Source organism: Medicago truncatula, chromosome 7 (genome assembly GCF_003473485.1).
Source record: "Medicago truncatula cultivar Jemalong A17 chromosome 7, MtrunA17r5.0-ANR, whole genome shotgun sequence".
Taxonomy (NCBI): domain Eukaryota; kingdom Viridiplantae; phylum Streptophyta; class Magnoliopsida; order Fabales; family Fabaceae; genus Medicago; species Medicago truncatula.
This window is the reverse complement of record NC_053048.1, coordinates 14,295,802-14,367,890: the sequence shown is the minus strand read 5'-3', so window position 1 is coordinate 14,367,890 and position 72,089 is coordinate 14,295,802. Positions and strand designations below refer to the sequence as shown.

Sequence of the window (72,089 nt, the reverse complement as noted above, 5' to 3'; positions counted from 1 at the left end):
AAAAGCAAGTTTCATGTTAGTTAAAAGGTTAAATACTCCTTATGTGTGGACTCCTAATCAATGCTAATTGATTTTAGGGTTTTGTGGTCAAAAGTTCGATATACATAAAAATTTAAGATTTTAATCGGTATGTAATGTGAGTTTAAGTTCTGTGTATCGGGACATCAATTTGAAGAATCAGAGTGTCCTTTAACATGACACGTCTTTACTTCTATTAAAGTTACTTCATGGATGAACATTTTGATTGACGTTAAATAATTTAAATAAACAATTTGATATTCCGTATATACTCAAAATGATAGATTACTCGTACTCTCTATCTTCCCCATATATATTTGGATATTTTGATAAGGTTGTACTATGCATTGGGCCAATTATATTATGCCACGCAGCTACGACTACTTTTACTAACTTCCAATTCTTTCTTTAGCCTTCGATTCAGTGTTGGTTAATCATTGATGCTTTGGTATCAAAATTTAGAAGGAAAAAAAAATAGATAGTTGATAGTACAATTGAAATATGGTTAATTAATTAGGTTCAGATTATGGTGAGTGATTTGCAAGTAACACTTTTGTTGTAAATCGTATAAATTAATGTCGAATTTTGCTGTAAAATTTATGTATCAAGATAATGAAATTTTTCTTTATCCATCAATAAAAAGTAAGTAACACTATCTATGCTGAGTTGACCCAATCGAAACAATATACTTATTATATATCATTAAAAATAATAGAAAATAAATGAATAATTTGATTGGTGTCAACTCGACATGGGTTGTGTTACCAAGTTGTCACCATCAAGATAGCACAACTTCACAATATACCCGTGAGTCTAATGACTAGATATGATATGAAATAATTTGGCAGCTTGCTCACTAACTTATTATAAGTAGTTCTAAAATTATTGTGGCACGTTTTCTTTCCTTTTGACATATCCTGACTTCCCATTTCCAACCTCGATTACACCATTTCACACGTCGTGTATTCAAAAATTGGATTTTACGATAAACTAAAAAAATTAATAAAAGCTAGAAGAACCCGTAGTTATACGTCTTGACTTTAAGCTGAGAAGAACCCATGCCACACTTTTGTTTCACACATGTTTATGATGGATGACTTAAAAAGAAGGGTTATGCTAACAATTTTTTAACTTTAAAAAGTCAAATTTATCATTTTTCTTCATTTTTTAATGTAATATTTCTACTTTTGTTCTTGTTCAAAACAATATATTTTTATTTTTGTTATTTTAACTAATGCCTCGAGAACACTCTTTAACATTTCTCTTTAAAAAATGCACATGTGCATTTCTCTAAATAGGATTCCTAAGGACGCGCGTGCGAGGCACTTTCCCCACTACACGTTTAACTCACAAAGCTAGCATGTGGAAAGCAAGCTAAACGGCCATCAAATCAAAACGTTTCGGTTCAAAGCATTAAATGTGAACTACCCGCACAAACTTATCGCGGACACCACTGTCCTCGTAGCGGAACGACAAAATATTCTTCTTACGAGCAAAAACTTCAAAGGCGTCCACGTTTGAAGGCTCCCGAATGAATGCCTCTTCTTATTGCCACTACACCATTTATCCTTTATAACAACAATTGAAAAATGTTGCCAGAACTATGAAAAGCGTTGCTTAAAGGTATAGGGGACGTTTTCTGGGCGTCTCTTATACGAGCGTCGCCTATAGTCTATGGGGACGTTCTTTCATGATCTTTGAGCACAGTTTTTCATAACGTCGCCTAAGCCCTAGGAATAGAGGACGATTTTTTAGGGATTTTGAGGGGACGCTTATAAATGTTGCCATAGGTTGCTACAATTAATAATCGTTGCCTTAAATGTGAATCTGTACAAAAACATAAAAACAACCCCATAGCTTACAAACAACATTTTCTGAGTGTCCAGGTAAACTTTTACAATTATAGCTTAAAGGCAATTTTAAAATTCTCAATTATAACTGAAACAAGATCAAATTTTGCAATATATCCACAAAAGATGTAATATAATATAATATAATAGTTCATACATTAATTCAAAATGTCGAACATTATTTGATAAGTTTGATGCTTCTAAGTATGAGCCTAGCAAAATAACAAAACTTTAGTTCGGTCAAGTTTAATGGTTTAACTACAATCCAAAATAAAATTTCATCAAACTCATTCAAGTTTATCTCGACATTCATCAATCAAATCTTCCACTTCAAATTCATCACCGATGTCATCCTCTTGAATTTCATCATCTAGGCCATCCTCTTGAAATTCATCATCTATATCATCCTCCTAAAATTCATCACCTATGTTGTCCTGAAGAAATTCATCATCTACATCTTCCTCTTGAAAGTCCTCATATATGTCATCCTTTTAAACATCTTCATTGATACCTTGCTGCATAAGAACAACAAAATACATCAATCATAGATATTGTTGGTTCACAGGACAATCAAGACATCAACAAGTGTTATACCTCGCACAAATTAAAACCAAAACAACAAGTAAAACACACTCAACATAACTGCAAATAGATCAAAAGTTCGCACAAACAGAAACAAACACAAAATGCAGAAAAATAAATCAAAAGTTCGCACAAACACCACAAATTGCAAAAACAAAATTTATGCATAAAATTTTGCAACACAATCAAAATCCGACCTTGGACACGCATCTTAAACAATTCAGCCAAACAGCATAATCATAAGTTCACACAACTCTAATTTAGACCCTACACAAGTTAACAATTTCAGGCACTTGCCTATATTCCAAGTGATGTCACTACTAACTACTTTTTGCGTATGTATTAACAAGCAAAACAAAATATATGCATAATATTTTGCAACACAAACAGAATCCGACCCTGAACAGACATCTTAAACAATTCAGCCAAACAACATAATCATAAAATCGCATAGCTCGAATTCAAACCCTACACACGCAACTTAACAGTTTCATAGGGACTTGCCTACATTCCAAGTGATTTCACTACTAACAACTTTTTGCATATATTAACAAGAAAAATTTAACTAGTTAAACTCAATAATTTAATGTAATATACATAATTCAAATAACAATACTTACTTTGTACAACTTCTTTGTCACCATGTGCATGATCTTTCATTGCTTGTGGTTGCGAGAGTTGTGCTTTCTACAATTTATTTGTCTTTGTATCTTTGTCCAAATCGCCATCAACCTTTTGAACTTATTCTTGCTGAGTTCCTCTTTTTGGTGTTTCTAAATTTTGTGAAAATTCTTAAAAAAAAATAATAGGAACAAATATATATGAAGGAAATCCAAAATCATAATCATGAGACAAGAAAATGATTTACCATCTACAATTTCTTGAGGCATTTCTCTATTGTTTCCCTACAGCTTCTCATGCAATTTTTCAATTTTTTCTTGCTTAATTTGATGTAGTACCATCTTTTTCAACTAAGCACTTGATCATCTAGGTTGAAAAGGTAAATTTAATCCTTCAGCAGAACTTTGATTAGTATTCCTACGCGAACGACCATCTTTCACACCTCTTACATTGTCCATTATGTCCAACAATGATGAACTACAATCACTAAAAAAAATTGATAAACTACAATCATTAAAAAATTGATAGTTAATATGTGTGCAAAATGATCTACAAAATCCTAACCATTTATGAATTCATAGATTTCAAAGTTGGCATATATGGTGTATTGGGGACCATAACCTCTTTTATATTGGATGACCATTAGGGTTTCCCATTATTCCGTTAATGGGTCATCCGGACATCCACTCATTGAATCCATATCAACTAATTAAATATTTAATTAATTATCCAATTACAAATCTAATAGAATTATTACTTAATTTGATCACTAGTCAATTAAGGCTCACGATTGATAAATAGCTAATATAATTATTATTACTATATTTTCCCACATAATGATATTGGAATATAATTAAATAATAAAATATTCCAACAATCCCCCACTTGGGCTACATATCTTAATAATTATAACATAATACTTTAGGCACGCGTTTGAATGATATTTATCTTTAGATTTCAACTTTATAATCTGGTCCACCTCATACATTAATAATGGGACAACCGCAACTGTCGTCAGTAACGTATAACATGACGGAATCCTGACGACCACCATATCAATGCACTTTTTGACATATATCGACATGGATGAGTGACATGAAAATTTCATGTAATGTGATCTCTAAATCATAGTGAGTTGTGGTAATTAATTAGAGACGGTTAAGTGAGTAGTAACTCAGTGAATTAATTGATATTTGAGTAGAGACTATATAAACACTAGTCTTAAGAGAAATTAGGTCACAACCTTCATTTCACTCATTTTCACAAACATTTCAAGATAGAGTTAGAGAGAGAAAGGAGATCTTGAAGAGTAAAGAAGAACTAGAGAGAGAGCAAGCTTGGGGTGGTGTGTAACACCCTAATTCCCGACTGTAATTTTATATAATAATAATAATAACAATAATAATAATAATAATAATCATGGTTTTAACGAAAAAGGATGTCACACACATTCATTCATCTTTCATTAATAAAATATTAGAGAATCATATACAACAGCGGAAGATACTTCATAAAAGTTCATAATTATAAATGTCTTGTCTTTAACATTATTTAGGAAAAATAGCTTATAACATCATAGTGCTTAAATTAACTTTATAATTTAAGGACATGCAACGTTTAACCGAACCAGTGTTACAGATCAGAGCACGTATCTATTTGAATACTTAATATCCCAAATAATAGCTACGGTGGTATGTCCCCATCGCCACCTTCTAAGCATCTCACAAATCCAAAGCTCCTCGTCCTAAATATCTGTACCCCAAGTGTACATACACCAAAATACACAAACAACAACAAAGTGGTAAGAATTCACATCATAACATATATTGGGATACATGAATAATAAAGTAGATAATCATATCTTCATCGGTCCTTTATCTCATCATCATCAATCATTCATCATACCATCATCAATCATTCATCATAATATTCACACAATTCATTTCATAAACATCATTAACACATACATCTTATGCACACCTTTAACACACATATCATATTCACATCATTAGCACATATCACAGTTCACCTAACATGACCTATATGCAACATACTTCATTCCTAGACCTACATGCATGCCGGTACCGGATCCTAACGTCATAATAATGTAAGTCAGAGGTGTGTTACTGAACTTACATCCGTCATTCGTCATTATGCAGTATGATATGATGCATGTGGACCCACCAAAACACCATTTAGAAGACATATAAACAATACATCATCTTTACGTCATAGTTACTCGTCATATTGCTTGTTATTAGAAAACAAGTACGTCATTCGTCATACATCATTTTACATCATTCATCTTCAATAATCATAACATCCTTTTACGTCATATCATCTTACGTCATTAGAAACTCATCATTATTTTATACCATATATTCGTCTACTCATTTCTAACTCATAATTTTGTCATATTCACATCATATCTAAATCGTTCACCCACCATTAGTTTAGTTTTCATTCTCTACATCTTTTACTCCTAGTGACACACTTCATCCTTCATCTTATCCGTTCATTTAACCCACCTATCATTCTCCTTGTTTATATGCACATCATCAACTCTTTAACATTACCGCTTATATTAATTCCTATTCCCTACAACCTAACAACCTTCCTAAGCTCATTATTATTTAAGGCGATTATGTTTAACCTCATCAATTACCCATAGCCATCTACTCTATTATTCCCTCTTATGATCGTATTTTCACTTCTTTAACCCATTCATATCTTGTACCTTACTTCATACTTTGCCACATCATTAACGTCATTTATTACCTTATTCCTTTACCATCGTGTCTCTTTATTTTACCGTAGTTCTTACTCTTCATATAGTCTCATCGTTGCATCTATCCTTTACTCTAATTTACTACTCTTTTCATCTTCATTAGTTCTTGAATTACCCTCTCTCAACTTCACTTCTAAGTCCTTCATCGTTTCACTATCTAATCTCTTTTGATTTTTGGCATAATCAATCCTAATGACACTTAAGCATATTCTCTCATTTAGATTTAATAGTTTACGACTCTTACCTTTACATTGGGAATTCATTCGTCATTGAAGACTACCACAACTATCCTTCCGTATTCTCTCGTATAATAGTCATGTCTCCCTCTCACCAAATTATGTTTAAGGCTCATCAAATATTTCCTATCACTACAGTCATCGAATAACCCATATCCTTACTTTAGTTCTCCTCTAATACTTTTGATACTCGTATTGTTTTAAATTCATTATGTCTTATGAAACTACTCTCATAACCCTTATTTAAACTCCTCTCATCTAAGTTTATTGATTTGGGCCCTTACTATACATCTTCGGAACCCTTTGGAGGCATAAAAGTGGGTAAAAAATCAACCTAAGTCCACACTACATCGTGGCACGTTGAGTTCAAATCGTGGCACGTTGAGTTCAAATCGTGGCACGTTTGGACAACTTACAAAATGGTTTTCGTTGCTGGAAAAATCGTGGCACGTTGGGCTTCAATCGTGGCACGATTGGACAGTTTTCAGAACCCAGAAAACAACGTTTTTGCCCTCGAATTTACCCCTAACTTGGCTAGAAATCTCTGTTTTTGACCTCGTTTGATCCTAAATTGATAGGAGACATTACCCAGGGTTACCCTATCATCTAAACATTAACTTTTCCATTATCTCACCGGATTACCTACTCTTTTCGAGATCAAAATCTTCAATTGATAAACCCTAAATTAATCTCATAAATTCCATTTGTTCAACAACATCATTGCCTTTATGCAGCACCATAATTTCATCATAAATCGCATCACAATAACACCTCATACTAAATAAACTATCATAGATTAAACACCCTAAAGTAGTAGAAATCTCCCCCTTACCTCAAATCTTCGAAGTTACAGCTTTCCGGCTCTCTTCTCCGAAACTTGGGTTTTCTCCTCCTCTCCTCTCTTTTTCTCTTGCTTCTACGTTTTCAACTAAAGTGGCAACCTTGATTCTTAATTCTCTATTTATATATGGGCTAACCTCATAATATTATTCCTGTCATTCTATTTTATATTATTTTTGTTACTTCTCCCTCCCTCACTTAATTAAAACTTCTATTCTACACCTCCTGCCTCTATATTACTTTATTTATTTTTCTCTTTCATCATTATAATCCTCATAGCACGTCATTAATCATAATATGTCTATTTCTTCATAGCTAACATAATATTCTAGCATCATAACACCATTATTATAAAAAAATCAAGAATTCTTCTAATTAACTTCATTAAATCGTTATATGTAATTTTCGGGGTGTTACATGGTGTCTAAGCGAAAAATTGAAGCTAGGGATTTGATTGTAGAAGAGTAGAGGTAAGGGAAATAGTCTCTTTTTCACCAATTAAGCTATAATCACTTTTTCTACTTGTGTGTTTAAGTGCTTTTGTTATAGTTGTGATTTTTTGTGGTTTTGAATGATAAAATTTGTGCTCCTTTTTCATGTAGAATTATGGGTATGATAAACTTCATGAATTTGTTGTGTTAATATCTTGAGTTGTTTTCATGAATTTTGACTATTTGAGTGAAATTCATGAATTGGTGTATGATTGTTGTTAAACTTAAACATGTTTGAATTCACTTCATTAATGTTTATTTATGTTTATATGTTGATGGATTTTGAATTGGTGTAGTTGTTTTGAAGTTTGAATGAGAAATGAGAAAAATGGTGGTTTTTGGTGAAAATGAACAAGATGATGATTTTGAGATGACTTAATGTTTTAATCTGATGTTTGTTGTGCTTTTGAATGCCTTTTTATGTTTGTAATCAAGTGTATAAGTTTTGGGGTCGAATTTGGGGTCAATGGGATCGAAAATGGAGTTTTGGTGTGAAAAGGTATGGTTTTCTCGAGAGAAAAACCCATAATTATGGGTTGCTGTCTGGTGCAGCTCGAGAGGCGAGCCATTGGCGAGCTGGTGGTGAGTTCTCCAGACCAGCACCCATGTTTTTTTTGTCGTTTTTGGTTCTTGAGGTCGATCCAGACCATTCCAAACTGATTCTTTTGATGTAATTAAGTGTAATTAAGTTTTCTAAGACTTTGCAAACATCAATTAAATTAATTTGAACATGGTTTGGTGAATCGTACTTCAAACTTTTGAAAAACGTCAAGAACATGAAAATTTCCGAAAACTCAACTTCTCAAGGGAAGAGGGTAGGACTAAGGTTGTTATGATTTGTAAAAATGTTTTGAAAAAGGAAAAACTATATGAACTTTGCAAAACTTTGAGATTGAAGTAAATTGGCCTATGATATGTTTATGTATACACTACTTCACTAATATGTGACTTGTGTGTATGTTTAGTTGAGTCTTTCAAACTTGTTTGATTTGGTTGTTGCATAACTTGGAAAATGATAAAACGATACGAACTTAAGGAATTTGGGTACTTATCGGCTTTGGCCTATGAAACCTATGTGTACATACTACTGCACTTACATGTGATTTGTGTGTATATACATGTCATACCCCAAATTTTGACCTAAGGTCCCACTGACACACGTCTCCGAACTCGGATCAGACTCACATTTCAGTGAAAAATTCGGCAGGGAGGTATTTTGAAATACCTCATAAAGTTTCGAATCGGGTCCTCTTCTCTCAGTCTTTAATTATTTATTTCCATCTTTTATTTTTTTTATTTATTTATTTTATTTTAGAATTCTAATTTTAATTTTAGTCCAAGATTAGATTAAATTTTTCTTTTTTATTTATTTTATTTAAAACCAAAAAAATATAGATATTATCCTTTTATTATTAGTTTTTCTTTTTTATTAAATCCCAAAATTGTCCAAAGTCCCAAAAATGTCCATGAGTCCCAAGAACAGTCCAGGTTCATGCGTAACAAATCACAAACCATCATCCTCATCCTCATCCAGTCTGTTACGCGCCTATCTCCGTCTCAATCTCCTAAAATCTGCAATTTTTGTAACAAATCCTTGTCCCCAAACAGCACTATAAATACATAACCTGCATAACAAAGAAAAAACGGAGAACAACAGAAAAGCAGAGACCGGCACGGCAACAACACACACACACACGGAGGCGCGCAACCGACACGGCAAGCAACAAACACATCGCACAGCAGAACACGTGAAGCACAACAGAACACACGCACAACCACAAGGCAGCCAGAATCCGAACCAAATCGGCTCGAACCTTCAAATCCATACAACAACCGAAACAGCCACCACAGAACAGGCCATCAAAATCCAAAGGGATCCGCTCGAACCGTACAAATTCATAGAAGAAAAGGTAGTATATCTTAACTTTTAGATCTAGGGTTCTTAAGCTATTATTTGTGAATTGTGGGTAAAAAATGAAAACTAGGGAGGGAAGTAGAAGAGAAAGAGCGAAAAAATAAAAAAAGGGGAGTTTTTTTAACTCCGGCGCGGCGGCGCAGCCGCGATGGCTCGCCGGCCACCGCGCCGGAACTCCTCCCGGCCACCCCTTACCTCCACCGGAGAGGACGAAGGAATTTAGAGAGAAGGGAGAGGTTTGGATTTTTAGAGAGAGAAAGGGATGTAAGAAATGAAGAAAAAAAACCTACAACCCTTATATATTCTTCAAACCGGTTCGACCCATGACCCATGACCCACGACCCGCTTCGGTTCCTTAAGCCCAGTTCCTTTTTCTGCTTTCTGCACACCCCTGAACACTACTGCACCCCCACCTTGTGTTTGGACCATTTTTTTACTTTTATTTTTTTCCTTATTCGTATTTATTTATTTTTGCTTAGCATTTTAATTTTTATTGCAGACCATAGAATGTATTAATAGGTTTTTATGTAACAGTTTTAGATGCAGGTGTGCGTGTGTGGGTGTATGCTTTATTTTCTGCTTCTAGTTTAGATTATTACGTTTTACTTTCTCGCTTCGTTAGTTTAATTTCATTCCAATCATTCAAAAAACAACAAAAACATGCAAAAATAACAAAAATCACAAAAATATTTTCATAAACAAACCTTGATCCTAAATCAAGCGATCGTCCTTTTTATTTTATTTTCTTAATCAAATATCAATCAATTTAATTACACTTTGAGTCATCTTTCTTTTAATAAAAAACACAAACAAAATCACTTTGCCACTTGGCTTTTCATTTTAAAATCTTTTTTTCAAAAAACTAATAAAAAACACAAAACCAACCAAACGTCGTTTTCTACCCCGAACTACGAGGTTTTGATCCTTCACGGGTACGTAGGCAGAGGACCATGTCCTTCCAAACAATAAAAAATGTAGATATTTAGGTCTTTATTTTTCCACTTTAATTCCTTCTTTTCAAAATAAGCAAGCAAGTTATAGCACGAAAATTAAATAAAAACCAAGAGGTTCCCGTAGAGTACTACGGACATAAAGGGTGCTAGTACCTTCCCTTTATGTAACTAACCCCCGAACCCAAAATCTTTTCAATATGGGGTTATTTGAACTTTTTCCCCCTTTTCATAATAAAATTAAATGTTCAGTCGTGAAATAATTAGTGAGTCAAAAGCTAATCAAATAGCCTTGATCTCCAAAAAATGACGCGACAGAAATGGCGACTTCACTGGGGATCCCCTAAGAGGGTTGAGCCTAACTTGGCCTTATTTAATTCTCTATGCTATAACTTGCTTAAAAACAAAAATAAAGATGGAAATAATTGTATATATCTTTTACCTTCTCTTTTCTCTCTTTCTTCCCTTCTTCTTAAATATGAGTGGTGAGATAAAGCCCTACACCCGGGCTTGAGAGAAACATAAGATAGGACGGTGGTATAACCAAAGTGCCTTTCCGAGAGTCAAGTCTCGTGTTTAGGTTCATGTGGTACAACCCCACTCAATGGAGGGATCTTGAAAGTAACTTATGTTGGCATGAATAGTCGTGTTGGCATTATATTTTCAAGTGACCGTCAAAGTTGAGGACCTTTAGTTACCTTAAACCCATCTTGGCCTTTTAGGACGTAGTGCGGTGGCTAATCAAGAGTAATCTTGAATTAGTTGATACGCGATACTACACTCAAACGAAACTTTCATACGAATCTTATTGGATCAAGAGTAGTCTTGTAACCCGATAATATTCGGAAGTGGTTAATGACTTTGGGAACTTGGTAGAACCCGTGATACAGGTACAAATGAAACCATAGTCCTTACCAAATGGCATTGTTACCCTAAGCTCCAACATTGTGGACTTAACCTCACCATGCATGATCATGCATACATGCATTCATCCATAAAAAAACTTTTTTTCATCAAAATGTCGAAGGACTTAGATAAGTTTTCGTAAACATCAAAGATATGGTCCTTGTAAGAAGGAACACCAAGAAACCCAAAACTTCAAAAAAGCTTTAGCTTTTGTTAAGAACTTTTTCCTTGGTTTCGTTCTTACTTTTGAAAAAGGAACCAATAGCAATATCTTCACAAATTTCAAATAAAACAATGTTCCTTATCAAGTTCACAATTACTTTGACAAGTCCTTCAAAAAAAAAAAAAAAAAAAAAAAAAAAAAAACGTGTCTATTTTTTGCATAAGCATATCATACATCATTTTGCATTCAAGTCTGAGTCTTACACTGTGTCTTTTCTGCTAGAGGTCAATTCATCTCAAAAGAGTCATGGCGTCCTCGTCTGAAACCCACTCGCATTTACAACACTCGAACAATCATGAGGAAAAGATGGAGTTCCTCGAACAAGAAAATCAATTGCTTCGCGAGGAAGTGGCAGTCATGCGAACTAAGATGGATGAAATGACTGAATTGATGAAAGCATTGACGACTGCACATAATCAACCACCACCTCCTCCTCCTATCAGCACTCAGGCCGAAGCAACTGTCTCTACTGTCCCTGAATGGACGATACCTGTCAGTACTCCACCAAATTCTATGCCAGAAGGTCGTCCTTGGGGTGTCCCTATTTGTCCCAGTGAAGTATTCCAGCCTATTGCTTCTGAAACTCGGATGCCTACTCATCAATATACAGCTTGTGTTCCTCCGCCTCCTGTGAGAGCTCCTCTAGCTGCCATGACTTCCATCCCACAAAATGAAGAACCCATCTTCCATTCAGGGAACATGGAACCCGATGATAGAGTGAATGACTTGCGGGAAAAATATGATGAAATGCATCGAGAAGTGAGGGCTCTCCTCGGGAAAGAAAAATTTGGAAAGACCACTTATGATCTCTGTTTGGTGCCGAATGTCCAGATACCTCACAAGTTCAAGATTCCAGATTTTGAGAAGTATAAAGGGAACTCCTGCCCTGAGGAACATCTGAAAATGTATGTAAGAAGGATGTATGCATATGCTCGGGACGATCAGGTCCTAATTTTCTACTTCCAAGAAAGCTTGACTGGCCCCGCCTCAAAATGGTACACGAATCTAGACAAAGCAAAAATCCAAACTTTTCGGGATCTATGTGAAGCTTTTGTGGAACAATACAGTTATAATGTGGATATGGCTCCAGACCGAAGCGATCTTCAGGCAATGACTCAGGGAGACAAGGAAACATTCAAGGAGTATGCCCAGCGATGGAGGGATACCGCTGCCCAAGTCATCCCGCGTGTAGAAGAGAAAGAGATGACCAAGCTCTTCTTAAAAACTCTCAATCAGTTCTACTACAAGAAGATGGTCGGAAGTACGCCCAAGAATTTTGCTGAGATGGTTGGTATGGGTGTACAGTTGGAAGAAGGGGTCCGAGAAGGACGATTGGTCAATGAAAGTGTCCCCGCAGGCAGTTCAAAAAAGAAAGACCAAGAAGTGAATATGGCGAAAGGTCATCCTCGACGACAGGCTCATCCGCAATTAAATCCACCTCATCAGGCTCAGAAAACACCGCAGTATGATCCGATTCCTATGAAATATGCGGAGCTGCTTCCTTCATTGCTTGAAAGAAACCTTGTCCAGACCAGACCACCTCCGCCGATACCTAAGAAATTACCGGCTAGGTGGAGACCTGACCTCTTTTGTGCCTTCCATCAAGGGGCACAAGGTCATGACGTTGAGCATTGTTTCTCCTTGAAGATTGAAGTCCAGAAACTGATTGACGATGATGTTTTGCCTTTCAAGAATTTGAATCCGAGCGTGTAACTGCAATTGGGTTGATGTTTATGTCTTCTTCTGCTACTCGATTTGTTTCTAGTGATATGTTTGTTTTTTTTCTACCTTTTCAAAAAAAACATCCTTTCGTCCCGCCCGAGATGAAAGTGAACTGGTGTAGGGCTTTTTGCTTTAAGAATTGTCATCATTTATAAAAAAGGTCGTTTTGATCCCGACTTTGCTTTTATTTTGTGCTTTTTCTTGGAAAATGGTAATACAAAAAACCAAAAAAATCTTTCTTTAATCATTCTCAAATATCTGCATAATCATAACTTATACTTACTTGTCAAAATCAATAATCAAATCATGCATTAATAAACCCGTTGAACACAATAACCATGTACTCTCTATCAACTTTGAGTTCCTTGTATCCGAAGCTGAAGAAGAGGAAAGTGAAGAGGCTCCCGATGAGATCTCTCACATGCTGGGCATCATAGCCGTCAAAGCTACAAACAAAAATCATGAAGATAGTCCAGAAGATGGCAATCGCTTACAAAGACTGGCTCGAGGTGCCACCGTTCTCTTTGCTCAGATCTCATGCTTTTCAACAGGGGCAATCCCCCTCCTTCCCTCAAGTATATAACATGAAGGTCGTGCTTCTCGTGGAGGTCGAAGTCCCGACAATAGGAGTTCTGCCGAAGTCTAAGCTTTATTAAACTTAAAATGCATGACGACCTTGTACAATCATGTCAAAAGAGGTTGAAACAAACTTCCAACAAGAAGGTTCGTCCCCGCAAATTTCAAGAAAGAGACTTTGTGCCCAAAAAGGTACTACCCTTCCAATCGTACTCAAGGGGCAAGTGGACGCCTAACTATGAAGGTTCATGTGCAATGACTTTTACAACTATGGATGGTGACAAACTTGCACTTCCTATGAATGCCGGTACAGTCAAGAAATACTCTGTCAAACATAAAAGCTCGATAAGTCGTAAACCTGAAAAGGTGGCTTAGGCAAAAATGAGCGTCTCGGTGGACTAAAAACCCAAAAGGGCGGTCCAGGCAAAAGTTAGAGACATGAACAAAAATGATTATCCTGATAGATCGAAAACCCGAAAGGGCGATCTATGCAAAAGTTAAGGATCAAAAGACAAAGTAAATGCATTCGGTCAGACATAATCCACTTGGGGCATCTAGCTATCAAAAGACCTCCGATTCGAAGCATCTGCAGATCAAAGACTTGGAACAGGGGCATTCAAAGTTATTAGGGAGAATAGCGGTTTTTGTGTTCAATGTACCCTTCCCATTATATTTACCATTTTCCAAAAAAAAAAAAAATTCAAAGATCCTTGGAACCATGCCATTGGCAGGTCACCACTCAATTCATCAAATTTGAGCCTGTGCCCATTTATTTGGAACTCTCATTTATTCTATTTGCATAATTTCTTCTATGTTTGATAGCAATACTTAAAGCAAAAGTTTCAAAATACAAAAACTTTTTTTAACATCTTTTGAAAAGTGTGAACAACAAACACATTCTCTTTGAACTCGTGAGTAGATGGAGCATACATCAGCATCCGTCTCGAGAACGATTATATTCTGAAAAAGAAACATGGCTAAGCATTGTGGAGAGGACCTCTGTCTTGAGCAAAATGCTGTCGCAGTCCAAAAATAAAAATACAATAAAATATAAATGCAAAAAAATCAAAGCTCGCTAAGTCGAAAACCTGAAAAGGCGACTTAGGCGATAGAGAGCGCCCTGGTGGACTGAAAACCCGAAAGGGCGGTCCAGGCAAAAATTAGGGGCAAAAAAAAAAAAAAAAAAAAAAAAAAAAATTCCCGGTGGACTGAAAACCCGAAAGGGCGGTCCAGGCAAAAGTTAGGGATTTTCAAAAAAGATAAAACAAAAGAACATGACTGCTGAAGCATACCAATGGAAGGACACTCTGCGTCGATTCACAAATACAACTTCTTCCATATCTTTTATCAACAATGGGCGTTACCCCCAAGAGGCATCAGTTGCTACCTTGTGCCAGGTTCTTACACCGTCAACGGCTCGATTTGTTCACAATAGTATCATCTCCAAGGAAGTTTGCCGAATGTTTGTACTGCGATGACAATCCACCTCCCATCTTACCTGTCTTGTCTCGGCTCATCGAGTCACCTGTCATATACAGTTTATACGGTCATGCAGTCACACATTCATACAGTCACACATTCATACATTCACACATCCATACATTCATACAATCATGCATTCATCAATATATTCATACATTTATGCACATAATTGCATCAATCATCCGGAATCTCGTTTTGGTCGTGTCTCTTCAGTTCGGTCTTAACTTATCATTTTGTGAACCCGCAAGTTTCTAACAAATGAACGTCTTGTTTTACTTTCTTTATCAAAAGTGTCATCCCCAGCGTAGCTGTTCCAGAGATGTCACCAATCAAACATTTCAAGTGGCAAGTCCCAACCAACGGACAACTTGCATCTCACTTTTACCTTATTTCAAGTGGCAAGTCCCAACCAACGAATAGCTTGCATTTATCTCTTTACTTTATGACAAGTGACAAGTTCCAACCAACGAACAGCTTGCATTTATCTCTTTACCTTATAACAAGTCACCAAGTCCACCAGCGGATGCTTGAGTTCACCCTTTTATCTCGTTTCAAACTATCAAAGTCCACCAACGGACCGCTTGAGGTTACCCTTTTATCTTGTTTTTTCCATTTGTCTTCGTACGACTATCTTACGGATAGTAGACAACGTCTGGTTTCGTCTTACCTTTTTACGACTACCATACGAGTAGTAGGTAATCTATGTCATTTGTCTTCATACGACTATGTTACGGATAGTAGACAATGTCTTCTGTGTCTTACCTTCATACGACTGTCTTACGGGTGGTAGGTAATCTCATTTATTTGTCTTTATACGGCTATCTTACAGATAGTGGACAATGTTTTCTTTCATCTTGCCTTCATACAACTATCATACGGGTAGTAAGGTAATACAACTCTTGTCTTCTTACATCTACCATACAGATAGTAGACAACTTTTTTCCCCCAATAGAACTACAATATTCTCCTAGCAGAGTCGGATCCCTTTCTCAAAGAATTTGGATATCCGTTATCATTTCTCATTCGAGTCAAATTATCTTGCATTCATCACATCAACGCTTCCATGCACTCATACAACCACAAACTCATAACAATCATGCATTTACTGATAATCATGCATTCGTGCGTACACAACATGTGCACGACATCAATTCATACATAAACTCATCAATCGATTCGGTCATGTCACTTCGGTTCAGTCTTAGTTTACCATGGCATCAAGCCGCAAGTTTCTACGAGTAAAGCGTCTTCCATTTCAAATTTCAAAGGTGTCATGCCCGGTGAAAAACCGTGCTAGGTCATGTCACTAATCAACGTCAATTTCAACTTTAGTTTCGAAGTGTCATCCCCGGCGGAAAGCCGTACTAGTCATGGCGCTAGTTAATCTCGATGTCGACTTCAACTTTAAGTATCATCCCCAGCATAGCTGTTCCAGAGATGTCACCAATCCAACTTTTCGAGCAACTAGTTCCAACAAACGAACAACTCATGTCAATCTTTTATCTTTATGCCCAGCGATCGATTCCAACAAACGAATAGCCTATGTTTTTTCTTTCGAGCAACTAGTTCCAACAAACGAACAACTCGTGTCAATCTTTTATCTTTATGACCAGCGACCAGTTCCAACTAACGAACAGCCTGCAACAAGTGGCCAATTTCAACCAACAAATAACTTGTATCCTTCTATTATTTCATTTTCAAAACCAAGTCCACAAATGGACATTGGAGTCCGAACCATTGCACTTTGTTTCGAGATATCGAGACGATGAGGAACAACCATTTTCCCCAGTGAAACCAGATTCCCCAGTAAAGTCGGATCCCTTTCTTCGAAGAATTTGGGTATCCCAGTGTCTTTTCATTCCAGTCAAGCCGTCTTTGTCATCATGCATTCATAATTAAATCATAAGCATTCATAAACATCTTAGGTCAAAATTGGTGCACTTTTTGTATTTAAGTCTCTTCGGCTCGTCGAGTCAAAGATTTTACCTTCAAATCTCTGAGCGAAGAAACTTAAATAGGGGCATCTGTCATACCCCAAATTTTGACCTAAGGTCCCACTGACACACGTCTCCGAACTCGGATCAGACTCACATTTCAGTGAAAAATTCGGCAGGGAGGTATTTTGAAATACCTCATAAAGTTTCGAATCGGGTCCTCTTCTCTCAGTCTTTAATTATTTATTTCCATCTTTTATTTTTTTATTTATTTATTTTATTTTAGAATTCTAATTTTAATTTTAGTCCAAGATTAGATTAAATTTTTCTTTTTTATTTATTTTATTTAAAACCAAAAAAATATAGATATTATCCTTTTATTATTAGTTTTTCTTTTTTATTAAATCCCAAAATTGTCCAAAGTCCCAAAAATGTCCATGAGTCCCAAGAACAGTCCAGGTTCATGCGTAACAAATCACAAACCATCATCCTCATCCTCATCCAGTCTGTTACGCGCCTATCTCCGTCTCAATCTCCTAAAATCTGCAATTTTTGTAACAAATCCTTGTCCCCAAACAGCACTATAAATACATAACCTGCATAACAAAGAAAAAACGGAGAACAACAGAAAAGCAGAGACCGGCACGGCAACAACACACACACACACGGAGGCGCGCAACCGACACGGCAAGCAACAAACACATCGCACAGCAGAACACGTGAAGCACAACAGAACACACGCACAACCACAAGGCAGCCAGAATCCGAACCAAATCGGCTCGAACCTTCAAATCCATACAACAACCGAAACAGCCACCACAGAACAGGCCATCAAAATCCAAAGGGATCCGCTCGAACCGTACAAATTCATAGAAGAAAAGGTAGTATATCTTAACTTTTAGATCTAGGGTTCTTAAGCTATTATTTGTGAATTGTGGGTAAAAAATGAAAACTAGGGAGGGAAGTAGAAGAGAAAGAGCGAAAAAATAAAAAAAGGGGAGTTTTTTTAACTCCGGCGCGGCGGCGCAGCCGCGATGGCTCGCCGGCCACCGCGCCGGAACTCCTCCCGGCCACCCCTTACCTCCACCGGAGAGGACGAAGGAATTTAGAGAGAAGGGAGAGGTTTGGATTTTTAGAGAGAGAAAGGGATGTAAGAAATGAAGAAAAAAAACCTACAACCCTTATATATTCTTCAAACCGGTTCGACCCATGACCCATGACCCACGACCCGCTTCGGTTCCTTAAGCCCAGTTCCTTTTTCTGCTTTCTGCACACCCCTGAACACTACTGCACCCCCACCTTGTGTTTGGACCATTTTTTTACTTTTATTTTTTTCCTTATTCGTATTTATTTATTTTTGCTTAGCATTTTAATTTTTATTGCAGACCATAGAATGTATTAATAGGTTTTTATGTAACAGTTTTAGATGCAGGTGTGCGTGTGTGGGTGTATGCTTTATTTTCTGCTTCTAGTTTAGATTATTACGTTTTACTTTCTCGCTTCGTTAGTTTAATTTCATTCCAATCATTCAAAAAACAACAAAAACATGCAAAAATAACAAAAATCACAAAAATATTTTCATAAACAAACCTTGATCCTAAATCAAGCGATCGTCCTTTTTATTTTATTTTCTTAATCAAATATCAATCAATTTAATTACACTTTGAGTCATCTTTCTTTTAATAAAAAACACAAACAAAATCACTTTGCCACTTGGCTTTTCATTTTAAAATCTTTTTTTCAAAAAACTAATAAAAAACACAAAACCAACCAAACGTCGTTTTCTACCCCGAACTACGAGGTTTTGATCCTTCACGGGTACGTAGGCAGAGGACCATGTCCTTCCAAACAATAAAAAATGTAGATATTTAGGTCTTTATTTTTCCACTTTAATTCCTTCTTTTCAAAATAAGCAAGCAAGTTATAGCACGAAAATTAAATAAAAACCAAGAGGTTCCCGTAGAGTACTACGGACATAAAGGGTGCTAGTACCTTCCCTTTATGTAACTAACCCCCGAACCCAAAATCTTTTCAATATGGGGTTATTTGAACTTTTTCCCCCTTTTCATAATAAAATTAAATGTTCAGTCGTGAAATAATTAGTGAGTCAAAAGCTAATCAAATAGCCTTGATCTCCAAAAAATGACGCGACAATACAGTTGAGGCGTTTGTATACGTTTACTTTGGATTTGAGATATTTGTAAAAAAACGCTAGTTTTCATAAACATAGTCGAACCTTGTCAAACTAATGGCTTATGGTCGAATAATTCTCAGGAGACCTTGAATTCATGATAGTAGGATGTAATGTGAATGAATTGATAAGGATTGGGTGTTTAATTCGATGATTGTTTGATTCTTTTGGTGATTTCGTGATGACTCTTGTTGAATATAACTTGTGAATTATGAACTAACCCCAGTGGTCGTTTGGTTGACCGCATTCCTTATCCATATTGATGGGTAGACGATGTTCAGGAATAGATTTGCTTTGGTGAGTTGCTTGAGGATAGCTTTGAGCTACTTCGTTTATTGCTTTTGGCGTCTTAGATTTAGGGCTCTGATTAAGGGTCGGTCTTCGACGTTTATCTTTATTTTGTTGTTAAACATTTTTGAGACTATGTGTTGGGGATGACATGAGTTGTATGATGACATGGCTACTTGGAGACATAATATTTGGATGACTGTCGAAATATTTTATTTAGGTGTCGATTTTATGGTGTTTTATTCCGCTGCGATGTTTTGAGAAAGTTGTTATTATGCATGCTTGGTGATTTATTGAAGATGTAACATCTAAATTCTGGATAGGTTATATCATTAGCGTAATTTATCGCTTTTAGAATTTAGGGAGTTACAATCAACATATATCCAAAATCAATTATAGTATATAAATCATGCATGAATTCATCATTTATAAACAACAACATCATCATTTTCACCATTTTAAGCTAAAACCGCAAGGTATTCATTTGAGCACATAACAACAATGAAGTTTAAGCACTAACAACTAGTTTATAACAAATTTCACATACCCAAAATCATTGAGCACGTAAATTTATTGAGTACGTAAATTAACAACCAAAATCATCAAAATCACAATCAATTATGACCCATAAGTGAAAAAGATTATAGCTTATTTATTAAAGTAAACCTAACCCCCTTACCTTGTTTCCTAAAAAGCAAAGTTAATCTTCAAGAATCTTCACTCTCTCTAAGGAATCCTAGCTTCCTCTTCACTTTTCTTCAAATGTGTTCTCCCTCTTCTCTTCTATTCTTCTCTTCTCTCTCAAATATCTTTAGCCTCTCTATTTGTGAGAATGAATGACAAAACCATAATTTCCTCTCATGAGTTATCTATTTATAGCTCAATAATGGGTTAGGGTAACTATATTCATAATGGGTCTCAAAACTCTCACCACTTGATTTTAAAAAGTTGCTACACACTTAATTCTAAAACATCTCATTATTTTACCATCTCAAAATAATTACCACTAATTACTACTAACTTAGTAAAATAACTATTCTCACTAAAACAATAAAACAATATCCACTCTAACATTATAAATTTACCCTTACTCAATAATTGACCAAAATACCCTTAATCTTAAAAATGACTAAAATATAATTCTAGGCTAAAAAATCAATAATCCCAATCTACCCTCCGCCTCCAACCTCTCCCGACGCTCTCTCCTAATAGAAGCATGCATAGCTATTGCATCACCCCTTCTACAATCAACATGATCCATACATGTAACACGCATAACAGAGTAACACACAATCAACAGAAAATACATAAAAAAGGGTTAAAAAATTGTTACTAAAACAAATCGGATTTTAAAATCCAAACTGCAACAATATAGTTTGGATTTTAAAATCCGAACGGGTTAAGTTTCCAGGAAAAAAAATTCAAACAAATTGCCTTGCATGCGGAGGGAATCAGGACTAACCTTCACTTTGGTGTTTGGTAAATCTTCGAATGTGATGATTTTGAGCAAAAAACTCTAAGTTTGGTCAAATTTGGTTCGAATTTTGGGATAAGGGAGAGAGAGAGAAAGTGAAAAGTTTAAATGTAAAATTATAGAATAGGGGAGGGGTGATATTTCTTATATACATCGAAACTGTTCGGATTATATAATCCGAACCAATTTTCATATTATTTTGGATTTTAAAATTCAAAGGGTATTTTAGGACTATTTGTAGGGCGCACGTGAGTTCCTCATAGGGTGGGAATAGTCTAGAGTTTATGTGTGTCATTGAGAGGAGGTTTATAAAAGAAGGCGTCACGGATATAATTAGAAAGCACGTTTGACTTGGTAAGTCAACACTTTCCACTCAAATGTGTGACATGTGTGACGATTCATTTTTAACTAGAAAGCGACTTGGAACCATTGACTTGAGATATTGTACCTGATGTTAGTCATCTTCTAAGCTCTCCCTCTAGCACCTCGAAACCAAACTAATCGATGGGTGACAATCTTAAGCAAAAATTGGCAAAGTCAATTGAGCTGGCAGACAAAGTAACTAGCACACCAAACGAGCAAATCTCATTCAAACAAGAATGCGGGGAGCTCAAGTATAAAACAAAGAAGATTTGTGCTCTTCTCCAGCAAGCAGCAACGACGAGTTCTGAACTCTATATGCAGCGTCCGATGCAGCAGATCCTCAAGAAAACCGAACATGTACTCAATAAGACCCTTTCGTTGGTCCTCAAATGCCGTACAGACACCATCAGGAAGCGTGTCTTCAACATCATCCCCAAAGCCACTTTCCACCGAACATCCTCCCAACTTGAAAACACCATAGGCAATGTTTCTTGGCTATTATATATCTCCCGCTGCAATGAAGATCATGATAGTGAAAATCACATCCTTCCTTCCATAATTTTAAATGACCCCATGGTTACCTTAATTTGGGAACTTATTGCCAGCCTATGTACCGGCTCACAGGAGTATCGTTCAGACAGTGCTGCTTCTCTTGTATCACTTGCACACCGAAGCAACCATTACGGAAAAATGATCATTGAAGAAGGTGGAGTTGGACCCCTTTTGAAGTTGGTGGATGAAGGGAACACAGAAGGCCAGAAGCAAGAGCCATATCTCTCCTCAAAGCCAGAAACTCCGTTGTCATACTCATCACCAGCACATCTATGCGGGCGCGGGAGTTAAGTGGCAGGTTCAGCTTAGTAGTAAACTCGGGAGATAAAATAAAACTCTTGAATAAGAACTTTGTTACCTATTGTGATTCTACTAAGCTTGAAATTAATATGTGCAATTGTGCAAAAAGAATACTTGGTTTACAGTTACACACCAGGAAAAAAAAAAAAAAACTAATGTGTTTGGCACAAATTCTTACTGAAAGAAAGAATATAAAAAACAGGTAAATGTCAAGTTGCACGGTTTATTTTTAGTGGGTTACAATATAGGTCAATAACTTAAAAATTTCAATTCCAGTATGTTTAAGTTAGTTGGTTGTGTATATTTGCTATTTACTTAGTTTACTATTACATACATTTCCTTTTTATTCATATATTAATTTTATGTCACGAGGCATTCGTGAATTCTGCAGACAGGAAAAAAGCAATATTGTAGAGACTGTAGTCGTACGGTAAAAGTTGCAATTATAATGGAATATGGAAAAAGAACAGTCATACTCACGCTCTAGAATATAGTTCTAAACAGTGGTTGTTGTAGCGGTTGCAGTTGCAGTTATACTAATAACCCTAAAGTTCGGGTAAATGTGTCCAATGCAGACACAATTGTCGCCTGTGTTACTTTTGCAAAGACTTCAAAATTCGATATGTCAAGATGATAATTACATTTGCAGACAGTAGTTATTACCATATGTTGTAATTTTTAAGGTTAATACTTAAAATCGCCATACAATTCATAGCGAATTGGATAGCGAATGTTTGCTATTGGCAAGTCAAACAACAACCCCAATGTTTTCTACAAAGGGAGTATTCGCTAGGCATAGGACTGCTCTTATGGCAATCATGGTTTCTGTTGTGGGAACCAAATGTACAAACAACTAGTATTTACACCCGTGCATTGCACGGCGAGAAAATTAATTATAAATACACTTATTATTTTATGTATGTAGTTTGTTAAACCTAATATATATATATATATATATATATATATATATATATATATAATTGTATTAAATAACATATAAGTATTGGTGGAAATGCATAACAAATTGTTAACATTAACACACCAAAATTAAAATTATTTACTACTTCAAAAAAAAAAAATTATATATGATTTTGATACCATATAATATATCCTAGTACCCCCGTGTATTTTGAACGCATCACAAAGGTTACATAAAATTTCATAGCATATTTATTGAAATAATATATTTTTAGTTCACTATCAACGGTGGAATGAAAGGAGTCAAAACAATTTTCATTTCGATAAAAAAAAAAAAAAAATTAGTTTGAGTCATGTGTTAATCTTGTAAAATGATGTCACTAATCTTCCTGCTATTTAGACATAAGTTTTATTAGTGTTATGTGGAAAGAGTGAACGAATCTACTAACATGTCAAGGAACTTTTGTTTTATAATTGTCTTCTAGTGTGAGCACACAATCTCTTCCTTTTTAATCTATTTCTTTTGGGTTAAGTAACTGTTGCCATTCATATTATGAAGACTACTTTGTGAGGCAAAGTAAAGCCATCTTATATAAATTCATTATCATAAAAGGCTCATATACTAAAATGTGGTCACTATGATAAAAGATTCATGTTTCAAGTTAGATTAACACCTACCAAAATTGCCAAACGTGTTAATGCTAACATGTAAAATTACTTTCCTTGTCCATAGTAATTTGATAGCAAGAATTTCAAAGACATGAGAGTTTCATTCTAGAGTACATGAGCCTTTTATCATAGTGATTTTTTATTAGATAGTTTTACATTAATTCATCATTCCAAACATGGCGTTCGAGCATATAGGCAAATAATTCATATATTATAAAAGATCATTCAAGCATATTCACATTTATTCAAGGAAAAATTGCTAGCAGAATAAAATCAAACAAATAAAGAACAATAGAAAGCTTAATCATGACTATAACCCCTTTGGAGGATTCAACCATCATTTTTGGTTCCTTTTCTCTTTTCTGCGGATTGGGGATTTTAGAGAGAGGATAGAGGGAGTTTAAAAAAAGGGTAGTTTGAAGAGAGGGAGAGCATGAACTTTAAGTTTTGAGATAGAAGAGAGGGGAAAATTTGAATTTGAAATTGATTCCAACAAAGTCATGTCAATAGCATAGCATCTTTGTTTTTGTACCAAAATGGGTGTTTTGTGAGGTGGGGAAGAAGAAAAGAGAAAGTAACAAAGGAAAAGAAGGAAAGAGGAAAGATTCCTTTTGTTTTTGTCTGATTGCTTTTGTTTTGAATTTAAACTAGTCGAGAGACCCGTGCTATAGCACGGGTAGCGCGGCTGCGCCGCGCGTTAAGGGAGGACGTGAATATGACATAAGATTTTAATGAGAAATTAAGAGTAAATGAAGACTTTATTAGGAAGAATGACTGAAATAAAGGTGCAGTTCAGTAATACATAGTTGATGTAGTTGAATAATTTAAAATACACTTAAGTTAAATAGAAATAACATGAAGAAATAAATAGGTAGGAATAGCAAAACAGATTGTAGATATATAATAGAACAAAAACTATGTAGAGGCAATTACATCACAAAAAGTGGTAGAACTCAGGTGAAGTATTAATGAATGAAGTTTGTAAACATTGCATTTGGCCATAGGATTGTCAATTGAAAATTTAAATCGGATGTTATCGGGTGCTTTTATATTGTTTTTAGAACAAAAGATTTTCCATCCCATTCCAGACTTAGTTGTTAGTAGGACATTATAAAGTCTGAGAAAGGGGAAATTGTTATATTAATTGTGAAGTTTTATATTAATTATTTAAGATAGAATATTTAAAAGCAAAAGAACAAATGAATGAAAAAGTAATGTTATTCTTTGTTACTAACATGACAATTATAAATTTACATGGTGGAATATATTCGTGGCTGAAAATAAATGATACTTAATTATATAATTTATAAATGACAGAAAATATGGGAATAATTATTAGATGGAAATAGGAGTTTTATTGAAGATCATATCTTCGAGAAAGTTTCATTACAACAACGATGTTTTTTGCCATCACAGCGTCACATTTGAATTCTAAATGAGTTCCATGACGTATGCGATTATTTGAGCAGAATCTTTTCCATCCATTTCCAATAATAACAATATTCATATTGCTTTCTGGATCCTCTTTGAATATCAATTTGCAGATTGTTACAATATTTGATGGTCCGGATAGTCTGAGATATTGATGGTTTTTAAGTTGGAGAAAGCTGGCAAGATCTGGTTGTAAAATTAGGAAATTGGTAAATTTGATAGTAAAAAAATGAATAGGTATTTATGATTGAAAATCCACAATTTAAGAAATGAATTAAAATAATAACATATAAAGAAGAAAACTCATACCAATTTGTTACTCATTGGATATATGTCTGGTACTGTGAGATAGAATTGAAGATCTCGATTAATGCACGTAGTCAACCTATGATAACGTGGATATTCATTTTTTGGCGTAGAACCATTGAAAATTTTAATTTGGAAATGACTATTATCTAGATATGTGAAAGACATAAGTGGATTCAATGTTACATGATAAAAATCCCTGAATTCGTGCCAACCTTCAGTAAGCATTAGCATAGTGATACAATTGTTAAACTGAAGTCGATGACAATTTCCATAACCATCTTGTAATATCCAATGTTCTTTGAGTTCATGGTAATGCTCTGCAACAAATAATGGATCTAATTCGCAAATGATCTTCAATGTAAATAAAATAATATTAGTTATTGGGTAATAAAAGAATATAAATATATAAATCAAATAACATAAACTTGGAAGAAGTTAATGATTATATACTTCTGTGCAAACAGCCATGAAATAAGGTCTATTGGACTCAAATGTTATCAATGGAGTTCTGCTACTCTGTCCCCTTCTTTGGCTGGAAGGTAATTCACTTATGGATGAAGAACTTGACTCCATATTAGTGGATTATAAAGTAAAATTATGAAAGATTAAATAGTATATGGTAAGTGGTTTGCAATGAATTAAACTGCAACGACAATGAATATAGTAAGTGTTTTATTTATAGGAAGGAATTATTTTTATAAAGATATGAATATTTTGTAGCTTTTAGTTAAATAATATTTTTTTAGGAAAAGGAATTTTTCAAAGTACAATGGAATAGAGATTCCTGACATGAGTTTACCATTCAAGTGCTATTAGTGTTGTACATTGGCATAGAGTTGTATTTGATTGATTAGACTATTCAATAGATATATAATTATGTATTCCAAACATTCGAAGTATATTTGGGCTAATGGAAATGGTGTTATGGTAAGTTTATTTGCTACGTGAATATGTATTAATTATATAAGTATAATTTTTTTAATTTATTAATAGTAAGTTGATTTCTTTCTTTGTAGCATCTTCGTAAACATGTAGCTGATGAACTTGACATGAATGAGCAAAATAGTTTAACTCTTATAGATGAAGAAACATATGAGACATATGAATGTGAGATTTTGAGAGATAGAAGAAATGGAAGTCTTATGTACTTTGGTGAAGGATGGTATAAATATCTTGCTTCAACACGTAGGTTGTATGTATGCCCTCTAGAGAAATTATAAATATTATTATAAAGTTTAATGAAGAATTTTGAAAAGATATAGTGAAGGAATGTTTACTGAATTAATTTGTTAATTGTTAGTGCTTGACATTAGTTTTCTTTCTCATACATGCATATATAAGATATAGTGGAGAGGATAATAATGAAGTTTGACATAACTGATCAAACAATAAAGTAACATTTATCATAATGGTAAATCGTTTTGGACAATGTAACGCATTGAAATTGAGAGATATTAGGTACTGAATATGTTATATTATAGGATACATAATTTTCGATATGTCATATATCATTGGAGAAGTAGATAGGCCACTTTAATAGTTAAAGACAAATGCAAACATAAATGTACTACATCATTTATGAAGAACCACAATTATGCTAAGCTTAGATTGAACACATGACACTTAAAAAAAAGATCTTGAAGGGCAAATTTAAACCGGATCTGACATCCGTCTTGTAGTCCATTCTTCAAACAGAAATGATCCCAATTTCCTCCAATTGTAGTCTCAACATAGTTATTTTTCATAATCTGGAAATGTTGTTTTTGTCCATCGTCTCCGCATAGAGTAATGTAGTTATCAGTATTTTTTTGTTTAATATAATAACACAAAGCAGGTGGTAAAATCTGTAAAATAGATAAGATATTTATGTTAAAATGTTGAAAAAACAAATGGAGGTTGTTTAGAATGTAAAATGAAATAAAATATAATGTACTTACCAAATAACCATCTATGTTTTTGTTGGTAGGTAGTGTGAAATCATATATGAAAGATTTTGAATGATCTGTATTTCTGCTATGGAAAGATGGAATAGAAGATGTTGAATCTCTTGGTGTGAAACTTTTAATTTGAAATAGATCATTGCCAAAATATGACAACATTATTTTGACATTGTCTTGAATGTTATAGAATGCCTTAAGGTCATTCAAACCTGTGGTTATAAGTGGATAGATCAAATCTTTGTTGTATTTTATGATATGACATTTGCCTTCGTTGTTGCAAACATTCAAATGTTCTCCTAATTCATGATGGTAAGTAACTATAAAGATAGGTTCCATTTCTGCATAGTTCTAAAAAAAGGAATAATAGTTATTGAATGATGTTTTAGAATTTGAAAAAGGATAGGGAAATAAGTTTAAAAAATACCTGAAAAGATAGTTGGACAATTTCAAGTTGAGCTTGTGGCTTAGTTTGAAGCACTTTCTTAATTTCTTCCATATTCATCTCTATGAGCATATAAGTGTTTGATAGTATTATTTGTATTTATAGACAAATGAAGTGGGTATTTTGATTATTATTTTTTAATATAGACATGTACTATATGGTATATTGCTTTATATTTGAACTGTGAAGCATAGAACTTAATAAGAAATATATTTAAGGTTGATTATAAGTTATTTAGTAAGAATAGAATATAATAATAAAAAATGGATAGAATGGAATTAGAGTTAATGATAACATAGATATTTTATATAGTTGGTGCTAGATATAAACTTAAAGTTGACCGAATGAAAATAGTACGCAATATTACAAACAGAATACAAATGTAGCATACAAAATAAAGATTATTACATATTAATGATAGGAGGAACTCAGATTTAATATACTACCCCAAAGTATACGGAAAAGATGTAGGTATCATGACCGGATACACATGACACTTAGACAAATCAGAAGTGTAGAATTTGAAACGGATTTTTTGCTCCATTTTGAAATTGTTTGACTTGCAGAATTTGTCCCAGTTAATGCCAAGTAGAGTAGTAAGATTGTGATCAGTTAGGAAATAAACTTCAAAATATTGTTCTTTGCCATCATCTCCACAAAGTGTTAAATTATGGATTCCATTATGCTTTATAAACATGGCAAAATCTTCTTCCACCACCTGTAAATTAGATAAGATTATTTAGTAAGAGTTCATAATAGAATATAATGATAATGAAGTAATTCATAAATTGTTATGTAACCATATCAGAATTATTGAAGTCAGCTTCAGTAAGATGATTGTCAAAGTGAATGGTATGTAGAGGTATTTTGCTGCGACTGTGAAATGGTGGAATGCAGGTATTATCTGTGATCTCTTTGAACATTTCCACAAAGTACAAATTATTTCCGTAATAGGCAAACAGGACCTCAACATTATCAGGGAAATCATGATAAATCTGAAGAGCAGACCATCCTTTAGTTAAGATAGGATTGACAAAACTTTTGTTGAACTTTAAGCAGTGTGTTTCATCACTGTGATTTAAAATAGTCCATGAATCCTTCAGATCATTGAAATGTTTTTGAACAAAGGTTGGTTCAACTTCAACATAGTCCTAATTGAAATTTAAAAAATAAAAGTTAGTTATATAAATACTAATGTTTATGATGAATTATAAATAGCAATATAACTTTGATCAAAATTTGTAAGATATAACCTGCACTAATAATTTAACAGCAGTAAAGTGTTCAATTGGGTGCTTCTCAAAGATTTCTTGTTTAGCTGTCATGGTGTTGTATTAGTGATATTGTGCGAAGGGTAAAGTAGCTTCAGTTATGCAGGCCTGGTGGTCTTTATAACATCCTTGTGTGTAAAATATTAATATATGATAAATGGGTAAAGAATATGTGATAATAAGTTGATGTGTATTGAATTTGAGAGTTTTGTTTGTTTTTGCATGTCATGATGCATTAAAATTGATTTACCAATTCAGTCAGTGATCAATCAAACCATTGTTCAGTAATGGTGAGAGTATATGTTTGTTCAAATATTATTTAAGTTGGTTCAGTATATGTTTGAATGTCTGGTGGATACAAATAATAATAAAGAGAAATGTAAAAGAAGACTAAATCAATCTGGTTGAATCAATGTATATGATTTGATCTGGTTCCTGAAATTTGTCATTGATAAAGTTTTTGTCTTGTATTATATAGCATGGTTTTGCTTTAACTTGACATGTCAATACACATTTATGTGAGTCAGGCATAAAATGGGAATCTCACATTGATGTGAATGTAAGTAAAAGTTAAAAATTATTGAGATATAGACCTTATATGTGAACATAGGTGGTATGTGCAAAGTTTGAATTGGCAAGAGTAATTGAAAACCAATGTTGAACATAATACTGTAGTACTTTTAAGTTAATGATCATTTAAATTCAGAATTATATAGGTATTATATAATACAAACAATGAAAAAAACATAGATACTCAAAATTATGTCTATAACAGCATAGCTTTGTTGAATTCAAACGTGGTATCTGTTTCGCCATCATATGAGACTTGGTTGCATGATAATTGTCTTTAATATACATGCAAAATAGAAAGATGTATATTAGTCAAGTTAGAAATAGTTTACATTCATTATATTATTGTATAAGGTATAGGAAGAATAAGATGAATTGAATCAAAAGAAGAGAATATAATCAAAAAATACCTATAAGTAATGATGAAACACCTCACTGTAGAATAAGACAAAGTTGATGGAGTTGTCAATGAAAGTAAAGATTTCCATTGCTTTTGTATAAGCCAAAATAAAAAGTACATCAATCAAATGCACATGGGTAGGGGTTAGTAGTCATATAACAAATAAGTAACAGGAACACTTCCCAAATAACTTGCAAGTCCACATGTGATCAGTTGCATTGGAATTTGATTATTGTTCCTACTACTCTTTAGGAGACAGAAGAAAAAGTACCATCTGAATAAAAGTATTAAACACACATAATGAATTAGCATAAAGATAAATTAAATAAATGAATATTCAAGTATTGTATAGGAAAATATTGATTAATAATGAATAAGTAACCTACCTAATACAGATTTTCAAAAACTTCCTTGTAGACAACATTCATTGTTGAAGTAAGTGACTTGTTATCAGAATCATGGATTAATATCTTTAAACCTTTCTTGCTTTTGACTCTTGAAAATGCAACATACAATTGGCCATGGCCAAAAACTGGTTTTGGCAAGTAAAGTCCAACTTTGTCCAAAGATTGCCCTTGTGATTTATTAATAGTCATGGCATATGATAAAATTATAGGAAACTGCCTTCTATTAAGTTTAAAAGGCCATGGAGATTGTGAAGGAGACATGTTCATCCTTGGAATGTAAGTTAGATTTCCAATGTTTTTTCCAGAAATGATTTTGGCCTCAATAATATGATCTGCCATTCTTGTAACAATTAATCTAGTACCATTGCATAATCCCTCAGCTTAATCTAAATTCCTCATAAGCATAATTGGAGTACCAATCTTGAGTTTGATTTTATGGTTAGGAAGTCCAGATGTTCTAAGGGTACTTAAAAACTCTGGAGTGAGTATTTCAAAAGATTGGCTTTCATCATTGATTTCTGATTTATCAATGGAATCTGAACTTAGATATTCTTTTTCCTGTCCTGTAACAAAACAAATAATTATTTCAAGTGAAATTGATATGATGTACATCAATAAAATTTCCATTTTGATTCATAACTATGGTTATTGAGAAGTTGGTAAGAATATACCTGGGATCATTGTGAGAACATAATCATTGATGGAATCAACTACATCAATTGTTGAAGCCAAAATTGCCCTTTGCTTCAAGTAATCAGGGTTGTTGTAATTGTCCAAGAAATCAGTATAAGTGCTTTTCACAATTGCATCTATAGGATTATCAAAATCCTTGATCAAAAATTCATCTGGTATGTCAATCTCAGCAAAACCATCATTTGGTTCAGCTATCTTTCCTTCACCAACATTCAGTATCCATTCAGAAAACTTTTTAAGTTCAATAGGATCCTCTGATTCGCAGCTTTGTTGCAAGCGCATGTTCTTGGTGAGAGTGAGAACTTGGCAGTGATCCCAGATATAAGATGAACTTATAGATCCATGTACAATTTCTGATCTATCTGCCCCTGGTACTACCGGCAAGATTTGGCGGAAGTCTCCTCCAAAAACAACAACTTTTCCACCAAAGATTTTGTTTGAATTTGAAGTTACAGACATAATATCCTTGAGTGTTCTATCTAGTGCTTCAAAACAATTTCTATGCGCCATAGGTGCCTCATCCCAGATGATCAAGTTAGCAACCTTGAGAAGTTGTGCTAGTTCACTGCCTCCGTCTATGTTACACGTTGAGTTATCAAGTGTAGGAACAGGAATTTTGAATTTTGAATGAGCTGTCCGACCTCCAGGTAATAACAGAGAAGCAATACCACTGGATGCAATAGTTAAAACAATTTTACTCCTCATGCGCAAAGATGCAGCTAAGGTTGTCCACATAAATGTTTTCCCAGTACCGCCATAACCGTTTAAGAAAAATACACCACCTTTATTACTATTTACTGCTGTAATGATTTTCTGATAAATCATTTTCTGTTCAGCTGAAATTATATAAATTATTTAATTAATTGATAAAAAAAAATGAGTTAGTTCACAAATATAGTTGCTAATGTGGGATACCTGTAAGTAAGTTGAACAGTGTTTCAAATTCAGCCTTTAATGCATTAACATCGTAGTTAAGTTCATCATATATTAGCCTATTGCCAAGTTCTTCCATGACATATCCAGTTGGATATGGAAAGCCTTTGAATTCCTTAAGTGATCTCCTATTTTTCTCCATGTGTTTTTCAATCAAGGTTAGAGTGAGATTTTTGATTTGCTCTTCTGTAAGATTAAGACCTAAGTGCAATATATTTAAATTTTAGTTATATTTGTTTATTGGAAAGTATTAGTAAAATTGTTAAAAAAAATTAATAAGTATACCTAGATTGTTAGCCACTTTTCTTTGTTCATATAGGACACCATCGCTTAACCATTGCCAAGTATTATTCCATACATGTATTGGTCTATCCATTGAAGCTGAAAGCAAAAGGGTCACAAACAATATCCTCAGAAATACACCTGTAGCCCAAACACTTGCTTCCTTGATTGCAGCTATGTATTCTTTATCATCTTCCAAAAATCCCATTGCATAGCATGCTTCCCTAAAAGTATCATATAGAATATTATTCACAATTTTGATATCTTCGTAAGAAGTTGGTCCCTTAACACAAGTTAACATCCTCCTCAAATAGTAAACTTCTCCGGTACTTGGAGGAACCCACATCAACCTACCAATGGTGAATCCTTTCTTCCTTGGCTTCCATGTTCTTTGTTGCTTTTTATATACAAACTTTGAAACAAACTTAGAATAAGTTAGTGATTTAGCCTCCGGATATCGAGCATTGCATTCAAGCCAAGATGTAAACATTGATTCCGTGACTGAAGGCTTCAAGAGGACTTCATCCATTTCTTCATAATCGTTAAAGTACACAGATTGTTCTCCATGCAAATGAAAAAACAATCGTTCCACAGAAGGTTTCCTACCATGAATTGGGAAAGCAAATATTCTCCAACATGCTTCACTTGGTGATACGTAACGACAGTCTAGGTACTTTTTGATCTCATCAGCGTTAGTATCCTTGACATTACCTTGATTTGACTTATCGGGAACCACGGCTGCAGTTATGCGGTCATAACCTTTGTTGATATACTTGAAAAGGTATTTAATTGAACTTGATTGGTTACACCATTCCATATTGATATGAGCTTGATACTTCATTAGGAGATAAGGATTGTGCGGAACAACATGACGATTGTCTAAAGTTATTCCCTTTTTCAGAATATGCCTACCATTATCTCTTCTTCTGTAAACAGGATACCCTTCATGGTCAACAACAGTTTCATTTTGGAATTTTTTTGGAAAGTATTTGGAACAACGATCTTTCTTCATGCAAGGAGAACTGATATTTGCTAAACCACACGGTCCATGCATCATGTGAGTGCCAACCAACTTGTATAGCTCTTTCTGGTGAACTGGACTTGGTATCTCAGCAGATATAATCTTGTTAATGTGCTCTGGAGTAGGATATTTGCTTGAAGGGTGTAAAAACAACAGTAAATGTGCATGTGGCAACCCTCGCTTTTGGAACTCAATAGTATACAAATCTGTTATGATAATAGATAAAAATCAGTAATAAATTATGAAGCAAACTGTTGCAAATTTGATTATAAATACTTACATGCAACTACTCTGCCAAGGATATGATTTTTAGTTAAATCATTCAAAAGTTCGTCAAATTTGATTTTGAAAACTCTTGCTACTATATCTGGACGGTCATGTGCTTTTAGATGTAGAGGTCCAACAACTCTTTGAATTTCAGGCCAGTTTGGATTGCAAGTAAATGTTATAAATAAATCTGGAAATCCCACTGAACTTGAAATGGCCATACCATCGAAATATAGTTGATCCATATATCTACGGCCTCCAACATAGCTTGATGGTAAAACAACCCTCTTACCTTGTTTTCCAGACTGGTCATCTCCATCTGATGGTGTTTGATTCAAGTTTTTGTACTTTCCAACCCTCAATTTGGACTGATTCCTCCTCAACCATTTCAACCTATCAGCTTCCATCATTGTAAAACCATCAACCAAAAACTGTTGAAATAGTCTTCTTGCACACAAAATTGTCATAGCTTCCATTCTCCTTGCTTGTAGTCTGAATGATAACCATTCTCTGATTGTCAGTTTTTCTCTTTTTCGGGTACAACCATCGACAACATTTCTGTGTAAAACATCATCCCTATAACCATCCTCACCATAAGGGAATAGTAGAGGATATTGATATGCAAGATATGCTGGGTGAAATTCATCAATTCTTTCTAGCTGACCACTTTGCCTTTCCATTATGATATCCCTTTTTGATGCTGAGTCGACATCACCGACTATCAGCGCTGCCACTTCGGATACAGTAGGTTGATTATAAACCTTTCCATCAGTTGTCCTATCAGAAATGAGCTTTAGTTTAAAATCTTGGACATTGTTGTTCCTCAGTCGATCACGTGCCTTTCTAAAAGACTTGGCATGGCAGTTCTTTTCATCCAACATTTGTTGTAGTCTGGCAGCCGTCTCAATGTTCACCGACTTCGGATTACTGAATTAATAATACAAAATGTATGTTTAGTTTTAAGCCGTCACAATTAAAAACCAATATTATAATAAATAAGGAAACTGCCTTACCTGAGACCTTGGATTCTATTTTTTAATTCATTGTTTGTGTCATATATATATATAGTTGCGCAAACTTTGGACGTTTTCCGGGTAATGGAATCATACTTCCAATCATGTGGCATGCTTGACCTTGAATTCTTATAGTAGGAGGACCTCTTCCTGCTTTAATTCCCTTATCAACTTTAAAGCCAGGTGAACTAAATGCAAACATGCTATTGTATAGTCGTATGTTATCCTGAAATTTTTTTGACTCAGTGGCTGAGTGATCAAACATTAAATGTTGCAGCAATGGCGGAGGCTGTGGCAAAAATGGAATTTGAACATTACCATTGCTGCAACACATGTTATATTTTGGTTGAGCACTATTCCTTGATTTGTTTTTACGCTCTTGATACCACATGCATGCTCCACATTTTTGACATTCGATTGATGGATCTCCAATATCAAAATATTCTGAAATAAGGTATACAAATAAACTCAGGTATAATAGACGGACTTAACCTTAACATTGAGACATATGTTACGAACTTGGGAAGCTGTTATATAAATACATGAGATAGTGGTCAAATGCATGTAATTTTAATAAAGTATTTGAACATTAAAATAGATAAAGGTTTATATATTTTAGTTATCATTGATTTAACATACCTCCATGACCTACTTGAGAAGTCCCATTTAGCCTCATATCATTAAATGGGCTTTCTTGATCCTCAAGGTCGGTATCAGATGTATCACTTTCATCACTATCTTGTGTAGGAATGTATGCCTGTAATTCTTCACTATCTATAGAACTGGTATCGTCATCAATCTGCATTCCATTGTTGGAGTCATTAATCTCAACATTAGGCGTTGATGAAGAAGGCACATCAGGTGTGTTTGCAGTAAATCTATCCATTAGATTCACTCCCATTTGATTAAAATTAGGTCTTCTCCTCGTTGAGGACTTAACCTGATATGAGGAGGTTGGCTGAGTGCAGTTGGGCATAAAATTAGGTGTAGAATTTGTTGGTGTAATCTTATCCTTTCCCTTTTGTTGAGATGATTGAGGTTGAGGCATAGTTGGAGTATTGATTGGGAAATTGTAACTAGGTGACTTTACAAGTGTCAAGTTTTGGTTCATCTTCTGTTGAGATGAACCAAGATGAGTAAAAATAGGAGTATTTATTGGAAAATGGTATGTTGGTCCCCTAAGAGGTGTGAAGTTTTCTTTCATCTTATTTCCAGATGATCGAAGATGAAGCAAAGTAGGAGCATTGATGGGAAAACTGTGTGGTGGTGACATAACTGGTGCAACATTTTCCTTCATCTTCATATTAGATAATCCATCTTCAGGTAAATTAGGAGTATTGATGCTGAAATTGTATTTTGCTGACCTAACAGTTGTTAATTTTGCGTGAACATTATTCTTAGATGATCCAGCTTCACGCAAAGTAGGACTACTAATGGGAAAATGGGATGTTTTTGTGGAACCTGTTGTGGACTTGTGATGAGGCAAAGTGGGGGTATTGATGGGAAAAGTAAATCTTGGTGTATAAGCAGGGGATGTGAAAGCATTAAACTCAGAAGTTCTAACATTGTTTATGTTTTGTAATCTACTAATGCTGAGTTTAACTGATATGTTAGTGATATCCCCTAAAGGATTAGATGGACCTTGAGTATAGATTTTTTGTTTTTTTGACCTCTTAGATTTAAGGACATATCTTCTTTTCAACCTTGCAATAGAAGCATTTTCCTTCTTCTTGTTCACATCCATTTGTAATAACTACTTAACTGTGGAAAATAAATTAGTGTTGGGAAGATGAAGACATTGAATCAGAATATTTTGTGTGAAGTTCACAAAATTTCTATTAATGTAAGGATATGATTAAAGAAAGTACAAAAGTTAATTTGAAAATTTGAATTGTCATTCCATTGTTTCCCTCCGTTTTGAAATTTGCCTTTATGTTTGGAAAAAAAAAAATCATAAATTATGAGTAGTAATAATATTTAATTATACGCCTGAACATTGATGTTGCTAATCACTATTCATAGCCCATACCCTATGCTAATAGCTAATAGTATATTGTAGAAATATAGTGTATTTTAACATGATATTTTTAGTTCTACTCAAGTACTCTTAACAATAGTAACCTAAGAAGTTGCTAAACACTATTCGTAGCCCATACTCTATGGTAATAGCTAATAGTCCTTTGTAGAAATGTAATGTATTTTAACATTATATTTTTAGGTATACTCAAGTACTTGTTACAACTCTTAGCTAAAAACATCTTATCAGGTTAGTCATCACGGTTTACGATAAACAGCTTGCAAGCAATATCTATTTAACTAAACAAAACACTTTGATAATATAATATAATATATAGATTGGTTTTGATGAACTCACCAGCCATACAGTGTGTAATCTTGTTTGTGACTACTGAAGCATAGTATATAGGCTGCTAAAGGTCTGTCAAGAAAATTGTTTAGGAAATTGATCAGGAGTAGTTTGAATTACAATGCAAGTTATATACATTGACTGAAGCTATGCTATAAATGTTCGATGTAATCTCTTTATGTAGATCAATTTGATGGATACTTGCATTATATTAAATAGAAAATTATTTAAGAAAATTCTGCTAATTATTTGAACTAATCTGTATTTGATAAATATGAATAACCTAAAATACATTGATGTATAAAACTGAATTCGTTGATTGGTGTCATGTTAATAATTAAGCTAAATTCCATCATATAAGTTTGATTATCCTACGTTTGTGATCACATCTCAGTTGGTGATTGCAAAATATTGCGTCTCTAGAAATTGCTCGAATGATTATGCATAGTAATGAAAGGATTAACATATATTTCATTTGTTCATGAGAAAGTGGTTCATCATAACTGGTAGGCCCATAAACAACTACAATCACATGACAAACATAAACAACAAATAATAGATGCTTTAGATTGTGCATCAAGAGTTAGCCATGGCTTGTACTCTGATTCACAACAAAATAGTCATTGTTGGTTAGACACAAAATAGGTTAAGCATTCTACATATTTAACATAGATATTGTCCTTCAAAAGATGTTCCTGGTAAGACCTACTTCTTCTCAAGCTTAGGCGTCTTTGGATACTTTCGGTTGTTGGCAAACTTAGTGGATGAAAGTTGGGTTGGCTGAATATCTTCAGCACCAGGCTTTGTAGCAGAATCAGATTCATCTTGAGACAATCTTTTGGCAGGAGGTGTGGACATAGCAAAACTTGGTTCATTTTCACCACATAGAGAAAGCTATAAAGTTGTTGCAAAAAGTTAGTATTTTAAGCTACTGTCAATAATTTAATTTTGATAATCTCAGGTTAAAGTTTGCCAATAAATACATACAGATGGAATGAGTGATAGGTCTTTGGTTTCTGAAACAGCTTCTAATGCAAGGACTGCTTCTCCAGCAACATTCTTAATTTGACTCTCCTATATAAAAAAACTGAGATTAGTTAACATATATGACATTTATTGAATAATACGATAAGATATTTAGAATGACATTCTTATTACCTCCTCCAATCCAAATTGCTTCTCAAGATTACCCAACAGCTGTTCACTTTCACTGAACTGTATAATAGAGCATGGATTTGAGCCAGGGTGAGCTTTAACCTTGAAAATCTTCTTCTTCTTGAATACCAGTTTGTCAAGGAGCTTAGGGTAGGTCTTTGGATTGGTATGGCCAGCCTTCCATACAGAAATTGAAAAACTAACAGATATTAGATACTCTTATCGTAGATAGAATTCACTAATATAACTTATAATAATGATTAATCAACATACCTGAATCATCTGCTCCCTCAAGTCTGTAGCAGATATTCCTAAAATGGACACGGTTAGCTCGTCCCAGAACAGAAATCTTGCCTTACTTCCCTTATGTTCAACCTGAACCTCAACTTTGTACCTATATCATAATATAAATTGATTGTAATATGTTTTTAACAGAAGTTCTGTTATATTAATATAGTTAAGAAAGATTACCTCGGAACAGGCTTCTGATTAACATGAGCATTTTTACATTTCAACTGTCCATCATCCATCTTGACAACTTTGGTACATTCCTTACACCCATCATAAGTCCATCCATATCTAGTGGCATTCAGTTTCGTTATCTCAGCAACAGTAACACATATTATCTCCTGAAACAATGAATAAGTTATAATTAAGTTAACATCACTTTATGACATAATTAAGAAGTATATTTAAATGAGATTGTTGATGGAGCAAGACATTTGTAATGTCATTAATCTCAGAGAGACTGAGAAAAGTAGCCTTTGACATTATATCAGTTGGAGTTGATAACTGAGATCCTTGACTAAACTGAGATGCATTCTGACTCATATCAACATCATCAACTGGAAGAAGTTTCAATCTGCATTCAAAGTACTATGTTAATATATGTAAAACAAAATATAATGTAGAAAAAATAATAGTGATTTAGTAAGAAACAACTAACAATTCTTTGAATTTAGCAACTTCAGGACAAACAGGATTGAAGAGAAGTTGAGTGCCATCCCAAGCATTAGTGAAGCAAACAGGATAATTACCTAACACATATATCAAAGTTAAATTATTGGTGATAGTATTAAGGAAAATTTTGTAAGCATTATGTGATAGGAAAATATATAAACCTTGTGCAGGTTTAATCCTACAATGCTTGATAATGATGCAGATTAGATCATGACCATTGTAGCTGGCCAAAGCATCAGAAAACTGCTTTGCATAATCATCCCAAAGACAACAATGGAGCATTTTCCCACTACATTTACGAAAGAAACAATACTAACATAAATACATTTAATAATACAAAGAAACATAATGATACTACATCCGATTTTGGTTTATGGATATCATACCTAGCATCTCTGAGAAGAAATGTGATTGATTGGAGCCTTCCTGAGCTCCTGTTTGTATTGGTCACCTCTTGAAAGGCACCAATTGCATCTAAATGGTATTTCAGTTTAAATGAAAACATTAATACGTCTAAAAATAGAAATTGATATATATGTTTTAAATGATATACTAACCCACTATTAGATCTGGTCTGTACTTCCCAGCAAGAACATCTTCAAAATCCTTAAAACAGAACCCTGCCAAAGGAATTGCAGGAAAATCTTCTGGTGTAATGACAGTAGCTCCGGTGACAATTAGCCGATATGGATGAGGAGTTGCCTTCACAACAATTTCATTTTTGCAAACCTTAAAGTTTTCCATTTCAAGAGTGTTATTCAAGTACATAATCTGCTTAAACTCTGCCACAAATTTCTTAGGGACAGTCACCTGAATCCTACCACTCTGCAATTTAAATCAGTGAAAACATCAACGATCCATGATAACAAATGTATATAATGTTAACAAATGTATCATAAATATAATACCTGAGCATCCATGATGACCATCTCAATATGTTCACTCTTAAATTTACTGATGACAGGCCAAACATCAACGATTCTAACTGGCAGAGTCCAGATGTCTTTTGAATCATCAATATCTTTGATATCATCAAAAGGACGAGCAACTTCAATATGATCTTCCATCCTAATACAAACAGCATAACAGATCCAAGAAAAACACATGCTTTTAGCTATCTTAAACACATCAAAAATTAAAACAATGAAATGAAGAAAAACACATGCTTTTAGGTATCTTAAACACATCAAACATCAAGTGATTGTTTAGTGTTAATAAAGCTTGTAACACGTCCTTTAAGTGAACTCTATAAGTGATTATAAACACATCAAAACTTAAAACCACGAAAATGGATTTCTGAGTATTACAGATGCAACAAAATCACTTATTTTAAGTGATTTTAAACTTATCACAACTAAAATCAACAAAAAAATTGAAAGTAAAAACACGTTTTTGATATTGGATTTCAATAAAAAAAAAAAAAGGACCTTTAAGTGAAAGAACAAAAAACATGAGCATAAACGATTAAGAACAAAATAAATATAAATAAAAATAGAAATTGAATCAACAATGTTAAGAAAAAAAAACAATGTTGTTATCAAAGAACTTCATCTTTCTTAAAAAAAAAACATAGAACTTCATCTTTCTTAAAAAAAAAACATAGAACTTCAACTACAATAACAAATTTCACAACTTATTTCAAGATTTTTGATGAACTTTAAAGAAAACAACAATTTTTTTTTTAAAGAAAAATGAGATTACATCAAACCACATCAGAGCTAAATGATTATTTAACATGCAAGAACCGAGTTTAAGTGATTCAAACCTTGTTAGAGAGATCAAAATTGAGATGGTTGGGCAAGAGAGAGAGACTCCTTATCTTCAAAGCTAGATTTTGTGATTCCTAAATTTTGTTGCCGTAAGGTAGTGTATAGCAACTCAATAACGTCTATAGCCTAGCGGATAATAGCATGCATGGGAGAACAGTGGTGGTTAAAAGTATGTAACATTGGATGTAGTATGAAAAGTTGATAACCTTGACCATTTTTACATATTTATCCTCTGCTTGGAACTATTTACTACATCTATTAGAGTGGCAAAAGTGGAAGTTCAAGTTATTTGTGTTCAAATAAAATGTTAAACAATCAAATAGATATAAAAATTCGGGTTTATCCCTCATTGAAAAGTATACGGTAGTTATAATAAAGGATAAGATGGGAAGAAATTGGCAAAATTAAATTGGAGTGATTTTAAGGCATCAGAGAACAATGAAATGGCTGTATTGCCCTTAAGTAGCTGTAAAAATGGGCAGTAAAAGAATTTAGACCAGGGGCAGTAAAATATTATTGGTAGTTATTTGTTTTTATATATATATAGTAGATAGATAGATAGATAGAAGATAGATTTGAATTTGAATGGACCTTCTTTGTCCACATAATAAATAACATGCATTGGCAGTGGCGGATCTTCGAATATTTTATGGGGGTGTCAGAATTGTATGAAATATATATTAAACTGTTTGAAAGAAATATTATAATTGTTAACTGGTCCAGTAGTTTATTTTGCTTGATTGCAGAGTAGGGGATGCTGGTTCGAATCCACACAGGAGCTTTTTTTTTTGAACAAAATAGTAAAAATATAAAGAGAAAGAGGATGGAAGGGTCGAACCCGCGACCTACGCAAGAAAAACAAAAATCATTTCATTACGTCATTTGCATAGTTGTGATACAATTATGCCTAATCTAATATATATAGAAAAGTTGGGGTACCATGGCACCTGCAGGTCCCTATGAAGATCCGCCACTGTGCATTGGTTTGTTTGAAAGAAAAAGCTAAGAGTGGATAAAAACTTGTACCTTGAATAATTGTGATTCATAGGTGGCAGCCCTTAAAAAGCGACATGTGTCATTTGTTACTATAAGTAAGGGCTCAAAAGTCTAATATTAAGATGTGATAGGCGAGTCTGAAGTAATGGAAAATAATGATAAATTCCAACTTAAGGAGGAACATACTACATAATAAGCTCCATTTAGTCAAGAGAGATATATTTAAATCCCAACCATCATCCAACAATCAAATTATACCTTGTTTCAATTAAATTACTTTTATTTCTCAATACTTTTGTTTGGATGTAATAATAAAAAAATTCATTGTGATCATTTTTTGAGAAACTTTTATAAATTTTAATTTTTTTTGGCAAATTTGAAAATTCAAATTAGGATTTAATTTGTAAATTTCAAAATTTTGAGGGGTCAAATTATAATTTTTGAAAAATTTGAGGGTCAAATTGCAAATTTTGGAAAATTTGAGGAATTTGAAAAATTATAATAATGAAGAATTTTGAAATTCTTAACTTTTAGGTGTCATTTGAAATTCTCTAAATTTAACTTGAACAAAATACTTCATAAATTTTCATCATTTTAAAAAAATTTTAAATTATTAACCAAACAATAGAATTCGCCTCAAAATATTTGATTTACCTCAAAACATTACAATTCCTCAAATTAGTGAATGATGAGATTACAATGTAACATTTATGGTAGTTAGTGAGAGTTCTATAGTAGCCAAATAAACTATCTAATAGGAGCATGTTATACAAGTAATCTAACTAACTAAGATGTATTTTGATATTTAGTTGTGTCCTTCTGTTTTGTTGAGCTGTACTATTATCTTCATGACATTTCAATGTTCTAATCAGGTGCCTCACCAACCACCCGTTTCCAACCACCTTCGTATCAAAGCTCCGGTCTCTTGATTGAACACTTAACGGTGTAAGAGCAAAGATCATTTTTATTGTTGAAGACCCCATACTACAATTTACAATCCAACATGGAACACTCAAAATGAAAGAAAAAAAAAGTGAAAACAAAATAAAATATATATATATAGCTCAAAATTTTAGAGACGTTGGAAAAGAGTGCTAGCCATTAAGAGTTGTTGAGAAGCTTCAAATCAAGGATGTTGGATCATTACCTGATATGGATAATATTGTTGATTAGACATTCGAAATTCATTGCATAAATTGAAATTATCTGTTCATTCTGGTTGTCCTTGAAGTTTTTTATTTGTTTCTATACATGGTCAAAAGAAGACAGATTGTACTATCAAGACTTGATAGAGACAGCTACAGAAAAGGACAAATCTGACGTGAATTTTGGGACCCTCTGGATCTTCTATTCTTCAGAGTGTGGAGGTTTTTAGAGTTTGATGCAGATCTTCAGCTTCTGAGTTTCTTTCTTCTGATCTAAGGTGTTGACTTCTAGTTGACCTTTCTTCAAATATTCTACCATAATCTTTTAGGTTCTCTTCTGCTTCTGATGCTCTTATACATGTTCAGACCTTGTTAAATTTTAATTTATGGTCCTGCACACTTGAACATATATTAGCATATTCAATTGTTCTTCAACAATTTGTTATCATCAAAACTCTAGAGGAATTGTAGATACCAATTTTGTTCCAACAATTTCCAAATTTTTTAGAAATATAATGGGATCATCTTCTCATTATAACAATGAACACTCTTGTTTAAATTTTCGTGACACTTTTGGTCCGTAGAAAATGTAAACATCAGTTTCATATCTAGCTTGTTTTTCTCAAAATCAAATAGAAAACAAATTTTGAAATTTTGACTGAAGGTGACAAAAACACAAGATGGGGGGTTGAATTATTTTGGCTTTTACCAAACTTTTATATGTTTTTGTAAAAACACTTCAGAGTATGAAGCTGAATAGAGTCCTTTTGAGAGTCTTAAACTGAGTTAAGCAGCGGTTTAAAAAAAATGAAAGACAAAGAGAAAGAGAAGGATACAACAGAAACAATTACACCTTCCTTCCACAAATTGAGATAGTAGTCAAGTTTCATTGCACTTTCAAGGAATTTTCAGTATAATCAAACCAGATTGCAATTTGTTCAAACACACAAGTAAGATACTAATTTTGCTCAATCACAAAAGAAAGAGACTTATACAATCAGAGTTTAACGAATAAGTAAGACTGTGTTTTACACTTGATATACAATCAAAGAGACTTCCACTAATAATGCTCAATCACACAAGAAAGAGACTTCTACAAAAAAGCCTTGTTTTTTTTCTTCAACTGTTCAGGTCTTTATGTAAAAAAGAATGGGAGAGACGTTGTTGAAGAATGTTAGCATATCAAACGAGTATTAAGAAATTTAATCAGAGACGTTAAGTTGTTACCTCAAATGGATATAGTACCGCTGAGTAATCACCTTTATTCTTCAATAAACCTTTTGTAATTTTAGAATTAGAGGCAATTCTGAAATCAAATATGTCTACCTAAATCTAATTAGATAGTCAACTTTTTCATCCAGGATGGCCTCTAGCTTTAAATTCAGAAAAGATTTTTTGAAGATGCTTAACACAACTCAATATTGACATGTCCATAAAAAATCGCCCATGCTTTGAATAATCAATAGTCTTTGTTTCCAACTCATCAGTTTGACTTCAAAATATCAATCTGAATTTCAATAAATGATGTGCATGTGCTGCTGGCAAGAAATGTGAAATTTATGAGTGATAACATTTTCTTGCAAGTAGCAATTTATAGATAAATGATTTGGTCTCCGTGGATCCAGAAATTATTAATTTTCGACGCATGGTACACGAGTTGTAATAATATATAATATATTATTTTATGGAAGCAAGGTACACGGGTGTAAAAAAGAAATTTATTGATTAGGTTGATGTTACATTCGTTCCCAGTACTATTCACGAGCCGGCTTCATATATATACCCTTCCAGCACAAGGTATACAAAGAAGGATAACCAATAATTACAGAAGTGTTTCAATAGATAATGTTAAAGGTTAACCAACCCCTGGACATAAAAAAGGTTATGGCACCAATCATAATAACTATAATAAAAAGCAATAGAATGAGCTTTAAACCACTAAAAGAAAAGGGAGTTTTATTTTTTCCAATAGCTGATGATGAGTGCTTTCTTTTGCGCGAAATATTCTCGCATTCCTTTCCTTCCAAATCACCCAAGAACTCGTAAACCAGAAAAGATGCATAATAGAGCAACGTAATTTTGCAAGACCTGGAAATGATCCACCATGCTTGCATGATCTGCTGGATAAACACCCAACCAATGTTGGACAAGCTGCCACACCTGACCAAAAACGTCACAATGCAGGAAAAGGTGAACATCTGATTCAATTAATCTGCACCTAGTAACACACATATGAGCATCATGATGAACGATTCCCCTTTTGAATAAATTCGCCTTCGTAGGCAATCTACCATGGAAAAGACGCCAGGCAAAAATTGAGACTTTTAACAGAACTTCTTTTCTCCAAAGCAGCAGGCACCAAGGGAACACTAGGTGACGATCCCATCTCACTTATAAGCGATTTGTATGCACCACGCACAGTATATCCAGCTACTAGATCAGGAGACCAAGACCAGACATCATCAACATCAACCTGCAGCATAACAGACAATAATAACATCCTACACTCAACTACCAACTCCTCCTCCCAAACCCGTAACCCCCTTCTCCACTTCCACGCATCCCCTCCATAATCACAACCCAACTGAAACATTTGAGCTACAGTTAATAATTTATTTTCTTACAACTCAAACAGACGTCCGAGTCGAACCTGAAAAGGAACGTCCCCCACCCACCTATCAAACCAAAATAAAGAATGTACCCTGTTTCCGACCTTTAAATTTAAATTGTAAGGAAACCAAGTACCCACCACCGATCCAACACCATCACGAATATTAATTATCTCCCTCCACCACGCCGACCCCTCCCTTCCCCCAGCCTGCAACCGCCCCCCTGCAAGGCCATATCTAGTGGCCAATAAATTAAACCACATCCCATTTCTCTCCGTCACCATCCGCCAAGACCACTTCCCCAACAACGCCAAGTTAAACTCCCTAATTCTCCTTACCCCCAAACCGCGAATTAAAAGAGATTCGATGGAAGATTCTGAAAATTCATGATTTTAAGTGCTTTTTTGCATTGACAATGAATTTGACAAAATTGCGGTATGCAACCACGATTTAAGTAAAAACTACACTTTGAAGATTCAACAAAAGCACGGTACAATAGAAGACTAAACTACAAAGTAATAAAGAAAATTAAATTACTCCCCCAGGTTCAAAAGTGGATCATGAACCAAACTACAAGAAAAACATTGATAACCACTCTCATTTCCTCTTTGAAGTGAAACAAGACTTTCCATATATCTAGCAGCTCTTGTTGAATCATACTTTCCAGAAACCTGAAGATATCTTATATTTCCACTCTCAGCTTCATACAACACCAACCTCTCATTGCTATCTTTCCAAAGAAACCTATTACTCCCATAAAATCCAACAAGCTTATAAATCACAGGCACAGGTCCAATACTATATAACTTCATCCAAGATCCTTCATCCGAATAATCATTCATCACCCAAACATCAAACCATTTTTCTAATCCCTTTACAGGATAAACAATGACACCAATAGTATCAGATTCATCAAAAGGTACCAATGTTTTAAAACATTCACCTGAGGAATTGGAATGCTCAATCTTTGGCACTTTAATCTTCCTAAACCGTTCATCAACCATGTCGAATGCTAAAACAACATCTCCAATATTACCATCAATAAAACCCCACCAATGACAACAATTTCTCACAAAAGTGTAGATTCTTGAAGAACCCCAAATATCAAAAGGAAGAGGTAAATCTTCAGCATCAAGTTTCCTCCAAGAATTTGAATTAAAACTATATAACTCAACATTCCAATACCCATTTTGTCTCTCATCTGTTTCCTTTAACCAAAGATCTTTCAACAAAACCACTTTATAGTCATTAGTTTTAGGGTCAAAACCAAAACCATAATATTCACTGAAAGAATAAAAACCTTGAGGAGCTGTAAAATGGGATTGAGGTAAAACCATAAACTGTATCAATGAAGGATTCATCATTACATTTGGATTACCTTCTAGAAAGTATATGCCATTACAAGGACCCATTATTTCAGTCCAATATTTATGGTCTGAATTGTATTCATATGGTGGGTTAAAAATCTCAGAAGAAATAATATGTTTTTTGGGATCATTAAAATTCCAAGAAAGATGTGAAATGTATGTTTTGAGACCACAAAGAAAAGGTCTACGAATGACTAAAAGATGTTCATGTTGGTTGTTGTAGATAGTATAGTAATTAGTAATAAATTGAGGATTAGTTATGAGAGCTAACCATGATTTGCAAATGGATTTGCATTTTGATAACTCTATTGCTGGTAACTTTGTGAGGATTCTGGATACTAAATCTTGTGGCAAACGCTCCATTTCTTCTCTTTGCTTTTTCTTTTTTGTGACACTTCGAAAATTGAATTGTGTAGAGTGTTTGTTTTTTTTAATGTACGAATCATGAAACATGAAATAAGAATAATAACGAGGAAATTACGACAAAGATTAAAAAATATCATTGTTGGCTTTTTGTTAGTGTCTTTAATGCACTCGAATTTACGTGTCAGAGTTGTTTGATAAAGACAAAGTCTTGAATTTTAAATATATAAAAACAATTCAATTGATAGCTACTATCCATTATTTTGTTGGAGTTTTCAAATATCCTACGCAACTAGTTTGATGATATCATTTTAGAATGGCCAAGAAAACCGATCAGAACTATGTGGAGTCTACAATTTTTTATTTTTTTTTAAGATATGTGGAGTTTACAAGTTGAACAAGGGCTTAGGCCACGGTAGGAGATCTCAATGGATCTCCTACCGTAGATGACTACATTTTTTTTTTTTTTTGTTTTTAAAATGTTTTTTTGTTATTGGATTTGGAAAGAAGTTTTCAATGGCATAGATCTTTAGACATGTTGACCCACTAGCAATGTATATTACTCCCTCCGTTCCATATTAAATGATTTAGTTGATTTCGACACACGTACCAATGCATATGTTTTATCTTTGATATCTTCAATTCTCTATTAAAAAAAATTATGAAAACTTAATATTTTAAAAATATTCATCGAGAAGATTCCAACAACATCTTATATGATATTATTTATCTTTGTGAATTAGTAGAAAAATATGGTCAAAGTATATTAAGTCAATAATGTATATTGTCAACTAGGTCATTTATTGAGGGACAGAGGGAGTATAATGTTTAATTTTTGTCTTTAATAAAGTAATGAGTAAATAGTCAATTTCCCCCCTGAAATTGTAAGTTTCATCAATTACCCCCTTGAAATTAACAAAACTTCAATTACCCCCCTGAAATTTCACAATGTTAGTCAATTTACCCCCTCCGTCAAATTTTTCTGTTAGTGAACATGACGTTTTGCAAATATTCCCCTGAAGTTTTGCACTTATGTGCAAAATGCCCCCCAAACTTAAAAATTTATATTATTTTTTTTCTTAAAAACAAACAATTAATAGTTAAATATTAAAGTTAACTATTAATTTTGTAGTTTGGAAAAACCATATACATATATACATCAAATTATTTTTAAAGTTACATGTGATTAATATATTACTGATGACCTGCAACAACAGGTAACTAATGCTGGCTTGACCTACAAATGCAAGTTACAAGACCAACATAAAAAAATAAAAAAAAATAAAAAACTTGTAAATGCATGTCCTACCATACATGACCCATAAGGGTCGCCTACCTCAAACGGTGTTGAACAAGTGTTTTATTTTTAAAGAAGTTGAACAAGTGTTGTAGCAGAGACACCGTTGAGTATGTAGCACAGACACCTCAATAGATATATCTTTTGGGTCCAAAAAAGATAGAGATTTAGATATAGTGAAATAATCATTTACTCTAAATTAATGTATAATCTAAATTAAAAAAAAAAATCGTTAAATAAAAATGATAGAATATTTGTTTAAATTAAAATATTTTAACGTTATTATGGATGCATAATGACAAAAAAAAAGACCTTAAACAATTATTTTATTAACAAGATCAAATGAAAAATACATTAAACAACGGAGCACAACACCCTTGTAAAGGATTGGCTAGAAATAATCGAACATAACTAGCTAGGTTGCATAGTAAAATACTTAATGAGATTAGTGCTTCTGTGATGAAAGTCAATAGCTAAGTTACTGATTTTTGCTTGTAACCACCTAAATGTATATAGCTTCATGCTGTTTACCAGTTGCTGCAAAGATTGATCATTGTGTCGAAAAATACGACTATTCATTTAATTTCCTTTCAAAAAGAAAACTCATACAGACGACAACCTCATCACATGGAGTACAAAATGGATTTTTCTAGAGTCGCCTGCTAAATTTATAAATAGATGGAAATGTTGAGAAATCGGTAAATTGTTTACCGCAAGAATGCCAAGCCACCGTCAATATGCTCCCAAATGCAACCATAAAAAGCATAACCCATAAAAAAATAATCTACACTTTCAGCCTAACCACATCCACTCGAACAAAGACCTGAAGTTTGTCGAATAATTCCACGAAAAATCAGGTTATCTTTCGTAGGTAGCCGATTTATAGTACTAATCACTGAGTGAGCAAAAAGACCTTCGGAGATGCCCATTTACGCCACACAGTGTCATAGTATTCCGACCTAACAGTTTGTACCACAAAAAAAGCAAATAATAGGCTCTTTGAATGAAGTACTATTTACCTGGACAGAGACTGCAGTCCAACTTGTCTTTCACACCATACTGCAACAAAATATTATACATCAACATACTACGCTCTCCCACATGCTCCTCCTCCCATGCCAAAAGCCACCACATTAACACAATCTTTTCTCTCCTCGACGGGGTTGCGACCACTACATCATTGGAGCACCACTATCAAAGTTGGAGCACCTACTTCCATCGATCAAACACCATTGTGAGTAACTTTATCATCTTCAGATAAATTTTCAATTTGTTCTGAACAATAGCGTCGTTTGTGGGAAATAGCATCTTCTTTCAAGAGAACTAGTAATGAATTCACCACGGTGGATCCACAAATTCACACTAGTAATGAATTCACCACTAAAGGAAAGGAATCCATGATCGAATTCATCGCAAGAATAAAAATTCAAGAGGACTGCTATCCATATGAAAGTTCTCCTAAATAAGAGCTTCTAACCTGAAAATCTGAACCACAATGTTCTTGGGATCGACAATACAGAGGTCCAACAGGAGCATCCTGTGAGTTGAATCTATGGCTTCGACCAATGTCGTCCACTGGAAAAATTGTTCCATTCCTTTGCTGATCATGTCTCTATCTGAAACACGGGAATCGTGAACTCCAATTCGGAGACTTCAAGCTTCACTTTCTATTCATCAAACACATATAATTGTGTTTAACTAACAAATTATATTCTAGTTATTTTGTCCAAAGATGAAAGAGTAGGGATAGTTAATGTTATATATGTGGCATTACATGGCAATGACCGAGTATCTCCGATATCATCATTGGTCAGCCTGTCATCAAACCAGGTGACACATAAGTGTTTCCAAAAAGGAAATGGAAAAATCCCTACTCAATTATGAAGATGAGAAAAACACAAGAAGGGGGTTGAATTGTGTTAGTTTTTTCTTTGTTTTCTCCAAAGCTGAAAACACTAATCAGAAGCAGATAGAGTTCTACTTCTGAAGTGATGTTCAGGACTAAATTGCAGCGGATAAAACAGAGAGAAAGAAAGAATAAAGACACAAAGCAATTATACAGGTTCCTTCCACAAACCGGAAGTGGTCCTTTCCCCCTTGCACTTCCATGGAGAGTTCACTAAAATGTAATATCTGATTACAACTGCTCACTGCTAAACTTAGCAAGAGACTTCAAATTACTCAAGCATAACTGCAAGAGATTTCCTATGCTCCTGAACACAATCAAGAGACCTCAAATTCAAATAGAATTACAAAGAAATTTGTTTGAGGTTGAACACTTGATATACAATCAGTGGTGTTCACAATACAAATCAGATACAGACTCTTAAGACTCTAGAATTTCTAAGATATGAACTTTGATAATAAATTCTAAGTGAACTTTTGATGCAGAACAATTTCAAGAGAGTTTTGGAACTTTCAAATTGTTGTAGAGTTTTGTCATTCTTTGAGTCTTCCAATCCTTCATATAGAGGTGTGAAAGAGACGTTGTGAATTGCCAACACATCAAAATAAAGTCGTTTGAATCTTTGATCAATCACCAATGATCTTTTGCTTGATATGATTATTGTTCAATGAAGGATCAATTTCAAATTCATTCCGAGTATGATGGAACAATGTTGCAGGCAGAGCTGTTATTATTGTCTTGTAGCAAAGACACAAACTGAGTAGTGGAGATAGTGGTTGTAAACTTCGTACAATTGTAATTTCTCAACGCTCTTAAAAAATCAAGCATCCAATGCCTTCAACTTCATTTTAATTAGTCGTTGCTTCACACTCCTGATTTTCTGCAATGCTTAGACGAGATCAAATCCAATGAATAGCCTTTGAAGCTTTAAGTCTCTCATCTTCTGATGAACTTCAGCTTCTTGTGATCTTCTGCTTCTGATGAGATGCCTATGATGAACTTGATTCTGATGACGTCATCACTTCAGGAGCACTTCTCTTTAGATGCTTCAAGCTTCCTTTTTGTTGATTCCATTGTTCTCTTTTGTTCTTCCAGAACCTAATAAAGATATCAAATTTTTGTCTATGGTCCTGTACATTTGAACAAATATTAGCATATCCAATTGACAATTTTTAACACCTTGTTATCATCAAAACTCTCAAAGGGTAATGTTAAACACATTTTGTTCCAACAAATTATGTTGTTTCCCAACCAACACCAGTGGTGAGAGAAAAGGCAAAGAATATTGTCCCACGTTTACTTAATAATGAGCATATGCTCCTTTTATTATGTACTCAATATTTTCCTTTTGGTTAAAAGTTACACAATTTTTATTACCAGCATTCACTGGTTACCAAACAATTGTCTATAAAACTCACTTAAAGGTTATTTTCATAACACATTTAATGACTTGCCTCCAAATTAACGGTTGGAAAAAATTAACTGGTTACACTTGAAACATTTTTCAGCTGAAGGAATGGGACATTTGGAAAGTCCTTGACCGACTCTATCTAAAAGATCAGCAAGCTAAAAAGAGTGTCCGTGTAGCACCAATCCGACTGAATTTTTCCAACATCATTGTTGGTTCTGAGAAAGCGGAATCTAAACAAGGTTGGAAGGCTTCAAAACATTATTTCCGACATCTAGGAACAGAAAATCTACTTCAGGTCATAATCTTGACAAGTATTTTGCTGCACTTGTCAAGTGATACTCATCGGCATGATTAATGTCGGAAGAGGTTCTTCATATTTTAAGTATTTAAACATATTACATTCTAAATCTTTCCCGTCATAGATTAAATTACCCTAAAGTGATAGGAATCTCCCCCTTACCTCGAATCTCCGAAGTCACAATTTTTCGGCTCTCTTATTTGAAATTAGGGTTTTCTCTTTCTCTTCTCTCTTCTTCTATTGTTTCTACATTTCAGCAAAAGTAACAACTTTGATTGTTAATTCTCTGTTTATAGTTGAGCTAACGTCATACTATTATTCCTTCCATTAGATTTTCTATTATTTTTACTTCTTCCTCCCCCACTTAATAAAAACTTTTATTTTACATCTCCCGCCTCTATATTATTTTATTCACTTTTCCCTTCATCATAATAATCCTCCTAGCACATCACTAATCATCATAAATCTATTTCTTCGTAGCTAACATAATCTTCTATCATCATAACATCATTATAATCATAAAATCAGGAGTTCTTTTAATTAACTTCGTTAAATCATTTCATGTAATTTTTGGGGTGTTACATTTAGAGTCTAGATTAGGACTCTGATTAAGCCCTTTTGGGATTTATTCTGTTTATATGTTATGCTGGAGTTTATGGAAACTTCGTTATTTTATTTTGGTGTATCTGAGATTTGAATTATGTTGTTGAGATATTGATACAATGTTGGAGATGTTATTTATTCTGTTGCATAACTTTTATGAAAAATATAACCTGCACGATTTTGAAGTTTTATTGACGCGATACCTTGAGTATAATATGAATTAATTGTTTTATTTATATTAAATATTAATGGTGGGGTTCAAGGGTGTTACAAAAAACATCCTTAGATAACCTTTAATTCATAATTAAATGTGTTGTCACCTTTTCGATGCTTTATTTATACAACTATGTTTTTCCATCATTCATTATTGTTGAGTATGTTTTGGAATTTTCCTCGGTCTATTTTGAAACGCTAAAAGATAAATAAAAATATATATTTACCTGTAATAAAAAAATATGAACTTTGATGATCATCAAGATTTTTATGAGATCTTTACTAATGTTAAGTGATAAATTGAATGAGCTAAAGGGGTAAACACAACATATTGATTAGATTCACATAACATTAATTCAAATTTTATAAATGGATTCTTGTATGTTGCAACTTCCAAGTTCTTTACTTATAAAGTGATAAACACAAATCTGTTTATTACATACAAAAGATGAAAAATATGACTCAAATTCCCAAGTGTGTTTACCTTTTCTTTATCTTTCTATCTTTATTTCATGTTGTAACCAATGGTGGTAAGCAATTTTTTACGCCATTTTCAAATTTATCTTAAATACAATATTATTCATGTTTTAGTAACATTCCTTTTTTCTTATTTGACAATGCAGCACTTCCTTGTGCTATTGACGTTGATTGTCCAGACGCAGTTTTCTTTATAGTTTTTAAGTGTATTAATAATATTTGTATACGTATTGAAACCTTTTAGATAATATTTTTCAAGAATTACCACATTTTAAATAGAGAGAATAATTATTCTTGAAATTTATAAATTAACAAACCTATTTATGAAATTGTAATGCATGAGTCAAATTTACATTTATTAATTATATCATCAAATGTTATTGTATGATACACAAAATGAACATGTGATCATCCACGTGGATCATACATCGACTCTACATTACACCTCAAGGGGACCCTTAATGAAAACAAGGGAGTCGACTCAACTGGGATGGATTTACCATATGAGTAATGATATTTGAACAATCATTTCATACAACTTTTGGTGACAACTTCTTTTTTCTCTCTTTTTATTGGTTAAAAACAATGGAGAGAAAAAGGAAGAGAGAGAATAAGAGGATAATGTGAGTTTGAGAAAGAAAGTTGTAAAAAAGTTGTCTCAAGTGGTTGTACAAATATCATTTCTCTTACCATATCCAACCAAACAACTGAGTAGAAATTTATTGGACAACTTTCGAATATATTTTTTTTATTCGAATATGTCAATTGTAAAATTTATATCTTTAATTCACTAACAACTTTTTAGTTGTTGATTCTTCTTGGTTCTATTATACAAGAGTCAATTACGACTTAAATTGAGAAAGAAAAACAACCCCATAACTACCTTGAATTCAGATAACCAAATTCTCCCTCTGATATCATGCATTTTGAGAAGGCAATGGTCACCAAGAATAATTTAGGTAGCACCTTCCTCCCACAACAGATATAGTTTAAGCCTCCTCAAGGAAAAAAAACTTGCTATAATAATTATCACCATCAAATGTATTATATATTAGATAAAACCTTTCAATCTCGTAATGGATTGAGGTTTACGCCTCCTCAGAGAAGAGAACTTAATAAAACAAGTTCCATCACTTAATATAAAATCCAGAGCAATAGGGACAAACACTTGTACTAGTTTATCTACCAATAATATTTAGAAAGGCAAAGTTTCCTATACACTACTTGGAATTTTATTCGACAATTGTCAAGGAATACACAACTACCTTGGTGTATAAATAGGGGACTTCATTGATATCCTTTATTCCTACGAGAAGAAAGGTACAGCCGAAAAACCTTCGTGGCTCATCAATGGTTTTCGACAAGCAATTCAAGAAGCAGGTTTGATAGACATTCACCTTGATGGATATCCATTTACTTGGTTCAAAAGTTTGGGTACAGATAAAGCGGTGGAGGAGAGACTTGATAGAGCACTCGCAAATAAGGCTTGGTACCAAATGTTTCCGAATGCTAACCTCGATAATTTAGTTGCACCGTCATCAGATCATTATCGCATATTGCTGAATAGAGAACCTAGTATTCGTCCTTGTAGGGCTAGAAAGAATTTCAAGTTTGAAAATGCTTGGCGGCTTAAACCAAGCCTAAAGGAGGTGGTGCAAAATTGCTGGCAGCAACAAAGCGAATCTGATTTGGTCACGAGGCTAGGAGGATGTGCAGAGGAGTTGAAACATTGGAGCAAGACGCATTGCAATCAGCTACGGTTAGACATTGAGGAGTGTCGTAGGAACCTTGCTAGATTTCGTGGGTCTGATGATGCTGAATTATTTGAGAGCCTGCAACGGAAAATGACACAGTTACTAGTACAAGAAGACGTCTATTGGAAGCAAAGAGCAAAAAGTCATTGGTACAAGGAAGGAAATCTTAACAACAAGTTCTTCCACGCTTCAGCTACAGCTAGGAAAAAGGTAAATAAAATTCTTTTTCTAGAAGATGAAGCAGGGGTCCGTGTGACAGATGATAATGGTATGGCTTCAGTGGCTAAAGGTTACTTTGATGAGCTGTTTCGAGCTAAATAAAGTGTAACGCTCTGGATTTTGATCCAAGACATTACTTAAAAATTATATATTTCTTTAAAAATATTTGAGTGAAACTAATAGAAAGATAACCTGTTAAAAATAAATCAATAGAAAATTACTCCTTAATAATAGAATTCAAAAGTATTTTAAAAGTTACAAATACAACTTAATAAAAATTAATCTTCTTTTACATTGAAAAACCCAATTTACCCCCGAGTACGCTTCAATCACACATCACGCTCATTTCATCTTTGGTAGTTAAAACATTATATTAATGTAAGGGTCAATTTTCTTATCCAAATTGGTTCATACTCAAAGCACAAGAAACAATGCTCTAAAATAGATAGTATAAAATGTTCTCGATCAAAAAGAAATAAAAATACACAAGCCATATTTTAAGAAAAGAACTCAAATGAAATTATGCATAAGATGCATGCTATGCTCTTAAGTACTACATGATCCGGATATAAACAAGCCACAAAGGCTAAACAAGCCACAAAGGCTAAAACGAGCCACAAAGGCTATGCAAAAGTCATGATAATGAAACAAGCCACAAAGGTTATGCATATGCCATGCCATGATGATTAATTTTCAAAAATATATAATCTAGCCACTTAGGCAAAAGCAAAATAGAACTCAGCCACTAAGGCAACCACACAACTAAATCATAAACAAATTACATCTTTTTATTCTCAAACATCACAAAGCAAATAAAACATAATAGAAATCGATATCACCTTCTCATATATAAATTTCATAAATAAATTCAAACTTTAATAAATATATTTATCTTTTAATTATTATTATTATTTTTATTTTCTTTCAAACCGACAAAAATCTCTGCCACTATTTCGTAACAAGGTCCTAACACTTAATAAAAACGTATGGAGAAAAAGCCCTTACCTTATGTGGCTTTACTTTCTAACAAAGACTTTCAATCCACAAACCGGTATCTGCTCTGCTACGTCTATACTTTGAAATTGCCTAAGAAAATGATTTCTCTAGTTCTTCTCTTCTTCTAAATTGTGAGTGATACATTTTTTTATGGTCTTAAATTGGGTGCAGAAGGATATGTTTTGATTCTCTAATTTACAAGTGCTACACGATACTGAGTGTTCAAAAGGTTGAATAGTGTGCTCGTGATTTTCGGATATCAAACCATTAATTGATTTAAATCGTCAATCTTTGAACTCTCGATTTTTATTCGTGGGAAGGGAAAAAATGAGTCAAAAACCCTCATCGAGACTTTGGATTCGGGGGTTGGTTATGCGAAGGGAAGGTGCTAGCACCCTAAGCATCTACGGTATTCCGTAGGAACCTCTTACCTAAATTATCTTGTGCTAAATTGATTTGCTTATTTGAAAATTACTACCTAAAAATCTAAGTGAAAGAATGGGGGGAGAAGAAGTATGTTTTTTGTTATTTTTATTTGATTTGGAAGGATAAAAATCCTATGCCTACATACCCTTAAAGAAAAGGGATCAAAACCAATGTAGTTCACCTAAAAAGTTTCTTTTTGGTGGGTTGGTCGATTTTAGATTTTTAGAAAATGGTTTTAAGAAGGGATAAGAGGCCTCAAGGCATGAGATAAAATAAGCTGAGGTTGGTCAAATTTTAATTACAAGAAAATCAAGTCTATTATGAATATTAATTCAATTAAGCATTTGATTAAGAAAATAAAAGAAAAAAAACACTTGGGTTACAAGCCAAGGTTTATTTAAGAAAATATTTTTGGAGTTTTGCATATTTGATTTTTTGGTAAAAATGATTTTTCTAAGCTAAACGGTATGCTAGCGTAACGGTGTAAAACAACAAAAATAAGCGTAAAGCGGTAAATAAAGTGGGGTAGTGCCGGTGCATGTGTCGGTGCTTGTGTTACCTACATTATTACATCAATTCCTAGATACATTCTATGGTCTCAGGAGAAATATGATAGCAAGAAATAAAAAGTGCACAAATTAAATTACATCAATTCCTAAATACACACTAAAAATAATACCCATGAATAAAATGACAAAAAAATAAATATGCATGAGATGATTCAAATATACTACAATAATAATGACAAAACAGTAAATAAACAATTAACACAAAGCAAAACATATTTTTTTATAATTTTTAGAGAGATTTTCAAAAGTGAAAGAAGTGCAGAAAGTAAAACAGGGGTATAATAACGAAGTTGGGCTTAAGCAGACACACCGGACCGGTTCGGATTACTGGACCGTGGGCGGTCGGTTAGACCCGCCCGGTTCTGATTGATATATATAGGGCGTAAGACCCATTTTCCTTCATTTTCTCAAATCATTTCTCTCTCTTACTTCTCTTTCTCCCATAAAAGCTCTCTCTTTCTTCATCTTCTCCGACGGAAGGGATGGGTTCCGGCGCGGTGGCCGGTGGTGCACCACCGTGCCGGAGTTTTCAAAACACTCCTTTTTCAAAAACAATTACATATTATTATATCCTTTTTCGTGTAGATGATAGATCCGGACTTAGATTTCAAAGAAAAGCAATAACACGTTCTACATCTACAATCAAACAAACGGAAATAAAATACTACCTTCTTTACCTCGGGTTCCGATCTGTTCTAGCAAGGAGGAGCCGAATCGGTTTGTGCTTCAGCGCTGCAAGGCCGGTTCAGTTTCTTCTTCTTCCTTCACGCTCCGGTTCTATTCTGATCCTTGACACTGTAAACTTGTTCGCAAATCCTTGTTTCCTTTCTCCGATTCGGTTCGAATTTGAGACTTGTATCAAAGCTTGGATCTAGATTCGTTGTTGTTTATGAGTTTCTGGTGAATTTGTGGTTGTTGAAATCAAAACGGAAAACGATGGATGATTTGTGAGATGGAATGGATTCGGTTTGATGTATGAGTTCGGAAATTATTTACGGGACTGGGTTTTGTTCATTTTCTTGCAATTTTTCTGTTTGATTCGAAAATTAGGGAAAATGGAGAGAATTAGGGTTTGTGATGTTTGGTAGCGGCTGCTGTTGTCCGGTTTTTCTTTGTTTGCGGCTAGGGTTTTATGATCTCCTCCCCTCTCTTTTTTTGCAGGTTTCAATTTATACCATTAGGGTTGGATAGAATAAGGAAATTACTACTGATTTGCTGGATCTGGCAACAAAACTTTGACCCTATGAACTTGCCTAAACATGTGGGCGTACGGAGAAGAAAAGAAAAAAGGAAAAATGGACCCTTGCTGAAATTTTCAGACTTATTGACTTCATTGGACAAAAACGGAAAATAAACATTTATTAAATAGAAAGAGTAACTAATTTTAAAATCAAAACTAAAATTAAAATTAAAACGATGGAAATTAAATACTGAAATAAAAAGAAAATAAAGAGAGAAGAGGGCCCGACTCGGAATAAAAAAATGAGGTACTTCAAAGTAACCTCTCTGTCGAAATTTCGTCTGAAACGACGAAAATTACCGACTTTAAAAATATGAATAAAATGGGTAAGAATAGAGAAAAGATGTCAAAATTTGGGGTATGACAGATGCCCCTATTTAAGTTTCTCCGTCACGGAGATTTAAAAGAATGAAAATTTTAAATCAACGAGTCGAAGAGACTTAAATACTAAGTACACCAATTTTGACCAGTTGAAATGTTGAGAATGCAATGCTTATGAATATACTGGTATAAATGTCTGCGATGCAAGGACGACAAAAATACATTGACTGGGAAAAAACTGATAGATATCACTGGGGAGGAAATATTATTTATTACCGTTACTGTGGTAAAGACGAACATACGAACATGAATATCGTCACTTACCTTTACTGAGGTAAAGACCAACATACAGAAAGGAAATACTGCCAGTTACCTCAACTCGGATAACGACCAATATACGGAAAGAAAATACCGTCAGTTACCTCAACTCGGATAACGACCATCATACAGAAAGGAAATAGCGTCAGTTACCTCAACACGGATAACGACCAATATACGGAAAGGAAATACCGTCAGTTACCTCGACTCGGGTAACGACCAAAATACGAAAAGGAAATACTGTTGGTTACCTTTACTGAGGTAACGACAAACATACGAAAGGAAATACTGTCAGTTACCTTTACTGAGATAATGACAAACATACGAAATGAAGGAAATACTGTCAGTTACCTTTACTGAGATAACGACAAACATACGAAATGAAGGGAATATTGTCAGTTACCTTTACCGAGATAATGACAAACATACGAAATGAAGTAAATACTGTCAGTTACCTTTACTGAGATAATGACAAGTATACGAAATGAAGGAAATACTGTTGGTTACCTTTACTGAGATAATGACAAACATACGAAATGAAGGAAATACTGTCAGTTACCTTTACTGAGATAACGACAAACATACGAAAGGAAGTACTGTCAGTTACCTTTACTGAGATAACGACAAACGTAGATAAAAGGCACATGCTTTTGGTACAAGGATAACTCACATAAGGTACTAGGGAGCTGATATATATATTGAGACAAAGACTACTTGATGGGACCTGCCCCTTGAAATAATTAGTGACAAACTTGAATCAAATATATTGAGGGTGACGCTTTTACAAGATGTACTGAAATGAGACACTAGGTAAAAATGCAACAATGCATGAATGATATTGGTATGCATGCTACGTATGCATGAATGATATTGGTATGCATGCTACGTATGCATGAATGAAATGAACATGTATGAGACACATATGCCAATATAACGGCAAGATTATGGAGGGATAATTGGGCAGGTCCAGAACGGAAATGGCCCGGTATCATAGTACAAACAACTCGGTAATCTTCATCGGGGGCACAACCCTTTAAGCAAAACACTGATGGGGCAATGAACCAATACTCAGACCACTAGCCGAAGTCGCCATTTTTGGATTGAACTGGAGTACTTTCGCAAACTCATGCTTCAAATAGTCATTGCTTTTTCTTTGGTATATTAATTTTTATGAAATCCCTAACTTTTGCCTGGATCGCCCTTTTGGGTTTTCAATCCACCGGGATGCTCTTTTTTTGCCTAAGCCGCCCTTTCGGGTTTTCAACTTAGCGAGCTTTTTCTTTTTTTTTCTTTTTTTTTTTTTTGCAATGACCATGTCCATGCTCTTGAATCGAATGTTGACACATGCTTCTACGATACATGAATTAAAGATAAAATGTTTGTCAATTTTGCTTTTTTCAAAAAGAAAACATAAAGATTTTAAGAGAATTTTCAAAGTTTTTACTTCAAGTATTAACAGTAAAAATGGAAGAAAACTTGCACATATAATAAATAGGAACTTCAAATAAAAGGCACAGGCTCAAATTGATTTAAAAGAAATGGTAACCAGCCAAAGGCATGGCACCACAGATCACAAAGTTTGGAAAATGGTAATTAATATGGGGAAGGTACATTGAACATAATAACCATCATACTTCCTAACAACTTTGAATTCCACTGTTTAGATTGCTTCAATATCGAAGATCTTTTGACGGCTAAGGTGCCCCAAGTGAGTGATGCTTCATCTGATGCAGTTACTTGTCATAATCCTTAATTTTTGCATAGATCGCCCTTGCGGGTTTTCAATCTATCAGGACAATCAAAATTTTTTTATGTCTCTAATTTTTGCCTGGACCGCCCTTTCGGGTTTTCAGTCCACCGAGACGCTCATTTTTGGTTTAGGCCGCCCTTTCGGGTTTTCGACCTACCGAGCTGTTCTTTTATAAATATTTAGACAAAGTATTTCTTGACTGCATCAGAATTCACAGGACGAGGTAAATCCTCTCCATCCATGGTTGTAAGAATTAAAGCACCACCAGAGAAAGCTCTCTTCACTACATAGGGACCTTCATAATTAGGTGTCCACTTGCCCCTGGGGTCTGGTTGAAAAGACTTGATACTCTTGACTACTAGGTCTCCTTCTTTAAATTCACGGGGACGAACCTTCTTATCAAATGCTTGTTTCATCCTTGTCTGATATAGTTGTCCGTGACACAAAGCAGCCATGCGCTTCTCCTCAATCAAATTCAACTGATCGTACCTATTCTGACACCATTCAGCCTCTGACAACTCAGCTTCCATCAAGACTCTCAAAGACGGGATTTCAACTTCTACAGGAAGTATCGCTTCCGTACCATACACCAAGGAAAAAGGGGTTGCCCCTGTTAAAGTACGCACTGAAGTACGGTAACCATACAAAGCATAGGGTAACAACTCATGCCAGTCCTTATAGGTGACCACCATCTTCTGCACAATCTTCTTAATATTCTTGTTTGTAGCTTCGACCGCACCATTCATCTGGGGTCTATAAGGAGAAGAGTTATGATGCTTGATCTTGAAATCATCACACAATTCCTTCATCATTTTATTGTTCAAATTCGTACCATTATCCGTGATAATCTTGTTAGGGACACCATAGCGACATATGATATTGTTCTTGATAAACCGGACCACCACCTGCTTGGTCACATTGGCATAAGAAGCCGCTTCAACCCACTTGGTGAAGTAGTCAATGGCCACTAGTATGAAACGATGTCCATTGGAAGCTTTTGGTTCGATCCGACCAATCATATCAATACCCCACATAGAGAACGGCCATGGTGACGAGATAACATTGAGCATTGACGGTGGCACATGAATCTTATCCGCATAAATCTGGCACTTGTGGCACTTCTTGGCATAGTGATGGCAGTCAGCATGCATCGTTATCCAGTAGTAGCCTGCTCTCAATGCTTTCTTAGCCATTGAATATCCACTAGAATGGGTCCCGAATGAGCCTTCATGTATCTCATGCATTAATAAATCTGCTTCTCGTCGGTCCACACATCTGAGCAAAACTGAATCAAAGTTCCTTTTGTACAAAACATCTCCACTTAGAAAGAAGTTACCAGACAATCTTCTTAAAGTTCTCTTATCTTTACGGGATGCCCCAGGAGGGTACTCTTGAGTTTGGAGAAACACTTTAATATCTTGAAACCACGGCTTATCATCGAAAACTGCCTCGGCTGCAAACACATAAGCAGGCCTATCAAGGAATTTGACGCTGATCAGCGGCACGTCGTTGCCACGATTCACTTTGATCATTGAAGATAAAGTAGCTAGGGCATCTGCCATTTGATTCTCATCCCGAGGAATGTGGTGCAGTTCCACTTTGTTGAAGAAAGTCAACAGACGTCTTGCATAGTCTCTGTAAGGTACCAAACCATCATGGTGAGTTTCCCATTTTCCTTTGATCTGGTTAATCACAAGAGCTGAATCTCCATATATGTCAATATTTTTAATCCTCAAGTCGATGGCTTCTTCAATACCCATGATGCAAGCTTCATATTCTGCAATGTTGTTCGTGCAATCAAACCGGAGTCTTGCAGTGAAAGGAATGTGAGTACCCTTTGGAGTAAGGATAACCGCCCCTATTCCATTACCATAGACATTAACGGCCCCATCAAATATCAAACCCCACTTAGAGTCTGGATCAGGACCTTCACCAAACATTGGTTCGTCACAATCTTTCATCTTTAAATACATGATCTCTTCATCTGGAAAATCAAACTTGATAGGCTGATAATCTTCAATTGGTTGATGAGCTAAATGGTCAGCAAGAATACTACCTTTGATGGCTTTCTGAGTGCGGTAGACAATATCATACTCGGACAATAACATCTGCTAACGAGCAATTCTTCCTGTTAAAGCCGGCTTCTCAAAAATGTACTTGATCGAATCCATTTTGGATATCAACCAAGTAGTGTGATTAACCATATAGTGACGAAGACGCTTAGCAGCCCATGCCAAAGCGCAACAGGTTTTCTCAAGCATAGAATATCGGGACTCACAATTAGTAAACTTCTTACTCAAGTAGTAAATGGCATGCTCTTTCTTTCCAGTCTCGTCTTGTTGACCCAACACACAGCCCATAGAATCTTCTAACACGGTCAAGTACATGATCAAAGGCCTCCCTTCGACTGGAGGGACAAGAATCGGAGGTTCTAACAAATACCCTTTAATGTTGTCAAAAGCTTTCTGGCAATCTTCTGTCCAAACAATCCCTTGATCTTTACGGAGTAACTTGAATATCGGCCCACACGTGGCAGTCATATGAGAGATAAATCTGGAGATGTAGTTCAATCTTCCTAGAAAGCCCCTAACTTGTTTCTCTGTCCTTGGAGCAGGCATTTCCCTGATAGCTTTGACTTTGTCAGGATCTACTTCAATACCCTTCTGGCTGACAATAAAACCCAAGAGCTTGTCGGATCTAACACCGAAGGTACACTTGTTAGGATTCAAACGGAGTTTGTACTTTCTCAACCGTTGAAACATATTCAACAAATACTCAACATGTTCTTCTTCAGTGCCTGATTTGACGATCATGTCATCCACATACACTTCAATCTCTTTATGTATCATATCATGGAATATTTTAGTCATGCCTCTCTGGTAAGTGGCACCAGCATTTATCAATCCAAACGGCATTACTAAGTAGCAGAAAGCACCCCAAGGCGTGATGAACGACGTCTTTTCTCTATCTTCTGGAGCCATCTTGATCTGGTTATACCCGGAGAATCCATCCATGAAGGAGAATACCTTGCATCTAGCAGTACTATCAACCAATACATCAATGTGAGGTAAAGGGAAATCATCTTTCGGACTAGCTTTGTTCAAATCCCGATAGTCAACACACATTCTGACCTTACCATCTTTCTTTGGAACGGGCACTATGTTGGCCAACCATTGAGGATATTCGGAGGTAATCAAGAAACCTGCGTCAAAGGCAAACGGTGTTCCTCTTTGATCTTGAGAGCCATATCTGGATGAGATCTTCTTAACTTCTGCTTGACTGGAGGACACTCAGGCTTCAAAGGCAAACGGTGTTCCACAACATCATGGTCTAACCCAGGCATGTCTTTGTAGGACCATGCAAATATATCATCATACTCTCTGAGAAGCTCAATTATCTTTTTCTTGACAGACGCTTCCAACGACGCTCCAATCTTAATTTCTTTTTTATCATCCTCAGAGCCCAGGTTGATTAACTCTATTTCTTCCTTGTGAGGCTGAATGACTTTTCTTTCTTGCTCTAACATCCATCGGAGCTCATCAGGAATCTCTTCATCCTCTTCTACCCAAGCCTCGTAAACTGGGAACTCAAAGTTGGGAGGCAGCATAGGGTCACCATGTTCAACGGGCTCATGTATGTTCAGTCTACATATGATTCATGATTGATTTTTTTAGTAAGATAGTGAATGCAGACCTTTGAAATTGATTTTTTTTTTAAAAGAAAAAGAGAACAAGTTTTTTTGGTTTTTTGTATTACCATTTTTTCCAGAAAAAGTACTAAAATATAATAACGGCCGTGACAGAAACGACAATTTTCATTAATACTGAAAACACACTCAAAGCAAAAACAAACCCTGCAAGATTTCACTTTCGTCTGGGGTAGGACGAAAGGAGTTTTCTTAAAAAAACAAAAAGACAAACACATTACTTAGAAAGAGGTATCGCAGAAGGGATGTCAACAGCAATCCAGTTGCAGCAGTCTCCACCAGGAGTTACAAAGTCAGGTGCCACCTCTTCTGATTGATCTTCCAAGATTGCATTAGTCTCAGGTGGCGCATTAATGAATCCGGCACTGTGAAAGGTACCCCTAGTTGGGTCGAACATCATTTGCTTATTGCCGGAGAAACCCAGACCTTCTTTGTGCTTGTTCTCGGGTAGCTGTACTAATTTCCCCCAACCTTCAGCTTTTCCTTCTTGAATTACTCTCTGAGCATCCTTTAGAGAGGTCATGCATGTTTCACCTCTTGTAGTACCGCTTTCAACCGAAAGCCCTTGGAATAACGTCCCATCCGAACTTTCACCACCAATGAAGGAAAAAGACGACAAATGGCTAACCAAAAGAGCTGATTCCCCACTTACTGTAACAAGCTTTCCACGACTCACAAACTTTAGCTTTTGATGAAGAGTGGATGTTACTGCCCCGGCTTCATGAATCCATGGTCTACCAAGTAAACAGCTGTAGGAAGCTTGAATATCCATTATCTGGAATGTAACTTTAAACTCTTGGGGCCCAATAGTGATAGGTAAATCTACTTCTCCCCATACCGTCTTCCTGGATCCATCAAATGCCCTTACTGATACGCAACTAGGCCTAATAAATCCATCTGAATATGTCAATTTATCAAAGGTTGTCTTCGCCATCACATTGAGGGAAGAACCGGTGTCTATCAAGACATTGGACAAATAATCTGTTTTGCACATAACAGAGATATGCAAGGCCATATTATGATTTTTCCCCTCCACTGGGAGGTCTTCATCACTGAAACTCAAATTGTTGCATGCTGTCACATTTCCAACAATGCTCCCAAATTGACCCAAAGTCACATCATGGTCTACGTAGGCTTGGTTCAACACTTTCATCAAGGCATCCCTATGAGCATCAGAGCTTGTCAATAGTGACATGATAGAAATCTTTGATGGAGTCTGCAATAACTGATCCACTATCTTATAATCACTTTTCTTGATCAGCTTCAAAATCTCATCATTATCAGTTCCACTAGGTTGAACCACACTCTTACCCTTGCTAGGATCTGGTACTGGCACGGACTCTATCACCAGAGCTTTCTTCTTTGCTTACACAACAGCCGGAAGAATACGTCCACTTCTCAGAATTTGACTATTCTCCGCAATGTTACCCACGGAAGTTGAGGGACTCAAGGATATCTCTTTACCATTCTCTATGCTTGTAGGTTGATAGTTATACGGCATGGCGTTTTGAGAGAAAAACGGCTTGGGTCTTGGTACACAAATCACAAGAGGAGTGACGACTGGCTTGGAATTGTCCTTGAACACCGGAGTAACACCGTCAATTGGTTTCGCACTATCCTTGAACACAGGGATTACAACACAAATGTTCTTGTCCTCCCTTGTGACAACCAGCTCTCCTCGATCTATTAGCCCTTGCACATCATTTTGAACCTGCACGCAGCCGCGGGGGTCCACAGAACATACCTCACAACTATTATGATTGTGGCTAAACATAGCTGCCTCACACATTTTCACATGCAATGGAACCAACGGAGTTTTGATATCCTGAGAGCAAGTGACAAGACCTCCTTCTTGATAATCTTCAACCATGTTAACAGTAGGCCCATGGGGTGGCAGAAGATTGTTTGGAGTAACAAGGTTAGGGTCAGTAAAGGATAAATCTTTGTTATGAATCAACTTTTGAACTGCTTCTTTAAGGGGGTAACAGTGTTCAATGTCATGTCCCGGTGCCCCTTGATGAAAGGCACAATTTCTATCAGCACGGAACCATGGGGGTAAAGGGTTCTGCACACGAGGAGGTGGTAGGGTCTGAACAAGACCTCTGGCAAGCAACGAAGGTAACAAGGCTTCATATGTCATGGGAATAGGGGGAAATTAGTTTCTTTGAGGGCGAGGTTGTTGTTGTTGAGCTCGAGTGCGAGGCTGTTGTGGCTGTGGTGGTGGGGTATAGTATGGTTGCTAATAAAACGATTGTGGCTGATAAGGTTGTGGTTGATAAGATTGTGGTTGATATAGTGGTGGATAATATGGATGGGGTATTTGAGGCCTTTGTGGTTGATAGTTTGGGTTTTGTGGAGCTGGGATAGGTGGTGGAATGTTAGCAACATAGGGGTAGCTGGGGTATACAGGCTGGGATCCGCCATGGGCCACCATGCCAACCTCTTGAGCGTTCTTCTTTGAGTACCCATTTCCGAACTTCCTATTACCATTAGATGAACCACCTGAAGAAACACCATCCTTACTCACACGTCCCTTACGGACCCAATCTTCAATGCGCACACCCATATCTACCATATCGGTAAACTTTTGTGAAGCACAACCAAGCATCTTCTCTGAGTAGAAAGGGCTCAGAGTCTCATAGAATAGATCGGACACTTCCCTTTCATCCAGAGGCGGACGGATTTGAGCAGATTTCTGAACGAAGCGCTGAGCATATTCCTTGAAAGATTCCTTATCACCTTGAGTCATAGATTGCAGTTCTTTCCGGTTAGGTGCCAGATAAGAATTATATTTGTATTGTTGGATGAAAGCATTGGCCAACTCCTCAAATGTAGTGATGCCCTTCAAATTCATGTACCACGTATGTGCGGGACCATTCAAACTGTCCTGGAAACAATGAATAAGCAGAGGCTCATTATTCTTGTGAGCTATCATCTTCCTGACATATGTGACTAAGTGCATCTCAGGGCAAGTATCCCCTGTGTACTTTTCAAAGATCGGCATTTTAAACTTATGAGGTATCACCACGTCTGGAACCAAGTAAAGGTCATTCACATTCTGACTGAACATTTCTTTACCGCGGATAGTCTTTAACTCTTTATGCACCGCCTCAAACTTTTCTTCCAAGTTTGCCACCCTATCATCACCAGCCACACTGTTGGAGTGATAAACTTGATCTTCTTCTTGATGAGCAGCATGAACGAGGGGTCCAGCACAGGTCATAGTGGCCTGAGGAAAAGGTTGGCCGGACTGATAAAACGGTGTTTGTTGCTGACCAAAAGGGAACTGCATTTCTGGTGCATTATGACGAACACCTTCATTATTTGCGAGTGGCATGCCCCACGGATAGCCTGGCGGCATATGATACTGAGGAGGGATAGAAAAACCAAGAGAGCCAACAGGACGAAACCCTGAATTATACATGTTTGTAATATCACCAGAGGAAAACTGATTCACCAAAGGCTGTGTAGTACCAATAGTTGCAGTAGAAATTGGCTGGGTCATCGGAGAACCAGTAGGCTGAGAGACTTCAACATCTGCCCGAACAGTCTGAACAACTTTTGCTTGAGAGGCTTGTGCCTGTGCGGCCATCATGTCCATCATCATTGCAGTTATCTTCTCCATACTTTCCTTGAGGCTACTAACCTCTTCCCTAAGGTCATTGTTCTCTTGCTCAGTAGCTACCATTTTCTTCTTGATGTATGCTCGAGTATGGTGAACACGGGTAGGTCTGTACTGAATACGCCGGGCCACCTTTGCTTTTCTCCTGAGGCAGAAATGAGGAAAGTGTGAGACTTGGCTTTGACACTTTTTATGAATGCGATATGATGCATGATATGCTATATGTCAGAATATGCAATTTTTATTGAAGGACCTATAGAAGCAATTTTGTAAACATATCAACCTAAACAATTCATTAAAAAAACAAAGTTGATTACAAGATAATTCCCTTTCTAACAACAAAGCCAAGGGATAGACTTTAAAGTAAAACAAAGATAATTCCCTTTTAACAAACTGAGTCAAGGGATAGACTCCAAAATACATAAAGGAAAACTAGAAAATGACATGAAAAACAGACTGAGAGACTCTCAAGCTCCTGAAGCGGACTAATCCTCAAAGTCAGAATGTGGACCATCAAAGAGATCCATACGCCTCTTCTTTCGCCCGGGAATTCGATCAAGGGCGGCATACTTCTCCTTGATTCTTTCATTCAGCTTGGCGATTATCACATCTTTCTGTCGGCTATCATAGGCTTCTTGCTCCAGCAGGCCCATTACAGTCTCATAATCCTGATCCTTCTTCTGATACTCCCTTTTCCACCTATGTATCTCACGTTCCGCTTCGGCTAAACGCTCTTGGTACTCCTTCTCGGTGTCAAAGGTCATAGGTAGGGGTGGTGCTGGAGTGATTGCAGATACAAACCTTGATATCTTGTAAGGCATCCCGATTTGGACAGCTCTATCTATCACCCACTGAGTGTATGATTCATGAACGACGCCTGTCTTTTTTCCTAACTGGCCTTTGTCTCTTCTACGAATGGTGTGCCAAGCTTGCACGACCTGCTCCCTCATGCCTGTACTGTCCTCTATGTTGAAGTAATACACATTCTCTAGATAGATGCTGAGAGGCTTCTTTTCCATGGGATATCCGAACTGGCGTCTGACAAGTGTAGGATTGTAGCTAATTCCTCCCTCCATACCAAGAAGTGGTACATTGGCGAATTTCCCACAACTGTCAATAATAGTTCCTTTGTCATAAACCCGGTCGTACCACACTACCTCGGTTGGAGTAAAGGACATGAGTCTTTTTGACCAAAGAAGGTTTTCTGGATTGGTGGTGAAGTGGGGAGTTCGGAGTAAGTGAGAGGTGATCCACCGATATAACAATTGCGCACAACAAAGGATAGTTCCATGACCAGCTTGGGTACGTCTATGGATGGAGAGATAGGTATCACCTAATAAGGTAGGGACAGGGTTCTTTGACAAGAAAATTTGGATGGCCTTGATGTCCACAAAGTTGTCGAGGCTAGGGAAGAGTACGAGGCCATAAACAAGCAAGGCCAGGATAGAGTTAAAAGCATAGGCAACCCCCACTTTGTCAAAGAATGTGGTCCTTTCGTAAAGGAAATCAGTGGAGAAACCCAAAAATTTCCCCCTGGTGATGAGATGTGTTTTCACTTCGTCCGTTTCAAGATGGAGGGCTGCGGCAATGGTTGAGTGTTTGGGAGTTTCCTCGAGGCCACTGAAAGGTACTTTGTCCAACACTGGTAGATTAATCCAACAAGAATACTCCTCCAAAGTGGGAAGGATCTGGTAATCTTGAAAATTAAAGCAATGGTAGCCCGGGTCATAGAACTGGACAAAAGCATTGAGAAGCCCTTCGTCGATATCCGTCTTAACAACACCCAGCAAATTTCCATGTTGCTCGAAAAAGTCATCCGTACAAAGCACTTTCTTCCCTAGCTTCCTCAAACTCAAAAGATCCGGCTTCCTGAAACTATACTGCCTAAGACTCCTCATATCTACAATGTTTACAACAAAGCTTTTATAAGTCCTTCAATTTTTTTGATGAAATGAAAAGATATTTATGGATGAATGCATGTATGCATGATAATGCTAGGATGTATGGTGAAGTTAAGTAACAACGCCATTTGGTAAGGACTAAGGTTTCAAATTGCACTTGTAACAAGGGTTCTACCAAGTTCCCAAAGTCATTAACCACTTCTGAATATTTATCGGGTGACGGGAGTACTCCCATTCCAATTAACATCTGTCGGAAAGTCTCGTTTGGGTGTAGTATCGCGTATCAACTAATTCAAGAGTACTCTCGATTAGCCACCGCACTACGTCCTAAAAGGCCAAGATGGGTTAAAGGTGACTAAAGGTCCTCAACTTCAATGGTCCTTTGAAAATAGTATGTCAAACATGAGTACTCACGTTGACAACATATACTTCCAAGATCCCTCCGTTGAGTGGGGTTATCACATGTGCCAATACCGAAGAGTACTCTTGGCATGGAACTATGATTATACCCCGTCCTATCTTAAATTTCTCTCAAGCTCGGGTGTAGAGCTTATCTCACCACTCACGTAATATGTAAGAAGATATTTACAAAGCATAAACAAAAAATAAAACACAAAATAAAGAAACTAAGGTGGGTTTAACCCGCGTAGGATTTAAGTCCCCAGTGAAGTCGCCATTTCTGTGCTCGTGATTTTCGGATATCAAACCATTAATTGATTTGAATCGTCAATCTTTGAACTCTCGATTTTTATTCGTGGGAAGGGAAAAAATGAGTCAAAAACCCTCATCGAGACTTTGGATTCGGGGGTTGGTTATGCGAAGGGAAGGTGCTAGCACCCTAAGCATCTACGGTATTCCGTAGGAACCTCTTACCTAAATTATCTTGTGCTAAATTGATTTGCTTATTTGAAAATTACTACCTAAAAATCTAAGTGAAAGAATGGGGGGAGAAGAAGTATGTTTTTTGTTATTTTTATTTGATTTGGAAGGATAAAAATCCTATGCCTACATACCCTTAAAGAAAAGGGATCAAAACCAATGTAGTTCACCTAAAAAGTTTCTTTTTGGTGGGTTGGTTGATTTTAGATTTTTAGAAAATGGTTTTAAGAAGGGATAAGAGGCCTCAAGGCATGAGATAAAATAATGTGAGGTTGGTCAAATTTTAATTATAAGAAAATCAAGTCTATTATGAATATTAATTCAATTAAGCATTTGATTAAGAAAATAAAAGAAAAAAAACACTTGGGTTACAAGCCAAGGTTTATTTAAGAAAATATTTTTGGAGTTTTGCATATTTGATTTTTTGGTAAAAATGATTTTTCTAAGCTAAACGGTATGCTAGCGTAACGGTGTAAAACAACAAAAATAAGCGTAAAGCGGTAAATAAAGTGGGGTAGTGTCGGTGCTTGTGTTACCTACATTATTACATCAATTCCTAGATACATTCTATGGTCTCAGGAGAAAT

The 72,089-nt window shown here is 35.1% G+C and overlaps 5 protein-coding genes across 7 annotated transcripts; all 5 read right to left on the bottom strand.

The window, feature by feature from the left end:
• Positions 1-30,396: 30,396 nt before the first annotated feature.
• On the bottom strand, positions 30,397-36,612 carry LOC120576977 (uncharacterized). Its single transcript, XM_039827857.1, has 9 exons — positions 35,508-36,612; positions 34,934-35,312; positions 33,869-34,782; positions 32,571-33,794; positions 32,268-32,486; positions 31,331-32,188; positions 31,076-31,222; positions 30,646-30,991; positions 30,397-30,526 (listed from the first exon to the last, which is right to left on the bottom strand). The coding sequence occupies exons 1-9, from the start codon at positions 36,610-36,612 to the stop codon at positions 30,397-30,399; spliced, it is 5,322 nt and encodes a 1,773-aa protein (XP_039683791.1).
• A 1,119-nt stretch (positions 36,613-37,731) lies between these two features.
• On the bottom strand, positions 37,732-39,630 carry LOC120576976 (uncharacterized). Its single transcript, XM_039827856.1, has 8 exons — positions 39,510-39,630; positions 39,335-39,425; positions 39,109-39,250; positions 38,860-39,017; positions 38,662-38,782; positions 38,392-38,565; positions 38,221-38,307; positions 37,732-38,127 (listed from the first exon to the last, which is right to left on the bottom strand). The coding sequence occupies exons 1-8, from the start codon at positions 39,628-39,630 to the stop codon at positions 37,939-37,941; spliced, it is 1,083 nt and encodes a 360-aa protein (XP_039683790.1). The 3' UTR covers positions 37,732-37,938.
• A 3,116-nt stretch (positions 39,631-42,746) lies between these two features.
• Positions 42,747-47,763, bottom strand: LOC120576923 (F-box protein CPR1). 3 transcript variants are annotated; one of them, XM_039827636.1, is made up of 3 exons: positions 44,486-47,763; positions 43,261-43,650; positions 42,747-43,097 (listed from the first exon to the last, which is right to left on the bottom strand). In XM_039827636.1, the coding sequence occupies exon 1, from the start codon at positions 47,685-47,687 to the stop codon at positions 46,401-46,403; it is 1,287 nt and encodes a 428-aa protein (XP_039683570.1). In that variant the 5' UTR covers positions 47,688-47,763; the 3' UTR covers positions 42,747-43,097; positions 43,261-43,650; positions 44,486-46,400. The 3 variants fall into 3 exon arrangements, with proteins under 3 accessions (XP_039683570.1, XP_039683569.1, XP_039683568.1); XM_039827635.1 differs by having other exon boundaries at positions 42,758-43,657; XM_039827634.1 differs by having other exon boundaries at positions 42,758-43,650.
• A 16,825-nt stretch (positions 47,764-64,588) lies between these two features.
• LOC120576975 (uncharacterized) lies at positions 64,589-67,241 on the bottom strand. Its single transcript, XM_039827855.1, has 3 exons — positions 66,566-67,241; positions 65,323-66,466; positions 64,589-65,039 (listed from the first exon to the last, which is right to left on the bottom strand). Exons 1-3 carry the CDS (start codon positions 67,239-67,241, stop codon positions 64,589-64,591), a joined length of 2,271 nt encoding a protein of 756 aa, XP_039683789.1.
• A 99-nt stretch (positions 67,242-67,340) lies between these two features.
• LOC120576974 (uncharacterized) lies at positions 67,341-68,789 on the bottom strand. Its single transcript, XM_039827854.1, has one exon. It carries the CDS (start codon positions 68,787-68,789, stop codon positions 67,341-67,343), a length of 1,449 nt encoding a protein of 482 aa, XP_039683788.1.
• Between the last annotated feature and the right edge of the window lie 3,300 nt (positions 68,790-72,089).

Excerpts from the sequence above, each read along its gene's own strand:
- LOC120576977 (XM_039827857.1), bottom strand. The coding sequence starts at position 36,612 with ATGGATGTGAACAAGAAGAAGGAAAATGCTTCTATTGCAAGGTTGAAA. Across the intron at positions 31,223-31,330 it reads TGTTCTCACAATGATCCCAG|GACAGGAAAAAGAATATCTA; the intron begins GTATATTCTTAC and ends GTTTTGTTACAG. Across the intron at positions 30,992-31,075 it reads TAAAATCAAACTCAAGATTG|ATCATATTATTGAGGCCAAA; the intron begins GTACTCCAATTA and ends CAAGAATGGCAG.
- LOC120576976 (XM_039827856.1), bottom strand. The coding sequence starts at position 39,630 with ATGCTCCATTGTTGTCTTTGGGATGATTATGCAAAGCAGTTTTCTGAT. Across the intron at positions 38,783-38,859 it reads AATCAGAAGCCTGTTCCGAG|GTACAAAGTTGAGGTTCAGG; the intron begins GTAATCTTTCTT and ends ATTATGATATAG. Across the intron at positions 38,566-38,661 it reads TGAGGGAGCAGATGATTCAG|GCTGGCCATACCAATCCAAA; the intron begins GTATGTTGATTA and ends TCTGTATGGAAG.
- LOC120576923 (XM_039827636.1), bottom strand. The coding sequence starts at position 47,687 with ATGTTTCATGATTCGTACATTAAAAAAAACAAACACTCTACACAATTC.
- LOC120576975 (XM_039827855.1), bottom strand. The coding sequence starts at position 67,241 with ATGACATATGAAGCCTTGTTACCTTCGTTGCTTGCCAGAGGTCTTGTT. Across the intron at positions 66,467-66,565 it reads ACCTACAAGCATAGAGAATG|CAAAGAAGAAAGCTCTGGTG; the intron begins GTAAAGAGATAT and ends CTGTTGTGTAAG. Across the intron at positions 65,040-65,322 it reads TCTGCGATACCTCTTTCTAA|ACTGAACATACATGAGCCCG; the intron begins GTAATGTGTTTG and ends AATCATATGTAG.
- LOC120576974 (XM_039827854.1), bottom strand. The coding sequence starts at position 68,789 with ATGGTAGCTACTGAGCAAGAGAACAATGACCTTAGGGAAGAGGTTAGT.